This window comes from Misgurnus anguillicaudatus, chromosome 12 (genome assembly GCF_027580225.2).
Source record: "Misgurnus anguillicaudatus chromosome 12, ASM2758022v2, whole genome shotgun sequence".
NCBI lineage: Eukaryota > Metazoa > Chordata > Actinopteri > Cypriniformes > Cobitidae > Misgurnus > Misgurnus anguillicaudatus.
In genome coordinates this window covers 2851326-2923414 of record NC_073348.2, presented here as the reverse complement: position 1 = coordinate 2923414, position 72089 = coordinate 2851326, and the positions used below count along the sequence as shown (strand labels likewise).

At 38.3% G+C, this 72089-nt stretch overlaps 2 protein-coding genes and 1 long non-coding RNA gene across 3 annotated transcripts; 1 reads left to right on the top strand and 2 right to left on the bottom strand.

Annotated features, from left to right (window-relative positions):
• Window positions 1–32495: 32495 nt before the first annotated feature.
• On the bottom strand, window positions 32496–35616 carry LOC141368931 (uncharacterized). The gene is made up of 7 exons (XR_012372339.1): window positions 35147–35616; window positions 34855–34919; window positions 34376–34611; window positions 34154–34297; window positions 33862–33926; window positions 33534–33639; window positions 32496–32973 (listed from the first exon to the last, which is right to left on the bottom strand). It is a non-coding gene; the product is annotated as an uncharacterized lncRNA (long non-coding RNA).
• Window positions 35617–39694: 4078 nt separating this feature from the next.
• LOC141369108 (uncharacterized) lies at window positions 39695–47630 on the bottom strand. The gene is made up of 3 exons (XM_073874680.1): window positions 47246–47630; window positions 46958–47054; window positions 39695–42576 (listed from the first exon to the last, which is right to left on the bottom strand). The coding sequence occupies exon 3, from the start codon at window positions 41495–41497 to the stop codon at window positions 39695–39697; it is 1803 nt and encodes a 600-aa protein (XP_073730781.1). The 5' UTR covers window positions 41498–42576; window positions 46958–47054; window positions 47246–47630.
• A 13134-nt stretch (window positions 47631–60764) lies between these two features.
• Window positions 60765–65707, top strand: LOC129438728 (uncharacterized). The gene is made up of 10 exons (XM_055197605.2): window positions 60765–61576; window positions 61899–62168; window positions 62314–62559; window positions 62760–63361; window positions 63448–63529; window positions 63734–63920; window positions 64100–64221; window positions 64322–64550; window positions 64638–64784; window positions 64941–65707. The coding sequence occupies exons 2-10, from the start codon at window positions 62076–62078 to the stop codon at window positions 65195–65197; spliced, it is 1965 nt and encodes a 654-aa protein (XP_055053580.2). The 5' UTR covers window positions 60765–61576; window positions 61899–62075; the 3' UTR covers window positions 65198–65707.
• The last annotated feature ends 6382 nt before the right edge of the window (window positions 65708–72089 follow it).

Sequence of the window (72089 nt, the reverse complement as noted above, 5' to 3'; positions counted from 1 at the left end):
TATGAAAATAATTTTAAAACCGTAAACAGTTTTCTTATTAACTTAACTACAGATTGTAATTTGTTTCCTGTAGGTTCAGAGATGGCTTAATGTCTCTGGGTGTCCTGGATGCTCGTCGGAGATACCCTCTACAGTTGAAGTGTCTTTTTGTTAAAGGAACAGTATGTAAGAAATTTATATCAATTAATCATAAAACGACCCTGATATGTCACTAGACATTAAGAAATCATTTTCATTTCAAGTACTAATATCACTAACAACAGTGGTCCGGCCAGGATATTGTCATTTAAAATGTGGAGTTGCAGCCCTCAACTAGTGTTTATGTTGTCATGTTGTGCATTGGCCACCAGTTGTGTGATTGCAGTACCAGTTTTAGCCACAAGTTTTGTGATTGCAGTACCAGTTTTGGCCACAATCCTACATACTGTTCCTTTAAGGGTGAAAAGGCCTTAACAGCAATTGATGTGGAGAATCTCTTCCATGTTAAATATTCCCTGGCATTCTGGCAAGACTATCTTCAGGATGCTGAATGTAAGCTTGGCATTCATTTCAAACAGTGTTTCAATAGTAGAAATTTTCTAAATTACCAATGCATGACATTGGTAAAAATGATACAATGTGTTATATTTATGATTAAATATTTTAATGAAAGTTAGTGTTCATGTTCCATAAATACAGTACATTAAAATTACACCTAAGGTTAAGATGTATTCACTTTGGACACAGTTTAATTTAAAACTAGTATTTATTATGATCTTCACAAACTCCTGCTCCTGCTACCAGTCTGTTATTTTGCCAAGTGCCTCACTGTGTGTAATCACCGAGCTGCTGTTAGCATTGTCTATGGTATTATGAGCAACCGTTTGAAGTGTAACTACTCGGTTTTACTTGCTGTGCATCAATTTTGCATCACTCCAGTGGTTTAATACTATTTTTACACTGATAGGTGTTAAATGATGATGGTATCTTGCCAGTTAATTTTGTTATTTGCTTTTAATATTTTATAGTTGAAAACAATGTCTCTCTGGAGGATGTTCTTGTTTTCTGCACTGGATGTGACAGCATTCCAGCACTGGGTTTCTCTCGAAAGCCAAGCCTTGAGTTTATTACCAATTCCCGATTTCCAGTGGCAAATACTTGTGAAAATATACTTCGCATACCAGTTCATGCAGTTTACACTACTTTCAAATCCGACATGGATTTTGGAATACGCAATTCACCAGGATTTGGAAGGGCGTGAGGGGTAAAATTACTGAGGACTTGTAGACCTTGAGTTATGCCTTGATTATGCTATTGATGTTATTTCATTTTGTTATCTCCTAATATTAAAATTATGCATTTTATGGACCAAAACACATTAAGAAGCATACAGTTACAAAAAAAGTTCTTTGTTCTGTTTAAAGATCCATTTCAAGCCATGGTTTTGTGCTCTAGTCCTCTAAACCAGTGGTTCTCAAACTTTTTTATCGTGTGACCCCCCCTTGTGTACCGTGCATTTCTTCGCGGCCCCCCAAAGAAAATTTATTACAAATTTGTTCTATAATGTAACATTTGAATTAAACAAAACATATAAAATTATTCAAAGTAGTGCTGTTGGTTAGCTTAATTACACAGAATTCATGATAAATTAATGTATTTTATAAAATCTCATAAAACTGGGGCCCCCCTGGCACCATCTTGCGGCCCCCCTGTTTGAGAACCACTGCTCTAAACTGAACAGCCATGCTGCCCTGCTCTATTGCTCTGGCAGATTGTTTTTTTTCTTTTTAAAGTGTCATGCATGGTCTTCTAACAAATAAAGTGTTTCTTGTTTCTACTTTGCGTTTATTGTCCTTTAATGACTATGAATCTCAGAGTTTAAATGTCACATTTTTTCAACTTTTATCAGTTGAAATTCTGTACAGAGAAGGATAAAAAAAGTACAGTTTTCATAAGGGTTAAAAAACAATGTACAATGATGCATGGTATAAACAGTTTATATTGTAATAACATTCTATGGCGTATCATGTAAATAATTTTTCATTTGTAAAATTACATGACACTTAAATGTATACAATAACATACAAACCAACAAGCTTAGCAGACTAAGTATTTATTTGAAGCAGGTTGCATTCTGTGATAAAAAGTTCTATTCCATGATTTCCATCATCAATCAGGGGATTTACTGGCCTTAACTCGTAACCCTGGTGTTGCTCATTAGGCCTTTTCAGAGTCGTATAAAATAGAGTTACGACACTCACATAGACGACCGTTGTAAGAATGGAATGCGGAAGTAACAGCGTGTCATGTAGTGACGCATAGTTACAAACGCAGCACTGAAGCCCATTCATTTCAATGACACCTGCTGGTAAATCGATGAAATTACCGTTTCTCTTTACATTTTCAGACATTTTATGAATATAGTCAACAGTGATATTTTATGATCTCTGCTGTAGGTAATGATTATCGTTAATAATAACTAGAATTTTTTTATATTTTAATGAGTTGTGTATAATGTGTTTTTAATGGTTTAATATTTTATTACTGGTGGCCATCTACTTTATACTTATCTGTTTTATATATTACGAGTAACACTAGGGGGCAACAGCGACAAGCTAATGCCTCATAAGAAAGTCACACTGCTTCACAATGCTGCTATGTGTTTCATTGTGTTTGGTAAGTAATACGAGTGATGTATCCTCGAAAATCATGTATAATTATATCAACATTTAATGTCTACTATAAATACAATTAAATATGAATTTAGTGTGTTTCTGTTATGCTTCACTGTTACAAATAACCGCGTTGGCGATCTTTTTTGTGATTTTAATATAGTAAAAGTGTAGGAATTATGCTTTTAGCAGATTGATAGCCATTTATATAGCCATATTTTTGTTATAAAAATAAAAGATAAACTGTGTTGCTGTAGTTGGTATAGATAACCACAGTTATCTTTGGGTCATCATTAACTGTTTATCTTTATTAACTGATTTACTGTATTTCCATCACTCCCTAGTAAAAAAAAAACGTTATACACATAGTAAGTATAGTGATCAATTCACATTACAAGCTAATATTTACCTAAAATAGCTGAAAACCTATGCAAACAGATTGACAGCCCTGCTTGGTTAGGAACTGTAGAACGTTACATGAATCACGTGACCGCGCGGCGGCGAGATCAAAGCGTTTCGTAAATCTCTCTTTATATGACTCTGGGCCTTTGCATTTGCACATTAATGAGTGCTCTTCTATTTTCAGGAAGTTGGAGCATTCCAGCAGTCCAAAGTTGCAGTGGCGAGTTACTTTCCATTGTTCTTAAACTATGGTGGTTCCACTGGCATACAAACTCCTCAACAGATCTGTTTATTCTTGGAAGGTAAACGTGGTGAAGAGCCTTAATGTGAACCAGGTTGTTGCTATCTAAAATGCCAACATTTTCCATAAAGAGGAAAAGGTCTTTATAGTAAGCTGTCACCACCCGGTTAAGTTCTGCCCACAATCTTTCAATACGCTGGTTATGAACACTACGTCCAACCATAAAGCTTCCTCTGTTTGCCCCCTGATTGTCAATCATAAACCGCGCAATGTCAATATTCTCACTTCCTGCATCACCTCTGACTTGATCTGGAATTCCAAACAGATTAACAGCACTCTGGAAAAGTTGTAAAGCAGTTGATGCTCTGTTGTCTGTGCAACATCTCAGGTAGGTAATGCAACGACTATAGCCATCAACTCCACCGTGAAATACAAATCCCCATGGATTTAACTTGTGGTTTGTGTCAATATGCCTGCAAAGAAATTATCGTAACCACATTAGATATACACCAAAATTAAACTTATTTAATTTAGTTTTTCTCTATTTTTATGTCTTTTCCTATCAAAATCAATTTTAACAGTTATAAAATAGATCTGTTTAAAATTAACTTACAAGAAAACTTTTCATTTAAATCCACTTTTACTTTTATATTGACAACATATTCTTTATTAGTATGAATACATCAATCATGAATTATTTTTTAACATATCAATCTTTATGAATTCCTCCATTGTTCAGCTAGGGAGATAAGTTGTATTTTTTAAATTAAATTTGTACATACCACACTTTATTTGTGACAGAAACATTGTAGACCCTCCGTTGAATAGCCCTTCGTCCTCTTAAGGCTCGTCCCACTGGATCTACTAATCTTAAACGCTCTCGCCATCACTGAACTCTGACCCCTCTTCCTCTCAAACTACCAGTGATGTAGGTCTCTCCTGAGCCAGGGGTTTGCTGAAGAACCTCAGCAATAAGACGATCAAGATCAACATTTGAGATGATGGTAAAACTCCCATAATCCAATAAACCAAGTTGTGTTCTGTGGTTGTACAGTGTTCGAATGTTTACAGACAACATTCGAGATATTGCCATCCAGCTAAATCCTAAGTTCCGCATGTGAATCAGATGTGCAGCAGGTATGTTGTATCTGAAAGGGAAAAAGTGTAAAAATGTCAATACATTTTCCAAAACTTGTATTTGTTTGTAAATTTGTTTGCAACTTGCAAAAAGGTTATGTCCTGAAAAATCATCCACCAATATACACTTGTCTCTATTATTAGCACTTACCTCGGTCTTCCTCTCTGTGATCCAGAATGTGCTTACATATTATGTGCTTGTATACAGATGTGGCCTTTAAAAATGCGCGTTTTCTCCCGCGGCATTCGCCAAATCGTCTCGCGGAGTCACGCAGAATTCTGCAAGTGTTTTCGGGGGGGCTACTTTGCCTTTTCCCTTAATGTTTTTCGCTTCACAGAAAATCCACCAGGTGGCGCATAAAAAACTCTTAAATTTTTTTTTATATGCGTTGTCATTGCGGTTGTTTCCAGAAGTTAATAAGGGCATTGCCGTATATTTAACATTGCTATTAAAACAGCAAAGTGACGTCAACCCCTTTTTGCCAGCATAACAGTGCATACAACGATGACTGTATGTACAATGCATTTATACTTAGTGCAACGGAGAATTTAGTGTGAGCCTAATACACTTAACTCTATTTACAATGAATATCTTAATTATTTGTGTTGTCGAACTTTGACTTCGTTTCATTGTTTGTTCATAATATTTATAATTATGTCAGTTTTTCTAAAAGTATCAATATTTTAAAGAGATTAATGTGGTATAAAAATACATGTTTTACAGTTAAAAGTGTTGTAAAAATATATTAGTATTCTTATATATTAAGAACAATAATATGACACATGTATATTGCGCTAAAATGCTTTACATATGGAAAGAGGAATTCTTCTCAACCACCACCAATAAAGTTTAAAAATTATTCTTTAGAAAAACAGTGTTTAAACCCACGCAGAGCGAACAAGAAAACATAGGCATATGCTTACATACTGTACAGTTGGCATATGATATCTTTAGTTTTACATATTTATATTTATAATACCTTTAATAATACCTTTTTTGCGCATATGTGTTGTGATTTTTAAAAATCCTTTCAGCCGTAATTCATATCTGTAAAAATATACAGTGGCTTTGTAAATATCATTAAAATAATGGATTAAAATAACTTTATAAAATCTCTTAATGTCACTTATGTATTTTTTAGTTGGTCAAACCAAAAGAAATGACTAGACATAGAACAGAAATTTTTATTTAAAATGGACTTTATATGTAAACTATACTGCATCTAATAAATTATCGAACAGAGAAACTACGCCTTTTACATACAAAAAACACCCCCGAAGTGTTGAGTTTATGAATATTTACACTTACAATATGTACTTTGTGAAATGTGTGTGTAAAATAATCAATTTAATAACATGTGGCTTTATAAACAAACACGCCGAGTCTCCTTCCAGATACCTTATCTCAGACATTCGTATTCAACACTTTTCAAAACTTATTTATATAAAAAGTGTATTAATTAACTTAATAAAATCTCCTAATGTCACTTGTGTATTTTTATTTGGTCAAACCAAAATAAATGATTAGAAATAGAACAGACATTTTAATTTAAAATGTATATTATATTATAAGCGTATGCTACATCTAATAAAATAGCGAACAGCTTTTTTATATACGGAAAACACCTCCGAAGTGTTGAGTTTATGAATATTTCGCATTCAACAGTTTTTAAAACTTATTTATATATAATCTAATTTATAAATTAAAAAAACAAAGTTTTAAGTTAAGACAATAATAAATGTGTTTATTGAAAGAAAAACGTAGAAAATGTTATTATGGGTATAGATGATGTAAATAAAGTGTGCAGTATACACAAAAATGCAAACAAATTATTTCTAAAAGTAGCAATATTTTAAAGAGATAAATGTGGTATAAAGAAAGACATGAGAAAAGTAGAGGTATGCAAAAGAGCACAGTTCAGATATTGTTAATTCAAGCGGTTTTATACACCTTTCAGCTTTGTTTGAATTGACAAGCATTTTATTCGGCACTGTCAAAACATTTTGTGATTGATTTACTGATTTATTACAGAAACTTGTTGTCAGAAGCAAAGTTATTGTACTAAGCATCTTTATATGTATGTTTTAAAGTTAAAAGTGTTGTAAAAATATATGAGTACTATCTTATATTAAGAATAACAATATGATACATTTATATTGCGCTAAAATGCAATATAAATTATTTTACCATATAAATTATTCTCAACCACCACCAATAAAGTTTTAACATTATTCTTTAGGGAAAAAACGGCGTTTAAACCCGTGGAGCGAACAAGAAAACATATGTTTATATGCTCATTCGGCATATCATATGATATTTTTTATTTAGTTTTACAGTTTTAAAAGTGGCAAAAAAAGTTTTTAAAATCTAATGAATACTGGTCTCTGTAAATATAACTGCAGATGACAGCAGATTAGATTCAGTTCACCTACTAAGAAATAGGAGAAGCGATGATTTGTGATTGATTGGGGCTAATAGAATGACTGCCACACTCAAAATACACCAAACCAAATGAGCACTTTATAGTTAACTAAAGCAACACACAATGTGCAAGTCATATAAGTATATATAGTATATAAATATATTATTGTTAATAGACGTCAAATATCAATTGATTTTTTAAATATTTTTATTAAAAACTGTCACAGCAAACATCACGCTGGCTTCTACTACTTACAAACATGCACACGTGGGTGAGGGTTAATTAATCTGCCGTTTTCTGAGGGTATCTGCGTGCGTGGGTTCCGGGCATATGCTTTTCCTCCAGAGCTGGGTTTCCCGATAACGATTAAACTTAGCACTTAAGAGCGGTTTCTACGAGATACTTAACGAACATTCGTTGTTCATGTACGTACGTTTCCCAAAGATGCACGTTAAACGATCGCTCGCAGCTGAGTTTTAAGTGCTACTTACGAGTCGCTATCCGTTTCTCAAGTGCTGAAATGTCACCTATAGAATGACTCGAATTTGTAGCAGAAGCTTGTTTAGGCTAATGATCTTCAGCCGATGTGCACTAATGTTTTTTATAATATTTTCCATTATTGTTTAATGAGTAAATATTATAAAGTTTAGTCATTAAACAATTATTGGTTTAAAATTATTTAAATGTTTTAAAAATTTGTGCCTAATGAAATATTCTTTTCCGTATTTAGTTAGGACTTCTCCCACTGCGAAATGCATTCTGCATTTTATGAAATAGTTTAGATTATTATTATTAATGCAGTTCTAAACGTAGGTTCGGGAGGAGCCTAAACATTCAGGCCTGTCAATCATCATCATCATGGGCGTATATAAGGCAGCCTTTAGGCCTCCCTGTCCAGCTGCAGTCTTTTCCGGCATTTGGCCCCGCCCGTTCCCGGAATCACGTCTCCACATGACGAGCTCCAGCGCTCCGATCAACTGGGAAATATTTTTAAATACCACTGCCGCAGCAGTATTTTTAGTCCCCGCTCTCACTACCGCAGTAGTCATGTCAGTGACAGTGTACACAACTTTTTATGCAGTCCGGATGTTTATTTTACTCGACAATGGCGTGTTTCGGTTAGGAACAACGCAAATGGGTTTGACAACGGCGACGTCAGGTGCAGCTGTTATTTCAATCTAAGTATGCACGATCAACCAAAACAACAATGGCGGACTACAGGACCATGCTGCCATCGTCTCCGCGTTTAATTAACCCCTTTTTCCACTAAAGTTGCAAATACCGGAGGTGTTCAACTGTAGTGAAACTTACCTCATTGTCAATGTAATCAAACTGCTAGTTTTCTCCGTATCAATTGTTTATTCACAGCTCCGCAGAAGTATGCGCTCTCGCGTGGTTCTTCTATTCAACACCGCACTTCATTTGCCATACCCTGCATACTTGATAGGACGGTCCCCGCTGATGGGCGAGGATACTCGCGCTTTGCTCCGCCGATCGCGAGCCTCCGCTGTCAACAAACGGAAGGCGTTCAGTCGACACGCTCGCTGTTGCACTATTCTTTGACCCGATAGGGGGCAACTCGAGGAATCCAGTGCAAAAAACCAACACAAAGTAAAGGATAGAAGAAGTCGTTTGGCTAGAACAACCCTGGTGCTTGTAACTTCAAAGCTCGATATATAAACATGAGAACATGATTAAAACCACAGTCACTAATGTCTTTATAAATATTATCATTTCATTTACGTTTTACTTGACAAACAATGCAGAAATCTTAAGTTTTTGTATGTTATTTCTCATCCAGTGGTACATTCTATATAAATATTAGACAATAATTTTGAGTCATACGTAAAAGAATTTGTTTTAAAATGCAAATTTCCATAATTTAAGAACATCAGATAAATAGTATGCATTGTTTTGCATGGTTTGATCAAAGAGATACTAACGTTACAGGCTTGCCTGCTCAGACAGAATCGCCTTGAGTTCGGTTAAGTATTGTGTAAAACGCTGATCTTTTGGCCGCGTTGTCGTCATCTCTACCGCAGTAGGGATCTCAGATCTTTTTTCTCTGTTACTAAAGCGATTTCATTGCCACTCGCACTATTGCAGTATGCCAACTTACTTTCATCAACAGGGCCGCCTAATAATTATACAATGTTTTATTTGTTAATGTATTGCCTCGACATTGCTTTCAATATAATTTCAAAGTTGATTACTACATCAAAAGGAACGTGCTTTGGTCGATGCTCGATGAATTTGACTGTCATCTATGCTTGGGCAATCGATCCATCGCCGCAAGCTTCATTGGCAGGCAAACTGAACAATTATAACGTCGATCTTATCGCCTTTTGCAACTTTTGTCTGTCAGACAAACCACAGAGTATTTTTAAAACGCATGCTACACAATTTTAAATGGTTCTTCAGTATTGTTTATCGCCGCATCTCAAATCTGATATCAGGTAATTTAAGCAATATCACAACGTGGAGTTTATGCTGACAAACTTTATAGACTTTACGGTCTTAAGAAGACTTGTCTGAAGCAACTCATAGGTTACCTCATAGCCACGCTGCAGGACTTCATCCCTACATGGCTGTTTCTGCTAGAATTTTATCAGAACTAAAATTTTGATCGTAATGATCATGATCACTGTTTCCCTGTTCCCTAAAACTGTGGCTCCAACACCCACACGTACAGAGAGCGTATCGTTAGGATAATTTATGCTAGCTTGAATGAATTGCAGAAAGTAACATTTATGCATATCGATTTTTTTTTTTTTTGCTTTCTAATGATGAAGCGAATTGAGATCTGTCCAGGTGATTCCCAATCTCGACCGCATCCAGGTGATGCACAACTTTCAATAATTTTATTTTACTTAACCTATTAGCAACACGTCATTATTTCACGAATGTTTAAATGAAAACGAGTGTAACAACCGTCATACAAGTAGTTCATCATCGAACAAGCTTAAATGAATTTAAACTGTTAAGCGTTGCCGTCCCGACCACGGGACCCCTAAGTTTATATCAATATCGTTGATGTAAATCTTAATTCATCACCACAAACTATATATCGTTGGAAAGTCTAAGGCTCTAGAATAGACATTTCAATAGTGTTTTATAAAATAAATTATGTAGGGAGAGTAATCAACTCATAAACGAAGAGAGTTTGCCTCAAAACTTTTATATCCTGCTAAATGTCACTGTCCTGTTAGCAGGACGTCTACGTTTACTTCAGTGTTTTTGCATGTGAATTCTTATCTAATGACAAACTGGATATTGCTTGAAAGCTTCAAGAGTGTAAATTTAACTCAATAGAGTGGGGTGGTGCCTAAGGGGTTTAAAAGGTTTTGACCAGCGAATATGGAATGTTTTATCCAACATTGGAACGACTGCTGAGTCAGTAGATGCGTCAAAACAGCACGAATAAAAACGCTTAACATGCCTTAAGTAATTTACATTAAGGTTGCCATGGACCAAATGTAATCTTTATAAAGCATATAGTAGAGCCCTACGCTGGCTAGCTGTTTTCCCAATCTTACCCACTCAACTTATCCATTCATATGCACCTACTAGGTTTTGTGTCTATATTTATATACTATAAATCCACATTTTGAATGAGCGCAGCAACAGCCAATAGCAACACATTCTGACCTCGCAGCGTGAGCATGGCTCCGCTAGAGGCTCAGACTCAGGATCCTGTTCATTCTAATCGTTTCCTCTGTCAGTGGCCTGACTGAAAACTGTAGCGCGAGGCTGCCTCCGCTACCGTCACAAGCTCGGATGCCCTATATTCTTCCTCAGCTCCCTTCTATTGTCTTGCCCCCTAAGCGAGAGCCTGTCTCTACTTGTTGCAGTTTGTATAAAGCATGTACTACATTTTCACCAGCAGGTGGTGCCACATCTAGGATTTTTTTTTAGTGCTTCGAAACCATTGTTTCCAGTGAATCATTGTTGACGCAATTGAATTCAAAGCTTTGCTTTAGCTTCAGTATTCATTGCCCGTTCTTGAGCATGGTTAAACCCGGCTATGTTGAAAGCTTCCCGTCCCAAAATACTATTTGTGATGACTAATGACGTCTAGTTTGTGAATGAATCATTCTCTCGAACTGGTTCTTTAAGGCAAACAAGTTAAAACCGTAACCAGGGCACAGTCAATCAATAATGGGTGATCTGCACCATTTGTGTACGTGCGTGCGTTCCGCGTACCTGTCGATATGCAGTCGTCAAAACGTGATTTGCTTTTGCGATTGTAATAATCTTGATGCTTTGTTATATTGTTTATTCGCTTTTCCACAGAAAGTGTCAATTACACATTCATTTTATACACCGAATCAGTGGTCAACAGCACACTGCAAACAGCGTATGTGTGAAAGCACAACGGGTGCTTGACGGATCTGACCGCAAACGCACAGCATAGGCTACGGTATACGTGTGAAACAGACGTTCGGCGGTTTTTTGTCTAGAGGTGCTATTTCAAACGTTCCAAAAAAACTTGTTCACGATTTTTTCCAATGTTCGTGTGTCTTTGCGCGGGTCATTTGTCAAAATGTAAACACATGTATTTGCTCATACTACCACAGTATTGATCCCAGCCAATCGCTCTCTTATTTAACAGTTGCCGCTAGGGATGCTCCGATCAATGCCAATCTCCACTAATAATACGTGGCCGATCACTATTCTGAATCAGACAGCCGATTTTATTACAGGTATTTCATGTACTACGGCTTTTGATCAGTAAGTCCTTATCGATCTAAAATCACTGTTAGTTTGAGTCGTTTATAAAATGCATTTGAAAAAGCAACACTCGTTTAACATAATCATTATACATATTCTTTATTATCATGAAAATACCTGAAAAGGTTTGAAGAACAGCAATATAAATATGTCCTTCAGCCATTTCGTGGAGCTGCGTGTCATCACAGCTGCGCGTGTGTATTGTTCTTCGTCTACAGCGCATTTTGAGTTTCTGCACAAGAGCGCCCCCTGGCTTTTGGATGTAGCGGCATTTCACCGTAATTCATTGAGAAACATAGCTAGCATTATTGGCCGATCGATCAGAGCACCCCTAGTTGCCGCAACCTTTTTTCTCACAGCCTAAGTAGTGATCTCATCCTGCTCGCTCCAGAGCCCCAGACAGCGCAATTCCTACTCCCGCAGGAGTCATTTATTTGTTTATTTGAAAGGGACTGTATAAGCAAACATAGTTACAATACAAAGTCTGTAACTGATGCGTAGCATATAGAGTTTATAGCTAGAACTAAAGTAAGCAAAAATTTCGCACAACTTTCTGTAGAACTTTGCTCACTGCCGCAGCAGTGATTTCATAACGATTGCACTACCGCAGTAGTGATTCAGCCTCGCTCCCGTAGGAGCCCCAGTTCCGCTCGCTTTCAAGTAACTCCCGCAGGAGTCTGGAGCCAAAATTTCGCACAGCTTTTTCCATACAACTTTGCTCACTGCCGCAGCAGTGATTTTATTACGCTTGCACTACCGCAGTAGTAATTTAGCCTTGCTCCCGCAAGAGCCCCAGGCCGCATGCTTCCCATTGACACCCGAAGGAGTCATAAGCTAAAATTTTGCACTGCTTTTTCCCTACAAATCTTTCACTGCCGCAGCAGTGATTTCATAACGCTAGCGCTACCCGCAGTAGTAATTTTGACTCGCTCCCGCAGGAGCCCCAGGCCGCACGCTTCCCATAAGCTGAAATTTTGCACAGCTTTTTCTGTACAATTCTTTCATTGCCGCAGCAATGATAGCATCTTCGCTTTTACTACCGCAGTAGTTTTCAATAAGATGAAGAAGCAATGGTTTGATAATATTCTACCTATTTTTGGGGGGAGAGAGAGAGGATATTAATCCTAAAATCTTATACAGCTTAATTACTCGCAGGCACCTGCTTAACTTGCTGTCCCTCAAACAATCTTTTGGGGGTTGAACTTGTGGCTCGAGCCCCAGCCTCAGGTTCGCTCTCTCTGAAGGTTCAGAGCTCAGGTACAGAGCTCCCTTCGAGGACAGCAAGCCAAGTTTGTTTACCATTGGTCATTAAGACCTGAATGCGCAGGCGTACTAGTGAAATGCAGTTCTAAACGTAGGTTCGGGAGGAGCCTAAACATTCAGGCCTGTCAATCATCATCATCATGGGCGTATATAAGGCAGCCTTTAGGCCTCCCTGTCCAGCTGCAGTCTTTTCCGGCATCCCTCCTCCTCCCCATCTCCTCCTTCACTCTCTCTTTCTTCCTCTTTGCAGTTCCGTTGCAGGGGGTTGAACTTGTGGCTCGAGCCCCAGCCTCAGGTTCGCTCTCTCTGAAGGTTCAGAGCTCAGGTACAGAGCTCCCTTCGAGGACAGCAAGCCAAGTTTGTTTACCATTGGTCATTAAGACCTGAATGCGCAGGCGAACTAGTGAAATCAAATTATGTTACCCGAAATCCACTTAATTTTATAAGTTATAAACATTAATTTAAAATAACTTACAGCGCATGTAGTAGGCCTAGATTTGCATTTAAACAAAGGAACTGCAAGGGTGGGAAATAAAACGCCACACTGGTGAATACTTGAAAACCCGGTTTTCTTTTGATTCTCTTGCAGTTCCTTTGTTATAGCATTGGGGGTTGGCAAAGAATTGGCAGACCTGGGGGTGGGTGGTTTTTAATTGTCACTGGTAGCTGCTAAAACTAGCAGCTTAACCATGTGCAATAATTACATTTTGGAATTAACTTCCTTCATGTCGTTTTATTTATTCACTGTAAAAACATTTTGTGAATTTGTAAGTAAAGTTAGCATTAAATTTGTTTTACAATTTTAAATGAATTTTTGCTTTTATCATAATTATAACTTAAATAACTGTAAATATTTATTAAAAATAATATTACATTTTTTTATCAAAAAGACAAATAAATTGATTCTCATTAATAATAGCCATGGAAAACAAACTTCTCATTTTCAAAGCCTCATACAGCTTGTGCCTATGTGCGTTGAATTTGAGAGCGCTTTAAGCGTTTATTGTGTCTTTCAGCACATTACATATATGACCCATTCTGTCTAAATGAGTGGGATGTTTTCAAGTACTCTATTAATTAAACATCTAATTCGTTTTCTGAGAGTGAAATGATTAATACTAAGATGCGTGTCATGTCAGACATCTTGGTTTCGGTTTAAAAACATGCAGGAATTTGAAAATAAAATGCAGGACTTGCTTGATGTTTAAATAGTTATTAACAGAGATAAAGTTCGGGACTGATTTATGTTAAAAAGTTATTAAGATCAACAAGACTCGCGCTGACTGACAGATCCGAAACGCAACGCACAGACACGCAAGTACCTGCACTGACAGAATAGTAAAAAAACATCTGTTTTGGAAAGAATTTACGAAAGCATATTAAGCATTACAACAAACATGTTAAGCTCATTATTAAATATGTCCATAGCCTACAGCGTTTGCGCGAACAGAACGAATTGATTAAAAAAACTTTCTCATTAATCTTCATCTAAATTAATAAATAATCAGATATTCGTTTATAATTTCAAATAACAGCTCTATTATTTAAAGTCAGTTTTGACTTAGTTCAAAACAAGCAAAATGATTTTAAACAATAAGGTAATTAGAAAGACGTAATATAAATGTTTCAGTTGTTATTTACAATTACAATTTATCTAACTTTTTTATGTTAATTGCAATTCATGTCATAATAATCTTCAGTATAAATTTTGCTTTTAAAATGTTACATTTTCATATTTTTATCTATTTACTTGTTAATTTTATATTCACCTTGACAATGAAGCTGGCTTTAACTTGAAGTAATTAAAAGATGACCGAAGTCATAGAGACACGGAGTTATTAACGAATATTTTATAATCAGAGTGCAGCATTTTATCAAGGGTTTCTGGTCTTGTGTAATTAAATAAAATAAAATAAACTAAAAGGGTAATTTTTTACAGTTGGATTAAAAGACGTTTGATATTAGCAGCGTTTTAAAACTAATTCCAAAACATCTCGCGTTTCTAAATAAGGGACGCGCAGAAAATGTCATTCATGTAATTTTATAGATTACACTCATTCACTTCACACACATATTATACGTGCTTTAAGGGCTTTATAATTTAGCTGTTCCAGTAAACACGTTATGATGTCTGGCCGAATATTTTTTCTGTTATTCGGATGAATTCGTTATTCGTTTTAAAGCCATTATCCGTGCCCTTGCGAATAACGTATTCGGCTTCGGGCACATCCTAATATATATATTTATTTATTTATGTTTGACGAATGCTTATCAGTACATTACTTTTTGGTTTCAACAACTTTAAAGATGAATATTCTCATTAGAGATGGGCAATTTTTTGCAATAGCACATTATATTCAAAATTTTGAGCTTATAAAAAAGATTTTTCGCTTATTTAAATAACATGTTCATGTTTTTATGCACGTTTAGATTTGGTGCAATTTCCCAAAGGCTTATAATTAGGAAATACACACAACACGCTTAACTTATATTTTCTTATATTTCTACTTATATTCCTACTGTTCAGTAATGCAGAAAAGCGCAACACAACCATGTTAAAGCTATTAAACGTTCAGATGCAAAAATGAACTAAATGTAAAATTAGATAAATTAGTTAATGATATTGCGTAAATGCGCTCGGTCTCTTCAAAGGTCTTCGCGAGTTATTTTGTTATAAGACAGTTATTATATATCACGTCTCTTCTACTGTAAGTACACGGAAAAAAATAAGACAAATGATGCGCGTTTGAGTCGAAATTTTATGAAGAATATGTCACTGTTTATGTAACTGGCAAAGAAAACTTCGCCAACGAAAGGTTTGCCAAAAAGCCTGCATTTGTATGGCATCAAAGAGTATCTCCTAAACACAGAAAATCTGTGTCATGTTACTTCAATATCATAGAGTATACGCTCAGCATGAAGTCAAGCACACAAATTGTCGTCAGTATGGCCTACATGAAACACGACTGCCATCTACAGGTTTTTGTATTTCCTGCATCCCCCACCGAACCCCCCTTCTGCGGGATCTCGCAGAATTTCGGAAGTCCTCGCGGCATTCTGCTCTCAGAGACGCGCATTTTTAAGGGCCACATCTGTATCAGCTTCTACCATGTCAGCTATTTCAGCTGACATCTCTCTTAGAGATTCGTAAATTCCTTCAAGAATGATGCATAATGTTCTTTCAGCAAAATTTTGCTGAACATGATTACTCATAAGCTCTAAAAATGCTGCAATAATTGAAATATGATCCTCAATGTAACGGGATGTAGACTCTAAACCTTTTGTTCTGTTCTGAGTAGCGCCAGTTGCTACAAAAAAGTTTTGTAGTTCAACAAAATATTGGAAAATTTCAGCAGATGCCATTTTGTAATGCAACTGAATTCTGAATGCAATTACTCACAAAAGATAACTAAGTAACTAAAGAATCCATTATATATTAAAATTTCATTCCATATATTCATGATTCATTCCATATATTCAGAGATTCATTCCATATATTCAGAGTTTTTAATCTATATATTAAGACTTTTAATCCATATATTCAGACTTTCATTCCATATATTCAAGATTCATTCCATATATTCAGAGTTTTTAATCTATATATTCAGACTTTTTCATTCCATATATTCAAGATTCATTCCATATATTCAGACTTTCATCTCACATATATTCAGAGATTCATTCTGTCAGGAATGGAGGTGGATGAACCCAAGTGCAGACAGCTCTCAACTCAAAAAGACTTTTATTAATAAACAAAAACTCCCTCGAGGGGGTAAACAAGACAAGAATTAAATTAAATAAAAGACATGGCAAAAACAAGACTCCTGACGTGTTACACAAATACATACAATGATACCACAAAGACAAGAGACACAATGGCATTAAAATAGGGAAACTAATTAGGGGACAATAACAAACAGGTGAGGAAACTAATCATACATAATTAGAAAACAGGAGGGTAAGGTTAAGACTAAAGACAGGAGAGCACGTGGCACACATAGGTCACGTGACTCTCCACACAAACACAGAACACATATACAGGGGTGTCAGGATCCTGGCACCAAACAAGACTAAATACATTTAATAACATTTGGGATCCTGACACTACCCTTCCCTTACGGGATGCCACACGGCATCCCAACACATGACATAAAACAATAAACAGTCCAACGGCCAGAGGGCCGACAGTGCCCAATGTCCGGACCCCCGAAAACAAGAAGGCGGGACAGACGGTCTCCGCCAAGGAAGTGGGCCCGGAATCCAGCACCACTCGGCCCGCCGACCTCAAACAGGACACAGGACATGCCGTACAGGAACGCTCACGGGGCTCACTGACCAGTGAGCATCCCGGAGCTTGCTGGCCGATCCTCTGTCGCGGGGCTGGCTGCAAAGAGCTCCATCGCGGCGACAGTCCGACGTGCAAACACTCCCACGGGATCCGCCGACCAGGAACTTCCCGCGAATCTCACCTTCCCGGCACTTATCCGCGGGGCTCACCGACCAGCACACTCCCGTGGGGCTCGTCGATCCGGATCTGTCCCGCGGAGCTCCCCGAACAGGAACACTCCCGCGAAGCTCGTCGACCAGTAGCCCTACCGAAGACGCCACCGATCAGGAACACACCCGCGGGGCTCACTGCACGGCCACAGGAACACAACTCCACAGACAACGGCAGGACGGGGCAGGACTGGACAGACATCAGGACAAGGCAGGACTGGACGGACAGGAACACTCAACAAAGATGAACTGAACAAGGTAACCAAAACCAAAACAGCTGTCTGCTGGGTTCAAGAATGGTGGTATCATTCTGTCAGGAATGGAGGTGGATGAACCCAAGTGCAGACAGCTCTCAACTCAAAAAGACTTTTATTAATAAACAAAAACTCCCTCGAGGGGGTAAACAAGACAAGAATTAAATTAAATAAAAGACATGGCAAAAACAAGACAAGACTCCTGAGGTGTTACACAAATACATACAATGATACCACAAAGACAAGAGACACAATGGCATTAAAATAGGGAAACTAATTAGGGGACAATAACAAACAGGTGAGGAAACTAATCATACATAATTAGAAAACAGGAGGGTAAGGTTAAGACTAAAGACAGGAGAGCACGTGGCACACATAACACATAGGTAACGTGACTCTCCACACAAACACAGAACACATATACAGGGGTGTCAGGATCCTGGCACCAAACAAGACTAAATACATTTAATAACATTTGGGATCCTGACATCATTCCATATATTCAGAGTTTTTAATCTATATATTCAGACTTTCATTCCATATATTCAAGATTCATTCCATATATTCAGACTTCCATTCCATATATTCAAGATTCATTCCATATATTCAAGATTCATTCCATATATTTAGAGTTTCATTCCATATATTCAGACTTTTTCATTCCATATATTCAAACTTTATATTATAAATATAATAATTTCCTGAACGGCATGCCATAATATATATATATATATATATATTAGGGCTGTCAATAGATTAAAAAAATTAATCTAGATTAATCGCATGATTTCATGAGTTAACTGCGATTAATCGCAAATTAATCGCACATTTTTATCCATTCTAAATTTACCCTAATTTAACACTTTTCAGGTTTTTAATATTCTAATCATATATACATATATAGATGCTTTATGCAAATGTATGTTAACAACAGCCTGTTTACATTTTAACAGAATCACCAGCCATTGTTTTGTATATGAATTTTCCTTTCAGAAGATTTTTCTTTCTCCATTTTTGTTTGCTGCTGCATCATTTGTGACATGTGCTGGCAAATTGAGTCGGAATTAGCAAATTTAAAAAAAAATAGTTGTTCATATTTTGACATTCTCTATTAAAACATAGAACAATGCATGATTTGTTGAAATATAACAAAATATGACAGAACTACACGTGTTTGAAGTTGAAAGAGTCAAATTACCACAAACATTTCCACATCCATACATTATATTACCACATCAATACCTTAAAATCACTGGTAAAACTAATAGATTTAGCACACACAAAGCAAAAACATCATCAATGTATGTTCAACTTTTTTTCCTTTTGTTTGATTGACATTGAGACAGACTACTTAAAATCTAAGTGATCTAATATAATGTTACACATCAGATAGTTTTACCCAACAGTTAACCAAACATTTACTTAAAACATAACAGATTATAGAGCCTACCTGCGTGAATTCTTATCAAAACAGATATTTGTAAAAATGTAGATGTCTATATATCCGGGTCGCGCACTCGCGCGTCTGTGTGCACGCGCTTCAGATATCAGTCAGTCAGCGTGAGGGGATCGCTTTTGAGTCTTGTCGCTCTTGATAACTCTTTAACATTAATCAGGTACCGAACTTTATCTCTCTTAATGACTCTTTTAACATCAAGCAAGTCCTGCAGTCTATTTTCTAAGTCATGCATAAAAGCGAAACCAAAATGAATCGAGAAGCATTTTTGTATTAGATTAAGCATTAGGAGGACGGTAACGTTACACCTCTCAGACGTATAAATAAAGATCATATCAGATGTCCAACGAGCATTTAGAGCATTGGATTTGGTAGACGATTTGCTTAATGTTCTTATTTCTATGAAAACCTTTTACTCATTTAGAGAGAGTCACATTTGTCTGTGTCTCTGTTCATTCAACTATGGGCTGGACCAAGGGTCAAACAGAAATTGCGCGTTGCGTTAATCTCCGTTAATAAAATTAGTGGCGTTAAAATGAATTTGCGTTAACGCGTTATTAACGCGTTAATTTTGACAGCCCTAATATATATATATATATATATATATATATATATATATATATATATATATATATATATTAGATATATAGATATTATATTAATTTCACAAGTATAAGTTACCTTTTAAAACCACAGTAGCCTAATCATGGTAAAGTGAACACAGGGTTTGTGTGCAGCAAAAAGCTCAAAAGAACAACTGCCTATCGTTGTTTGGACTCTTAGTTGTGTTTTTGTAATCATTATATCATTATAGTAGAAACACAACAAGAGACAAGCATGATAAACTTGCACGATAAACTTGCTTAATGTTTGTTTACAGCCGCCACCATTACCTCCATGTTGCTCGTGAAAGCAGTAACTTATGTGTGCACATGCGAGTGATCCTGTGTTTAATAAACGTGCTGTGCGGAGATATATGCTTAGACGCAACTAAATAAGGATTGTACTGTTTGCAGTCGCGTATTTTATAAGAATACCAAAAACCGCGTCGATTTCCTGACTCTAATCATGGTAAAGTGAACACAGGGTTTGTGTGCAGCAAAAAGCTCAAAAGAACAACTGCCTATCGTTGTTTGGACTCTTAGTTGTGTTTTTGTAATCATTATATCATTATAGTAGAAACACAACAAGAGACAAGCATGATAAACTTGCACGATAAACTTGCTTAATGTTTGTTTACAGCCGCCACCATTACCTCACGTGTTGCTCGTGAAAGCAGTAACTTATGTGTGCACATGCGAGTGATCCTTTGTTTAATAAACGTGCTGTGCGGAGATATATGCTTAGACGCAACTAAATAAGGATTGTACTGTTTGCAGTCGCGTATTTTATAAGAATACCAAAAACCGCGTCGATTTCCTGACTCTAATCATGGTAAAGTGAACACAGGGTTTGTGTGCAGCAAAAAGCTCAAAAGAACAACTGCCTATCGTTGTTTGGACTCTTAGTTGTGTTTTTGTAATCATTATATCATTATAGTAGAAACACAACAAGGGACAAGCATGATAAACTTGCACGATAAACTTGCTCAATGTTTGTTTACAGCCGCCGCCATTACCTCACGTGTTGCTCTTGAAAGCAGTAACTAATGTGTGCACATGCGAGTGATCCTGTGTTTAATAAACGTGCTGTGCGGAGATATATGCTTAAACGCAACTAAATAAGGATTGTACTGTTTGCAGTCGCGTATTTTATAAGAATACCAAAAACCGCGTTGATTTCCTGACTCGCGTGTTTGTGTATGCGTTTCCCATCGCGTGAACTGTTTGACGGAAGACAAAGAAAACACTCGCGTCTGGATATAGTGACACACATACGCAAGTAAATAAGGATTGTACTGTTTTCAATCGCGTATTTTATAAGAATACCAAAAACCGCGTCGAGTTTCCTGACTCGTGTGTTTGTTTATGTGTGTTCCCCTCACGTGAAATGTTTGACGGAAGAACAAAGAAAACACACGCGTCTGGAGATATTGACACACATACGCAAGTAAATAAGGATTTAGATGTCATGTTTTGGTGCAATCGGATGAAACAACAAGGAATGGAGAGACTGGGTTGTGGATTGCGTATCCATTGATTGCACGAGGCACAAGTTATGCATACGGATGTCTCTGCTCATTCACTTCAATGGTGCGGGGGCGTTGCGATCTCTTCTCATTACAGATAATCAGGTAACATTAGCAAGACGGTCCCTCTCCTACTTCTCATTAGGGATGGGCGATACCAGTTATTTTCTTGTCGATCCGATACAAAGTACTTTTAAGACAAGTATTGCCGATTCCGATGCTGATTCCGATACTTCTATGAAATATTTTTAAGTATGTATTAAAGTTTATTAAAGTGATTTTATTGGGTCTTTTGATAGCCATCATTATTAATATCAAACTAGATATTAAAGTTTGAGGACAAACTTTATGTTGGCTTGACAAAGCCTGGTCTGAACGTTTAAGACAGTTTGACAGAAGTTTGACAGAAGTTTGGTTTAGTAGGCTATCTTGTTGTTAGTATGCTTAAGTATGAAGCTTTTTAAAATAAAGCTAACATTATTTAGCATAAAGCTAGCCTGATTTAACATGAAGCTAACATGATTTAGCATCAAGTCAGCATAAAGCTAACATGTTTAAAGACCCAATCCCCATGTCTCTATGATGTTCTGATGCGGAGATATAAGGCTTTGTTTGTTCCGTTGCTAGGGTACTAAGTTTGGTTGCTAGGCAGAAAATTGGCATCCCATAATGATTACACTTCAAGCCACAAGTAAAACGGTCCAACCCCCGTGTCTCTATGATGTTCTGTTGTGGAGATATAAGGCTTTGTTTGTTCAGTTGCTAGGGTACTAAGTTTGGTTGCTAGGGAGAAAATTGGCATCCCATAATGATCACACTTCAAGCCACAAGTAAAACGGTCCAACCCCCGTGTCTCTATGATGTTCTGTTGTGGAGATATAAGGCTTTGTTTGTTCAGTTGCTAGGGTACTAAGTTTGGTTGCTAGGGAGAAAATTGGCATCCCATAATGATCACACTTTAAGCCACAAGTAAAACGGTCCAACCTCCGTGTCTCTAAGATGTTCTGAAGCGAAGATATAAGGCTTTGTTTATTCCGTTGCTAGGGTACTAAGTTTGGTTGCTAGGGAGAAAATTTGCATCCCATAATGATCACACTTCAAGCCACAAGTAAAACGGTCCAACCCCCGTGTCTCTATGATGTTCTGTTGTGGAGATATAAGGCTTTGTTTGTTCAGTTGCTAGGGTACTAAGTTTGGTTGCTAGGGAGAAAATCGGCATCCAATAATGATCACACTTCAAGCCACAAGTAAAACGGTCCAACTCCCGTGTCTCTATGATGTTCTGAAGCGGAGATATAAGGCTTTGTTTATTCCGTTGCTAGGGTACTAAGTTTGGTTGCTAGGGAGAAAATTGGCATCCCATAATGATTACCCTTCAAGCCACAAGTAAAACGGTCCAACCCCCGTGTCTCTATGATGTTCTAAAGCGGACATATAAGGCTTTGTTTATTCCGTTGCTAGGGTACTAAGTTTGGTTGCTAGTGAGAAAATTGGCATCCCATAATGATCACCTTTCAAGCCACAAGTAAAACGGTCCAACCCCTGTGTCTCTATGATGTTCTGAAGTGGAGATATAAGGCTTTGTTTATTCCGTTGCTAGGGTACTAAGTTTGGTTGCTAGGGAGAAAATTGGCATCCCATAATGATCACCCTTCAAGCCACAAGTAAAATGGTCCAAACCCCGTGTCTCTATGATGTTCTGAAGCGGAGATATAAGGCTTTGTTTGTTCTGTTGCTAGGGTGCTCATATTTGGTTGCTAGGGGCGTGGCTTAATAACTCTGTAAGAATCCTGAGAGTCTGATTGGATGCCTGAGTAATATGATCCCACCCCCATGTCTCTATGACAGTGTGATGCAAAGATATCCATCTGGGCATTTTATAATGGCAGTCTATGGGAGATGTTGCTAGGGTACCCAAAATTGTTGCTAGGGGCGTGGCTTAATAGCTTTGGAGAGATACTGGAAGACTGATTGGATGCCTGAGTAAAATGAGCCCAGCCCCATGTCTCTACGACACTCTAGAATGAAGATATTCCATCTGGGACGTTTTTATTCCCTTATATGGGCGTGTTTCCTGCCCCATTATAAGTCAATGGGGAAATTTGGGTGCCTCTTACACCCCAGGGGTACAGCTTACACCCCAATGTGATGTATGTTCTTACAGTGCCTGCCAGCCTCTTCAACTGTGATAAGCCACAAGTTTATAAAAATTTCTCGTTCGCAGCTATGACCCATCAAAGTTGGTCGTAATGTTAAGTCAATGGCAATTTTGGGGTGTTTGAGCGCCCCGTTTAGGAATTCGGTAGGTCCCATCAGTTAGAAAAGGCATATCATAAATCTACGGACCAGTCTTAAAAGTTTTGTAAAGTTTTGTGGGTGTAGCTTGAAAGCTTTATGAGGAGTTACAGTCAGAAAAAGTGGGGATCAGAAGAATAATAATAACTAGATAGGTACATTTCCTGAAGAAAATGTGAAGTGGTGCTTGCCGTGGCAAATTTCGGGGGACAAAATATTCTAAGAGTGATTTTACACGCAGTCAAAAGTAAAATGATCAAACCCCCGTGTCTCTACAATGTTCTGATGCAGAGATATAAGGCTTTGTTTATTCGGTTGCTAGGGTACTGTATTTGGTTGCTAGGGAGAAAATTGTCATCCACTAGTCATTACACTCCGAGTCACAAGTCAAACGGTCCAACCCCCGTGTCTCTACGATGTTCTGATGCGGAGATATAAGGCTTTGTTAATTTGGTTGCTAGGGTACTGTATTTACATAGCACACCACTTTCATGGGTGTATGACAAAGCACGCGGAACGAGTTATGTGCCGATAAAAGTGTCCAGAGTGTGAAGAATAGTAATATTGATGCTTTCATAAATGCAAGCACCACTTACAAGTAGAGGTCAGCTTCCCTGATGACGAGGAATCACATTAGCCAATTCCAGTGAGGTGCTAGCAGATTGTGCCGAGAGAGGTTTTTTCCCGCAACTACAAAGCCATATGTTTGCTACATGTGTTGAAATGAATTATATTATTTTTTGGTAAAAATGGCCTCCTTGTGGTACTGCGAAGTCAAATTTAACCACTTTGCCAGAGGACAAACTGAAATGGCAAAAGAGGGCAAAATGGTTTGCAGATATCTGACTAAATTGATCAGTTTTATGGGGAATAATTTGTGGATATTTGTAGCTGTCACTTGTTTCCATTGACCATCTATTGTTTTCTTTGCTAGTAATGATTCATGCCTCCACTCATTCCATCCTCCTGAAGTTCTGCTGCTGTTGCTGTTGCTGCTGATGGTGATGGTTTACAGTCCGCATAAACAGGACTGATTCATTCCATAGACACCTTCATCACACCTTAATTTTCTTTAATATGTGGTTGTTGTTTTTTCAACAAGCTGTTCAGTCACATGAAGCCATTGTGAAATTTTTTTGTACTGAAATTCCAATGAATGGATGGTTTTATAAATGTATTTGTTTATATGGTGTCAGTGAAATTGATTTAAAGAAAAAAATGATGTCGGGCCCTTTAAAAATATTATTTATAGATTTATTTTTACTAAAGTGTGGTTTTTTTTTAACAGAATGTTTGATTATCTGTTTGTGTATTGGATGATCATAAATGTATGCTTCTCTATGTACAAACAGCTAGGACAGCTATTGGTTTTAACAGAAAAGCAGAGACAGAGAAAAAAATCTTGCAGATCGACGGGGTGGATGCACATTAATCCAGATCGGATTAAGTTGTTTTTTTATTCTTTACTCTTTGTTTACGACAGTTAGTAACCATTAGCTAAGTATCTTGTCGACAGTGTATGAATTTTTTTTCCAGTCACAAATAGGAGACTGACGGACATTCATTTTTTTTTATCACGATGACAGAACACGTGAGAGATGGGAGCTCATGTCTCTGTCGGACACGCTGTAACACGCAAGTATCTTCAGATAATACGTTATCTATCCAGACAAAAATGTACTTCGCTACATTTTAAATCACATTTGTTACTGAGTAAAAAAAGGAAGTTGATAAAGGCGCGCCACGTACACCCTACAGATTGATTGATGGTTGTGGAACGCGCTAAACTCTCATGGATACGGACGAGGCAGGCGGCAGCTGATGCAGACACTCAATTAAATTCTTATGAAACAACCCCCTGGCCATATTCAAGCGACCACTTTGGATCTTAAAAAACTCGACATCAAACCGGCGCAAGCATGTTCAGGTAATTTAATGATACCAGGCAGGCACATAGACTGAAGGTCTCGTGCCAGTGTTCCCATTGGTGCGTGTAGGCTGGCACTGAGGTGAAGCGAGTGTTTAATTCCTATGAATTAGTGGTTCAATTAGAATATTATGTAGCCACGACAACACTTTGTACGCAAAGAAAACAAAAACTTAACTTTATTCAACAGTTTTTCTCCGTCAATGGCGTCTCCTGATTTCTGCACGAAGCCTTCGTGCCACATGTGAAGAGTGGGGTTCTATGTCAGCAGAAGAACATGCATGTACTATGTACTGATATGAGGGTGAGTAATTAATGACCGAACTTTCCTTTTTGAGTGAACTATCCTTTTCAGTTTTGAGGCATGAGCTTTGCATTTTGCTTTGCTATAAATGTTTTTCATTATTCCTTTTCTTTATGTGTATATTTACAGAACCTACGTTAGATTCAGACCCAGTGCCACACAGTGACCACATAGAGGACTCACCACATGTGTAGTACTCCACTCTTTGTGCAATTCTTTGCCTACATTTTACAGTATTATCTGTAAATGAACCACTGATGAAGAGTAAAATTCTAAAATGCCAAACAAGGTTTTGTCAGCCAAATCTGCAATAGTATTATGAAAGTAATGTTACAAAGACACATGTTAAACAAATCAGTACTGATGTAATGTAATTGCTTTTTATATTCATATTACTCACACATTGCTATTTACAATTACTGGCATATACAGTTACTGGCATATACAGTTAATCATTTAAAAAGCTGTTGATTGGAGAGAAGCAATCTTCTGTTTTTGTTCCAGAGATATGTACGATATCATTTTTAAGTTTTAAGTACCTGAGTTATGGTCGGGGAATTTATGCTAAGCCAGTAACTTACTCTGAAATTATTTAACATACTATATATGGTGTTCTGTTTATAATTAATAACAAGACACTTGCATACAAGTTAAAATGTACATTTATTTACAAAATATTGGCTACATTCACCATGGGGAAAATGGCTGAGGTAAAACAAAGCATTTGGAGAAAAGGATAGAATCAGAGGAAGAGCTGTGACAGAACTCAGTGTGATGACTTCCTTTGTTAAAACGAAACATTGTTCATCAAACGTCATATGAAGTATAAAAATCCTGGACATTTTTCATGCCAAAAATGTGTGTAGAAAGTTCAAATCCAGCAGTTCAAACACTGCTGGATTTGCTCTTTCAAACACTCTGCAATGTTTTTTAAAAATATATCATTTCCCAAAGGGGCTAAATGAACTTGATCACGCAAAAAATGTCCAGGATCTTTATGCTGTATCTGACGATGATGCACAATGCCTCCACCAATAGACAAAACAAAGGAAGCCATCACACTGTTTATAAAGCGCCGGGCTTTGTCCATTTTTGGGGCGGGTGCAGACCTCCACTGGCATCGCTGTGTAATTGAAGAAAAGATGATCTTCATCTTTGGGAACTTCCTGTGGAGGTCTTGCAAGTCCTGCTTGATTCTTGCAACAAGCTCCACACTCCTGATGTTCCCCAGGTCATTTCCCCCACAATGAATCAAGAGGACATCTGGCACAGCTCTTCCTCCAAGGCACTGATAGAAGAAGGGGAGGGTGTTTCTCCAAACCATCCCTCCCCAGCCAAACCACCGGACATGGGCATCCAGCCCAAGGTTGGTCCCAACAGTCTCCCTCGCGCGTTTTTCCCCACGGTGAATGTAGCTGTCACCAATTATGTATATTCTGGGTCCTGTTGAATTGTAAAGTAATAATAAATAAAAGAGTATCACCTTTCTAAGAAACTTTGTTATTGTGAGTTGTTTATATTTAAATGTTTTTTATATATATTTTACAAAGCTGTATATGCTTTACAGTATTTACAATATGCTGTATGTCAGGAATACTCAAAGTCATTTAATTTCCAGCAAAGGATATGAAAGTGTGTTTTTTAATCAGTTTTGGAATAGTCAATATAGTTTTTCTGCTGCAAATTGAAGAGAGAGACACACAGCTTTTGTGCTTTTTCATGGGGAATAAATGCATAATTTTCCATCCACTCATTTTTAAGCACACCGTTTTCGTTGTCAACTTTATTTTGAATTGATTTTGGAACAGCTCTGATGTACATCAAACACTTCCAAGGTTCAAAAGTCTTGTTAAGGTAAGCCAGCATATTTAGCATAAAACACTTTACAGACCTGTGTTTAATCTATATTGGTATGTAGATGTGCTTATTTTTAAATTGACACTTTGTAGTTTTTTAACCTTCATAATATATTTTTCAAGACCTTTGTGATACACCCTTGTGGTTCATCGACTTAAAATAGGTTGAATGGCATGTCTACCATAGCCACACCATAACTAATTTGACTGCTTTACGGTAATGTCACTTCCTACACTTCCTCAAATTCGGACGTGAGAGCGCAACTATTTATTTTCCTTTTTTTTTCATGGCCGAAGCAGCAACTAGGAAAAAAACCAGAGGTGGAAAGTAACGAATTACATTTACTCACGTTACTGTAATTGAGTAGTTTTTTTGTGTATTTTTACTTTTTTGAGTAGTTTTTAAAATCTGTACTTTTACTTTTACTTAAGTATGTTTTATTTAAAGTATTGTACTTCGCTACATTTTAAATCATACCCGTTACTGAGTAAAAAAATATTTTAAAAAGCAAGGTGATAAAGACGCGCAACGGATGTAAATGGGCGGGGCTCGGGGGAACGCGCAAAAAGAACCATGGAGACGGACGAGACAGGCGCACGCTAATGCAGACCCGCCTCAGTTCAAATCTTATGAAAGAAACCCCTGGTCATATTTAAGCGACCACTTTCCACTGACGCGAAGCGAGTGTTTTATTTCTATGAAATTTTTAATACCATGCGCATTATCTTCTGAGGTCTAGCAGCTTCGCGTCAAGTCAAACACAACTTCAAAACGTCCTCGAGAATGCGCAGGTCATGAGAGAGAGAGAGAGAGAGAGAGAGAGAGAGAGAGAGAGAGAGAGAGAGAGAAGAATAAAGGTCATCAGGTACCCAGGTCAGGGAAGTAATAAGATAATAAACGTGTCAAATGTATATAGACATGGCACTCATCTCATTATATGCTCATTTAAACTAGATATATAGTTTAATAAAATAATGTATGTTACCAGCATTACATAAATTACAACCTTACTATAGTGATTGTATTTACAAGCTGCTGACCACCTTCAAAAGTGCATAACTCACATGTAAAAATCATTAAACAATTCCATAAATGTTTCTTACTTTAAAAAAGCTTTTTATTTTATTAACTTTTTGTTATTGCACTTTCATTGTAAAGATGTTCCTACAATTAAACTAGTTTGAGATGTATATTCCCTTGTCGTTTGTGAACTATAGAATCCTCCACCTCTTCCCGCTGTAAAAAAAGTAACTTTTACTCTGAGTAAAGTTAAAATGACTTACTTTTTACTTTTACTTGAGTAGATTTTTAGACAAGTAACTTTACTTTTACTTAAGTAAAATATTATTAAAGTAACTTTACTTTTACTTGAGTACAATATTTTATTACTTTTTCCACCTCTGAAAAAAACCAAGGTTTTGTCAGAGGAAACCAAAAAGAGAATACGGGAGTGACAGAATAAAAGGAAGGACGTGGATCAATATTGGGCCAGCGTTCGCTGACTTGGCCGTCATGCTTTTTGACTAGTAACTTAATGTTATATTGCTTGCATAAAGAAGTCCCGTCTGGCGCCCGAACACTATTTTTAACATTTTTGACCGTGAATTTCACTGTAGGCTACTTGGATTGTTACGGACCTACGATACGGGCGACCCGGGTTCGATTCCTCTTTAAGGCAATTTTTTAATATAAAATTTAACTAAGCGACCACCGTTACAATTGGATGTAAACGTGAGCTGCGCGATCTTTTGGTGTTTAAAAAAAGAAATCCCATGAAATTATATTCACATGACATGCTGAAAGGACAACGCGGACTATGTGAACTGAAGAGTTGTCTTCTTTTCCCTTGCGGCCTCTAGAGGCGCGAGACGTGAAAAATACATGTCTAGGGCCCCCTAGTGGTAAAAAAGTTCTGCGGCGTGCCTTTAAATCACAGATTAAACTATAAGAAATTAAACCTTCATAATAATAGAGCTGTGCAGCTTTTGTTGATTTCGGGTGGATTGAATATAGCTAGGACAACAAATAACTAATGAACTTCAGGTTTGCTTATATCATTCTAAAATTAGAAGCTTTATGCTGAAATCACAATATAACATTTATTTTCATATATATATTTTATGTTATTTATTTTATACGTACTTTTGGACTGTGAGCAGGCTGTAGAAGTTGAGGCCATTTGTAATGTTGATCCTAAAATGAAGATAAAATTAAACCAACAATCCATTAAAATGTATTTATTTTATATTAAAAGAAAATTAAATGCAAGTGCTCGCCATCAACTGTATGACGGTTACTATAATTAAAACAGACACCAAAGATGTGCTGCTCTCCAACACATAAGACTAACTTAGTTGTTCAAAAAAAAGACATGCTGTTTTTAATATATAGCTTATTATTATGTGTCTTTAAATTTAAGTTGTTATTTATATTCAACGTACCTTATTTTAGCAAGGCAGTCAAGAAATTAGACGTTCAAGGGGAGTGTTTGAATTGGGCGCGCAAGCGTTTGGGCGGAAGCTTGACACAGACAATGGCTGAATCCCAAACCGCCTACTTCCATACTATATAGTACGCAAAGTAGCGCTTTTTACATACTATATAGTATGGAAGTAGGCGGTTTGGGATTCAGCCGATTTCTTCTGCGCATGCCCTGGCTCCAATCTGACATTTTACGTAACATGGTCGGACATTTAAGTCTTTGCTCTGCATTTCCTTCTATTGTAATGTAATAAAACAACTTTGTTTCCATTCACATCTATTATTTGATACAAGTTATTTTTGTAACTACTAAGTATTTTATCAAATTTCTAGTTTTTTTTTTAAACCATTAGCTTTTTGTCATTACATTATTTTCTCTCCCACTTAGTTGCTTTAACAGATGATAATGTATGATGGAAAACAATGTCTTTCAAACCTTCTAAAAACAAATAGTTTGTGATACATTAGTGCTGTAGTCAGTGTTAACTTATGGATCAGGTTGTAGTATATGAATACTTTGGGTAAATAACAATCAATTTCTCATTATTAATCAAATCAGTAGTTAAACTAAATAAGTCAACTTAAATTATTACATTCTAATTGGTGTTTTATAAATAGGAGGGCATCAATTCATCCAACCTCCAGAGGGAGCCCTCTACGGAATATCGACTCGACGCAAAATCAACGTCATGCAGTTAGTTGTCACACTCCAGTACAGTAGGTGGCGGCATGCACATTTACAGTTAGAAGTTTTACTCGATCACTTCCTATTGTTGCTGCCGTTTAACTTTTTTCAAGTTCGCCTTAACGAAACATTCTTTTGCTCTTTATTGTCCCATATTGTTGTTTCACTTTTACTTCATTGACTGTTTGTTACATCAACCTTTTGCTTGTTTACCTTGTTAGACCGCCTGCTGTTTTTTGATGTCTGCATCTTGTATTTTAATAAACCTGGATGGATTCTAGACATACATTCATACCCTGTAAATAACTATGAATCAACAACGTGTTAACAGACAAAATTACGCCAATACAAATGTTATGTGACCCTGATTGCTATTAATAAAATATGGTAAACGTTAAATGGTCCTTTTACCCATCACCACACTCAAGTTATTTATTAATGATGTATTCAAAATTATTTATATTACCAAATAATTAATGAATTACATTTTATTCTGTTTTCTATTTTAACAGAAAGGAACATAACATCCACGTCCTCATTAAATCACTAGTACCTTACCTCATAAAAATATACAAAATCCATTATTTTCAAAGATATTTCACCATTGCATATTATGAGTCTGGGAGACAAATAGTGAGTATTCATAAATCACGTAACCCATTAGAAATTATTTAAACATTACATCACTGTTCATTAGAATGATAATTAAATCATAACCATGGTAACCATGTGTAATCACATCAGTCTTAAGTAAATATAAGACTTTTCCAGATTATAAGTAAGCTTAAAATCATGGTTACAAGTTAGTTAAGTAATGCCAGTGTAAAGAACATTTACTTTAACAATAATTGGAAAAGTGCTGTAATAATTAAGGACAGACATGTTGGATGCAATTTAAAAAAAATTGTTTATTAAAAAGATTTAATAAAGTGCATGTTGTGCCAAATCCTGTCCACCAAACGAAACCCTACCTCAAAACTGTAACTTCATTAAACATTTTAGTTCAGAAAAAAATATTGTACATTGCTGGGTGGAAAAATGTTATCACGGACTAATATTTGTATAAACATGTGCAATGTTTACGATGACACGTGCTTGCAGTTTGTATATGAACTAAAAAGAGAAAACACCACATCATTAGCTGCACACACACAATAACTACAAATATATATTTAGGTTTTTCAGAAGACAACAATTTATACAAATTATAAAAAGGTTTACATACACCTTATTGTATGATGTCAATGTTTTATAATAATTGTGTACGAGTCTCTCAAATGTCCACAGTAAATTTGGATCTCAATATCACACAGTCACTGTTGTACAAGGGTCAAAAATCCAGAAGATGCTGGAAAAGACTGTATAAGACATGAATGATTTTTTTGAAGATCAGTGGACAGTTTAATACCTCAGGACAAACAAGAAACTCTTAAACAACTAGCACAAAAGATACCAAGTTGTTGTTTTATGTAACTTAGCACACTATGAATAATCAAGTTTACCTAAGCTTTATTATGTGTGTAGTATAGTTTCTGTTGTTAATTTGATTATCACATTTTATTATTTTGATTTCAAATAATTTGTGCAGCCATATTTACTTTGACATTTTTATGACTTAATTATAAAAAAAAATGTAGCAACTCACAAACCCAGTTTTGTAATCCGTAGTCAGAAAGTAATCGAAAGGGAAACAGGAGTTGACACAACACCCCCCAGTGAGCAAGCCAATGGCGACTGTGGCAAGGAAAAAAATCCCAACAAACTAATGTCAGGAGATAAAAAACCTTAAGAGGAACCAGACTCAACAGGGGGAACCCATCCTCCTCTGGCACAGCACATACATTTCACCTTAATTATAAAAAGTTAGTATATATTGAAATGCAAATGTATTACATAATATGATGAAAATATTTATAAACACATTGGGGCGGTTTCCCGGACAGGGATTCCACTAGTCCTAGACTAAAATAAATGTAAGAGCTGTCCGAACGGAAAACAACGTGCACTGACATATCTTAAAATACATCAGTGCCCTTTGTTTTGTCTCAAAATGCATACAAATAATGTTTTTAGTAAGGCATGTTTGTTAAAACTAGTTATATTTTCTAATTAAACTAAGGTATAGTCCTGGCTTAAGTTAATCCCTGTCCGGGAAACCACCCCATTAAATTTGTATGAATAATTATACTGGAGGAGGTCCAATGAAGCCATCGATCCGACATACAGTGCATGCTGGGTATCCTGAGGTAGAGATGGTAAAACAAACGAGACAATGTTAGTTTATTTATTTGAATTGTTTTCACTCTGTAAGGTTTATGGAACATAACTTTTGAAAAAACGGTTAGATGATTAACGCAAGACACATTTTTGCTCTCTCAATTCTAAAACCATGTTAAAATTTAAAATGTAACATTTCACAAATACAAGCATCTGAAACAACACACTCAGTGTTTCCCATTAATTGTTGATACTGTGTTCCTTTATTTATTTTGAATGTAAAAATGTATTTGACTGTGAATATGTGAACATGAACTCAGTTCAACCGTAAATCAGGTATGTAAATAATAATATCTTTATTGGGGTTTCAGTTGTATTAAAATGGAGTATTTGGCAGTTCAGATCTTAAGTGCCAATATTAGTCTGGACACAAATATGATACTATGAAGACACAAATTTTCAAATGATGATTAGCGTCATCCAGTGCCATAGTCTCACAAAATTAAATGGGAAACACTGACAATGCATGATAAAATAGACTGAAACATTAGATTTTACTAACCCTATTAAAGTACGTAATTTACCTTGTGCTTATTATAGCTTACTATGCTTTGGCATAGTCCTTTCTTTGCTTCTTCAGTCTCCTTGCTCCCTTCCTTCAGGTCATACACATTTTGTCCTGTCCTATGGCTATGAAATGAACAAATTAATAATAGGATCACTTACATACACATCTACTAATAATTCACAACTAAATCTTACAGAATAAAATTACTACAAGTTCAGTCATTAACCAATATTACATAATTTTGTGTTTACCATGTTTTACTTTAATTGTAGTAAAAGCATGGTTAATTTTCAGGTTTGTAGCACACTTGTACAGTGATTGATTCAACATGTTTAAAAAGCTACCCTTAATTGCCATATTGCAGAATTATATTTAGCCATTGACAGGACTGATAATCTCCAAGGTCCAACTACAAAGTGACAAAAGCGCACATATTAATAACAGAATAAAAGTGGACTGCATAGAAGACATTCAGCACATATTGTTACAAATTGTACAGATTAAACAAATTCAGTTAACTTCTATAACCTAAAATCTTAAAACTAAACATACTACAAAAGTCTTTTGTACTATCTCCTTTTACATTGCTGCCCTTATGATAGTGTTGATATCATTGACTTCTGCTGTTATACTCACTGTCCTCTCTGGAGCTGCCTTACTAATCCTCACTGCATCCTGTCTGCCGCTGCTGCCGTTATTGTCCAGTGTCCTCCCTGAATTTGCCACACTGCTCCATACTTTGTCCTGCTGGTTCCAGTTGCTGCACTACTGTCCTGTTAGCTGAGTGAAACACACAACCATACGAGTCAACCCATTGCCTAAGGCTGTCAGAGCCCTATTGCCACCGTTAATACCTACTCATTGCCCACCGTTCCGTCTGTCGAAACACCACAACCATAACCGCCTAGCCATTGGCTAAGGCTGTTGAAGCCTCACTGGCACCGTTAATGCATGCTCAGTGCCCCTGGGGTCAGCTTGTATGGTTGTGTGTGTCACTGAGCCTGGGGTCGGTATGGCAAAACAACACCACCATAACTTTAGTCTTCTCCTTGCGCCGGTCCTTGGTGTCATACACATTTTGTCCTGTCCTATGGCTATGAAATGGACAAATTAATAATAGGATCACTTTTATACACATGTAATAATAATTCACAACTAAACCTTACAGAATAAAATTACTACAAATTCAGTCATGAACCATTATTACATAATTTTGTGTCAACCATGTTTTACTACAGTTACAATGTGTTTTTTTTAAATTGTAGTAAAAGCATGGTTAATTTTCAGGTTTGTAGCACACTTGTACATTGATTGAATCAAAATGTTTAAATACCTACCCTTAATTGCCATATTGCAGAATTATATTTAGCCGTTGACAGGACTGATAATCTCCAATCTCCAACTACAAAGTGACAAAAGCACACATATTAATAACAGAATAAAAGTGGACTGCATAGAAGACATTCAGCACAGATTATTACAAATTGTACAGATTAAACAAATTCAGTTAACTTCTATAACCTAAAATCTTAAAAATAAATATATTACAACAGTCTTTGTACATCTCCTTTTACTTTGCTGCCTTCATGGATAGTGTTGTAATTTACTGACTTCTGCTGTTACACTCACTGTTCTGTGTCCTCTGTGGCACTGCCTCACTAATCCTCACTGCATCCTGTCTGCCGCTGCTGCCGTTATTGCCCAGTGTCCTCTCTGAAGTTGCCACACTGCTCCTTACTTTGTCCTGCTGGTTCCAGTTGCTGCACTACTGTCCTGTTAGCTCAGTGACACACACAACCATACGTGCACAACCATACGAGTCAACCCATTGCCTAAGGCTGTCAGAGCCCTATTGCCACCGTTAATACTTACTCATTGCCCACCGTTCCGTCTGTCGAAACACCACAACCATAACCGCCTACCCGTTGGCTAAGGCTGTCGAAGCCCCACTGGCACCGTTAATGCATGCTCAGTGCCCCCGGGTCGGTATGGCAAGACACCAAACATAACCATATGTGCCAAACCGTTGGCTAAGGCCGTCCTAGACCCGAAGCATGCTTCTTGCCTTCCGCAGCCATCATAGCACCAGAAATCCAACCAGCGGTGCGTCTCCAGCTCCTCCGATTACACGTCCAGCACTACACAGCCTAAAGAAAGTTGATGCATGCTTTCCGACATTTGCTGGCAACTTCTTCATCCATAATAGCACCAGAAACCCAACCAGCGCTGCGTCTCCAGCTCCTCCGATTGCACGTCCAGCACCACATAGCTTCAAGAAAGTTAATGCGTAGTCGGTGCCCACGATTCCATATGGCATAAAACACGACAACAGTGGCCAACCACAGAATGTTATTTTCGCAATATACAGTACACAGGATTGTGGTAACTGTAATAGCTCTGTAACACACCTGACTGAAGACACAAGTCCGGATGTGAGATGTATATGTGATCCAGTAGTGTGTGCTTCTCAGTTGTAGCTGATGTGATTAGCTGTGTATATCCCTTGGATTGAAACATCTCCAGTATAGCCGTTCTTCCAGCAGATAAGAGGTCCTCATTAAAGTCTCCACTGATGATTACAGGATGGTTGTCTACGATGTCCAGATAATCAAGTAGGCCCCTTAAATTTGGCAAGAATTTTTCAAGACTGTAGTTTGGTGGCCTGTACACTGCAGCAATTGTTGCACACATTGGGGTGTCGATTTTGATGACAACAAACTCCAGGTCTGTGACACCTTGGATGTACTGTCTGGACTGAGCTTGAATATCTTCTTTGCAAAATATTGCAACTCCACCACCGTCTTTCTTTGCCATTTCTGCATGGGTTGAGTAGGAGACATGTCTATTCCGTGCAAACATCTTGTATCCTTCCAACTGGAGATGTTGTGGAATACATGAGCCAGACAAGTGACTTTCCGTTATGCAAAGAATATCCAATAAAAGTAGCTCATGATGGCATCTGATATCACTACAGTCCGTGTTGTAGTGAACTATTTTAAGTGTTTGGTCCTGGTTGATTTCCCTTATGTGTTGCAAAAGTGGCATGATTCCTTCGAATGTCACTTTTCTCATGTTCTGCAACGATGCTGTGATTTCAGGATCAGCATAAATCTTCTTTTCAATGAAGTCTGTAATATGTAATCCAGAAAGCGACGTCGTTCGGCTGAGTGCAACGTAGGCCATTCCAGGTTCGAAAATCTTTTTCAGTGACACTACGGCAGACTGCATTGTCATACCTTGAACTTTGTGAGCTGTGCAGGCATAAGCGAGCTTGATGGGAAATTGACGACGAACTGTTCCTTTCCTCAGACTTTCTTCAGATCTCTCAATATATACAGAGTTGTCGTCTTCACCTTGCACTCTTCTGCGGTGTTTCAGACCTGCATTTGGATTGTCGAGCTGAAGTCCTATCATGTGTACAGTGGCGATTCCATCTCTTGTTTTAGTGACAATGTTAACAATCTGACCAAAACATCCATTTACAATTCCATCTTCAACATCCAGATTCCTTGTCACCATTATACGAGCTCCCACTGCAACTTGTATAGAATCCAGCAAGTCATCCTTCTTTCCAGTGACAGGTTTCTTTTGTCTTTTCATCACTCCTGTTCTTGGGTCTTTCCTGTAGTCTTCGGCATCAATGGTTATGATGACAGTGTGAATAGCCTGTATTGTTTTAGTATTGTGCGTGTGAACTTCCTTGTTGGTTGCAAATATGTGCAGAGCATCATGAGGGCAGTCTTCTGGGTTCTTTACAGCTTGGAGTAACAGAACTCTGTCTTCTTCTCTAAGAGCATCAGTCTTCTGCCTCACTCGCAGTCGATTTAAAAGCTCAGCAAAGGCAAGGTCCTCCTTTTGACGCATGATCTCTGTAAGGGTAATTATTTGAAAACTGTCCTTCCAGAAGTCCAGAACATCATCTTCATACACACAGAGCGGTTTGGCTTTACCAAGAGGTGGTAGTTGGAAAAAGTCTCCTACAGCAAGAACAGAGATTCCCCCAAATGCTTTCTTACTGCCTCTGATCTGTTGAGGTCTCCAGTTTACATAGGCAAAAAGTGGCTTTAAGTTCCTTGGCAGTTTTAAAATGGAATGCAGTGTTTTACCAGATATATTGAATGCTGCTGTTCCTGTAAATGCACTCAAAATCACTGTAGGCATAGAGAGATCCCCTTCCTCCTGAAGTCGAGGCAGTTGTCTTAGAATCTTGGTTGCTTCTGTATATATGCACTTAATGACATGTGATTTTCCACAACCAGCACCACCTGACACGAAGTAAAAAACCTGTTCCGGATTATGACCCCAGACGCGCTTCTGACACCACTGACGGACAGTGTAGAAAATGGCAGCCTGTATCTCATTTAGACTTTGAAACATCTTCCTGACAAATTCAACACTCATCTGTGGTGCCTTTATCTGAGGAATGACTCCATCTCCATCTTCAAGAAGAATCTGGTATTCTGGCACATCATCTTGCATATCCTCTTCATCAGGATTGACATCTTCTCGTTCTGCAATGCCATCCAAATTATCCACTTCAGCTTCAGGGGCAAAAGCTGTCCAAGCATTTTCAGATGGGCCTTGTTGCTGCAACTGTTCAATTGCTTTGTCCACTTCTTCACTGTGTTTTTCGAATTTCTCCTGGTGTGCTTTCACTATTGCGCATACAGCCATTCGGAGACCAGGGTGGGAAGGAAGTTCTACAAATGCACTCTTGTAAAACTGCTCATAAGTTGGAAATGTTGGAGGTTTCAGCTGTGCATTGAATCGATGTGGCACATAAAGCTTCACTAATCTTCCATAAAACTTTTCTGGTTGTTTTTCCTGTGAAAACCGTGCGTATCGAATAACGGCAGCCTTACCAACAGTTCTTTGCTGAATAAATCCCATATCGTTGAGCAGTCGTTGCACATTCTTTCCTTTAGTTTGCCGACCTTACACAATGCGGTAATTTGAAGCAAAGTCTGCCAGACACATCTTTTCAAACTCCGGTGTTTGAGGCCTTGCTCTGTATTTATCTATTATTCCTGACATCCAGACATCCTCTGAATCTGGATTTTTGTTCACTAGGACACTAAGGGGCAGACTCATCTTCAGAGCATCATCGTCGGTTGGTACGAACACAACACTTCGCGAACACTTCTTCATTGGTAGGCTGCACGTTCGTGCAACAGACTCCTGTGAGCTCACCTGTCTGTGTTTCGAATAGGCTTGCATAATGTGCTTCATTTCATCCTCTTCGTTCACATCTGTTTCACGCACTGCTTTGATTACGTTCTTCAGCATCTCGTTCATTTCATGCTCTGGTTTGGAAATATAGGACAGCATATACATGATGCAGCTGTAAGGGTCAAGTATGTACTGAATGTCCATGTTAGCATTCCATGCCCTCAACAAATCCGGATTGTATCCATTAACCCAAACCTCCTTTGGATCACGTTTGATCAAAATGACACTAGATGTGGACAACTCTCTGGTGTACTTCATGTAATCCTCCATGGACAAATTACATTTTGTCAGTAGCTCAGACAAGTTTTCAAAGGTGACTTGGGGATCATTCAGCAAATCCCACAATGGCTTGAGTTTCATCCTAGCATCACTCATTGCTTTTTGAACAGCATCGGATCGTGACTTTCTTCTGTCTTGGTGGTTATCCTCTTCGTTTTCCACTTCTTCAGGTCGTTGGGGTCGCGGACGAGTTATTGTGGTGTCAGACATTGGTAGTTTAGGGAACCCAAACCTACACAACACATTTCCTTTCTTGCATGACTTGGAGTGTTTCCTGCTGTGAAGTTGAACCTCTGTGACAATCTGATGAAGTTCAGGATCAGCCATGGAATCAGGGAGCCTGCATGTTATGTAGCGGTCAATAAAGCCACAAACAACTTCATCAGAATCGCTTTCAAACTCAGGTGCATCTTCTACCCATGCAAGCAGATGGATATGTGGGCTACCTCTTGCTTGAAACTCAACTCTGTAAAAGAAATCCTTGACCTTTCCAATGGGTTGGGCTGGGCAGGTGACAAAAGCAGTTGAGTCATTAGCGCATCCACTCGTTTCTCAAACATCCGCATGACAGTAACAGGGTTACTTCGAAGGATTTCACATTTTGTCATCCAGTCAAGCTCTGAAAAATCAACCTCTTCACCTTGCTGCGCCTTGATTGCCGTTACTACTTCAGGCCATCGCATTTCGGCTGCACTGAATGTGCAAAAAAAAGTGGGGGTTCCCAACTGCCGGATCATGGCTTGTAGGTCTCTTAAAAGTTTTCTCCCAATAAGATGGCGAGCCTCTAAGGGGTTGCATGAACCGCGTGGCGTCTTTGTTGCGCACCAGTCTTTCAACTTCACGGTTATCTTGAAGCAACCTATTCGAAATTCTTCGGCCATCTTTTGTGATTGGTTTGCCTTTCCGCAACTGAACAGTCATGCTGTTTCTGGCCATATGGGTTTCTGTTGCAAACTGTGCAAAGAAAAGGTAACTTTGATCTCTAGCAAAACGTGTGTCCGCAGAGAGCAATCTAGCATTGAAATACATACTTGGAGATAATGCTAATTCTCTAGCCTCATCAATTGTGTTTTCTCCAGTAGGGAACTGAACGGGATACGCCATGGATTCCAGCTTTGGGATTTTGAAAAACCCAACAGGTTTCTTTCCTTGAGCAGGTGCAATGCTGAATATTCCCTCGCCATATGATAAAATCTCCTGGCCGATGTCTGGTGGCTGCATACATGTGTCCAGCGTGAGGCCAGGTCTAAGTTCATCCTGTTCCTCTTCACTCACATGTTGCTCATTCTCCTCAGCAACACTGACGTCTTGTTGCTGTTCTGTGTCAATTTCCTCATCAAGGTGACTTTCAAATGTTGAATTTTCACTAATAGAGATATCCCTGTATTCGGAGTGAATCGCTTTTAGCTTTAATAAAGCTGCAAGGACGTTGTGCATATTCACAGTGTGAAAATGCTGGTATCCTTTAAATTGGACGTGTCTTTTAAGCTTCACCTGTAGGAGTTGCGACTCATTACTGTCTCTTGGTAGACAATTTACCGTCTTTTCCACCTCAGACGGCACACACACAACCGCCCCATGCACAGCTCTTTGTTGTCCTTTAGGCAGAGCAACAATTTTTGCAAACGGTACAATTTTGGCAATGAGTTGACGTTCAAGCACATTTAATTCCATTAATTCTGCAGGGATGTGTGCCAATTCAAGTTTGTTTGCCACAGCAATTGAAGACATGCTTCCTCTCTTCAGATGGCTATCACAAGTATAACAAATCCATTCCTTTCTTCTTTGTTCTGGAACCACACAAGAATCTCTGCAGCTACTGTCACAAATGTGAACATACTGCCCGGTTAAGCAAGATGCCACAATATGTGGATTTTTAATGTAACTCCTTCTGTTACAGACTCTGACTTGATTTGGAAACATAGCTCTGTGACAGACTGTGCAGACATGTGTGGGGCCTTGCTGAATGTTACATCTGAATGCATCTATGGCACTTTGCATTACTTTGCTGACCACATGCTGAGGTGTTTCCGGTCTGGAACTGATGTGAAGTTTATATTTCCTTTTGATTCGAAGTGCACATTGCAATTTATGATAAACATGGTATGCAACATCATTGACACATTTCTGTCTTTTGAACAAGGTACATCTTAAGATGTGACGCGCTCTAAACTGTGGGTCATCTGCATATCTCGTGACCATGTACTCTTTCATCTTCTTCTGAAAAGCAGTATCCTTGTTGTACCTCCTCACCATGTACTCTTTCATCTTCTTCTGAAAGACAGTATCCGTGTTATATCTCCTCACCCTGTACTCTTTCATCTTCCTCTGAAATACAGCATCAGTGTTATATCTCCTCACCATGTAATCTTTCATCTTCTTCTGAAATACGGTATCCATGCTATACCTCCTCACTATGTACTCTTTTTTCTTTGTCTGAACAACAGCACATGTGTTATACCTTTTGTTCATATAGTGTTGAATTTTTTTCCTGAATTGAGGATCTTGATTATATCGCTCCTTTATAGCCTCATTTCTCTTCAGCCGACATTTTAAACTGGTAACATATCGCTTTTTTTCACATTCTTTTTTTTTATTTTCGAACTTCTTGAGATGCAGTTTTGTCCTTCGGGTGTAACTGTTGTACAGATATTTTTCTCTTTACTTTTCTTCTTCGCTGCTTATTTGTTTTCATCACTTGGTGGTTTTGATCTCCTTTAAAAACAAGAATTTGTGGGGTTTGGGCTTTGACAATGTTTCCTGATTTTGGAAGAGCCAGATTAATTTGTGAGGCTTGTAAACAAGCTGATGGTGCTGACTGTTTGTCAGATTGCTGCTCCATCTCAAATGACACAGGCAAAAGTTCATAGCTTGCCTTATCAGGGTGATCCTGGAAAATCCTGAGAATTCTGTCTATCATGTCACTTAGGTGGGTAAAAAGTTAACATGACAGCCGTTCCAGCACCAGTAGGATGGCGCAAACCTTCAGCAGTCCTTGAGTGTGAATCAAAGAATCCATATCTTCCAGATCTGTCTCTGAAAAGAGCAATGCATTCCAGAGAAACAATGAGCAACGCAAGGTTAACAGTGGTTGAAAGACACTGCAGTCTTTCAGTAAGAGGAATGAACCATGCTTCTGTCCCAGGGTCCCCTTTGGCTCTGAGGAATCCCATCTTGAGTTCAGACTTCTGCACACGGTATGTTTGGGTAAAAGTTGAAACGTTCAGTGGCACCTCCTCCACAGCCAAATTGTTCTGAAGAAATCTTTGTTCATGCATAAGCTGCATTTTAACACCAACATACAAAGCATCCCCCTCTTCTAAAACTCTATCAAGATCAGACATCCCAAACTGAACCCCTTCACTGTGGTTAGCCAAGAATATTAATGCTACACATGTGCACTGATGATTCCTTGAGAAAACATCATACCTTATATCACCCTGACAATGGGACGCCTGCACAGACAAAACTCTGGGTGCACTATCACAGTCTTCTACGTGTAGTCTGTCAGATACCTGAGCTACAGCAGTAGGGATGCTTGCCGGTTCAACCTGTAAATAATCATTAACGGAATCCTTAAAAAGCCATAATATAGTCAAATCATTCTCAACTGTAAATAACTCATAGATCTTATAATAGTTCAATGATTTTGGTTTCACCAAATATAAATTATAGGAAACAAATTACTAGGAAATTAATAGGAAACCGAATAGACGTGTCTGAGATTGATACCAGTTAGCTACAAAGATAAGAGAAATAAAACAAAAAGCAATTCTTTAAAACCTGGATGTTCTTTTACTAAAATCTTACTGATTTGTAACATGGATAATAATTTAGACACAGATGTATAGTTTTTTATATAATAGCATAGACCAATAAGTGTGGGGTCTAATTTAAGGCCTCTGGTGCTAATTCCAAGGGATGTGCTATTAATTTTTTTTCAATTTCTGCACATGTTAATTGCAAAAATAAGATAATCAAGGTAATTTAATTAGTGTGTTGCATTCAGATCACAAGGTAGCAATCCTGTTTATGTTTGCAAAGTATTATGCATTTCAAGCGAGATGAAGCAAAACATGCCTTGTGTTTAAAATATGAATTGTGTTCTGCTGGACCGATGTGTTTAAAGGAAAACATCACCTTTGCACAGCGTGTTGTGAATGTTTTAACATTTAGCCTAGCCCCATTCAATCCTTATGATCTAAACAGGGATGAATTTAGAAGCCACCAAACACTTCCATGTTTTCCCTTTTTAAAGACATAAGTTACATAAGTAGTTACATGAGTAAATATGGTGGCACAAAATAAAAGTGGATAAAAAATGAGAACTATACTTTATGGCGGAAGGGCACTTAGTTTGCTGCATTTTGCAAACATCACCACTCCTGTTAAACCCCCTTTCGCACAAACTCAGTGAGAGGGGTAGTGATTTTGTTACTGCGTGCAGAGGTCGAAGTGCTGCAAACTAAGTGCTCTTTCGTCATACAATATATTTTGTGCCACCATACTTAATCATGTAAGTACTCATGTAACAGTCTTTAAATAAGGAAAACATGGAAGTGTTTGGTGGCTTCTAAATTCATCCCTGTTTGGATCCTAAGGAATGAATGGGGCTAGGTTAAATGCTAACACATTCACACTGCACTGTGCAAAGATGAAGTGTTCGCACTGAAAAAAGATGTAAGTTAAGGTAAGAACATAGTAAAATATTGAAAAACGGTAGTGTTTTCCTTTAAAGGCACTTCTGAAGGCGCCACTGCTTGACAACACTAAACAAATGCAGTGTGTGTGTGTGTGTGTGTGTGTGTGTGTGTGTGTGTGTGTGTGCAGAGGTGCATATTTTTACAGTCATTAAGTTACAGTGTTAAATAATCGTGATTATGATTTTTACAAAAATAACCGTGATTATGATTCCCCCTATAATGGAGCAGCCCTACTAATTCCTAAATGTCATTTTACAGCAAGAGAGTGGGGGACAGCGTGAGTGAGGAAGGAGGAGCGACAGAGAGACTGTAGCACTACTCACCCACGCATATTGCTTTTGATGTAAAGCGTTTGCACTTTCTTTTGCAGTAATGGGAACAGTCTGAACAAGTTGGCCTATCAATGTTTCTATATTAAATTGTTTCTCAGTAGTTATACATAGCTTGTTCTAGTTTTATATTAGAAAAAATGATCCAAAAACAAAACTGAAACATCAGTGTTTTTTACTGTATTCATTTTCTGTTGTATTGAATTCTTCTATTCATTCTTTTCAATTTCTTTCGCATTCACACATATTTATGCTTTATTTTCTTAAATAAATGAATGTGCTATTTTACTTCAACTTGCTATATTGCCATACATTTTATTACAATATCGGTATGCAGTGTTTCCCACATAATTTTTTGATAATGTGGCGTAATGTGTATTCTCATGTGGTTTACATTGAAGAGCTAATATACGATGTGATTTTGGCTACATTACCTGTGTGTCTCATGCAGTGCAGAGCCTGTTGCACTTCTCATCTTGTTCTGTTATGAGCGCTTTTAATTTTACATGCAAGTGATTGTTTTAATGTAGATGCGGTACAGCGCAGACAATTCAGCGCAAATTCTAAAATGTGAGAGAATACACTGTTACACAGAACTACAGAACACGCACGCATACCGCACCATAGGGAGGGAGAGAGCTCGCAAACAGAGAACCGATGTGTGTGTGGGAAAAACACTACTAACCTTTTGTTAAAGGAACACACCCAAATTTTGGGAATTTCGCTTATTGTGAAAACATGTGCTTTTCCCTTTAACTCTTTCCCCGCCATTGACAAGATATCTCGTCAATTAAGAGAAAACGCTTCCCCGCCAATGACGAGATTTACCGTCTTTCCGCAATACCGCTATTATCCATCCTCAACTTTTTAAACCCGGAATTATTGCCCTATGGCAAGCTGCTGCATGTCCGTGTCTGTTTTAAAGATCGCTCTGAATGGGATCTCTATGAAAAGTCTGTCACAAACATGGAATTATCTCTGCTTTTTGCTCGAAATGTGGTGTTTTTGCAGAAACCTACCCATATTCAAAAGCTGATTACAAAATAACTACTGAAGGTAGGATGAAACGTTTTTTTTTTTTTTGAAAGCAGGTCTGTTCTTTCATTTGGTATATTGTATATTTATATATCTGAAGAAGAATGTTTTCTGGAAGGCAATAAACTTTGGTGAAAATCATGAAAAACGCTGGCGCTGGCTGGCAACTTTTTAAAAAAATGCTGGCGGTGAAAGAGTTAAACACGTTTTCGCACAAGTTGAAAATATGCAGCTCAAGCGAAAAAACTCAGAGCAGCTTCAAGAAACCGGACGCAGGATCATTTGACATTATAGAGATTTGTGTGTGTGTGTGTGTGTGTGTGTGAGTGAGAGAGAGAGATATAAGAATGGTGCCCACGTCGAGAAAACTTAATAGAAGACTAAAGTATGTATGTCACTCATCTAATTACATTATGTTAACTGGATAACACTAGATAGAACTCATTGTATAGTTTAATAAAATAATGTATTTTGATTACAAATATCAAACCTATAGTGATTGTTTTACTAGCTGCTGACCAGCATAGGGAATCTCTATGGCTAATTTCTAAGACATGTTGATGATAAAGTACTGTGTGTTGTACCTTTTCTTGTTAATTAAGTCTTGTTGGGTAGTCTATCTTATGCCTAGAATTATTCAAGGAGATTGATTCTTTTAACTTCCTTCAAAGTTTGATCAATTGTGCATAATGACATGTGCAGCAAATGGATATAGGGTGTCAAACTCATAGACTTGCATCATTTAAAGTTCAGACACTCTTTTTAAAATATTTTGGGTCAACCCCTGGCACAGATTTAAAGCTGAAACTTATCAAATCCTATCAGAGGTCCAGAATGTCATTGAACACACCAGTCGCTTTGTTATCATCAGTATTAAACATGTTACCCCTCGAAGTACCCCTCCCCACAGAGCCCCCACATAACAAATCACAATTTACCCCCTGTATATACATACCCAACCAGCCTAGCTTAGCACAAAGACTGGAAGTAAATGGCTCCAGCTAGCATACTGCTCCCTATAAGTGACAAAATAATACCCAAATTTTCCTATTTATATGTTTTGATTTATATAGTCAGATTGTGTACAAATAACAAGGTCATTAGAGACACAGCCATCTTTTAACAGTATAAATACTGGGAACTATATTCTCAGATGCCGAAGCACTGCTACATGGGCGAAGTGACCCTGAGCCTCACCACTGGGTTTCGCGGGTGCTGCGAGCAATTGACTCCGCCCAAGTAGCAGTGCTTCGTCTTCTGAGAATATAGTTTCCAGTTATGTATACGGTTAAAAGATGGCTGTGTCTCTTATGACCTTGTTATTTGTACACGGTGTGACTATACAAATCACAACATACAAATAGGAAAATGTTTGCGTTATTTTGTCACTTATTGGGAGCAGTATGCTAGTTGGAGCCATTTATTTCCAGACTTTGTGCTAAGCTAGCGGGGGTGCCTCAGACAGATTTACAGCACCCACGGGGATGAAAAAGGTATGTATGGACTTATTTAACTCTGGGGGATACAGTGAATAAGACATTTACGTGAAAAGACAAGTACACGAAGGAACACACATGGAAAACACCATCAACTTTTAATTATTTCACTGTGTCATGTGATAGAGGCACTGTCGAGGTGCCCCACGCAGAGAGAGAGAAAAGCACATGTGCACAAGATAGGTGCCGCTGATCACTTGCAACAGTGAATGGAGCTGTTTTAAACAGTAAAATAAAAATGTAAATGGTAATCATGAAAAATCTATTCATGGCGGCCAGCATTGATTATGTGGCGGCATTGTGGTATGGTATCATTTTTGTCCAGCCAAAGCAGCTTGTTATTATCCCAAACAAAGAGATTAATAGTACCTTGGTAGTCCTGGAAAGTCTGGTCTGTTCATTTCCCAGGTCCACCTTTCTCCAACGCGTCTTTTGAGCCTGAGATCGCTTTCCCTTCCGTGGCATCCTTTAAAATATCAAGAGATAAGAAAAATCCTTTCAAATATAGCACCAATTTGACTTAACTAAGTAACTTCTAAAAGTAAAGTTTTACTCTTAAGTCTTAATCATCTAAATGAACTTAGCTAAAAGACATAGAGAAATATAATTGCTCATTAGTCAAACTCATTTCAACAGGACACTCCAATATGCCCATACTTTCCCGATGTATGTTCCCTGTTGAGCCTGCAAAGATTAAACCTGTAGAGTAGAGTAGCCTAAAGAAGAGAAAACAGTTTAATAACAATGCAAGAGAATATGTATAAATGTAATGGTAAAATGCAATTGTAAAATACAATAAACAATTGGGTTTTTTAAGAACAATAAAAGTAAAGTAAAAATGTTATGCTTTCTATAGGAAGTAAAAACAAAGAGCACAAAAAGATCTATCAGATATCTTTAAACTAATCTATAATCTAATCTATAATCTAATATATAATCTAATCTATATTCTAATCTATAATCTAATCTATAAAATGAAAGTTGCCTTATTAAATAGAAGAGAGAACACAAATAATGCAATAAAAGTAACAGCCTTAATGTAAGTATTTATATGAACTGCTCTCTGTAGAAAAAGCCAAAGCACAGGGAACCTGAAAAAAAAAAAAAACAGAAACAGACATAATAAGCCACAGGAACTACAATCATGGTGGTGATCTCATGAAAATTGTATAATACTGACCAGGGTAAAAGGTGCAGCAATTGTATTCCAATCAGTAAAGCTGAAAAACCAACAATGATAACATCATGAAAACTCAAGTCAACTATGCATAACATGCATGTTGTCAATCATCAATTATATATTTCATGTCTATGTGAAAAATTTAATTGCTTTTAATGTATCTTGAAAATGTCTCTTTCTTAGAATAACCAGTAATAAATACAAGGCAAGTTATGTCAAATATACAGTCTTGGACTGGGTGGACTGCCCATTGATCCAGGTCTACAGCAAGAAACCTGGGAGAAGATTCAACATCCCCTTACATAGTACAAGTGCTTTGAAGAATAGTCGATGAATGTGGTATTTATTATTTGTAGTATAAACAACATTTTTATTTGATTTTTTTTATTTAAAAGTTTTTTATTGTTTCTATAATCCTGATCACTGTCATTACTATAAGAATGTTGTTTTAAACAAGCAAAAAACAAAACTTCTTATATTTCTGGCCCTGTCACAAATTTATTTATTACCTCAAAATGCAGGAATGCCAGCTCGTGAATCAGTATTCTAAAACAGAGAAATCAGTGTCACACATAAAACTACAGTCATACAGAGTAGAAAACAATTATATACAGAAAGAAAGCAAAGGGCTGGTTCTAAACTTGGAGGCACTAAGTAAAATTTAGACCCCTCGCTCAAACCTCTGTGTTTTTCTCACACTATAAGAAATCATTTAAACACTAAAATTGCTGAAAAGATTACTATCATTCTTATTACTAATATTCCAGCAATTTATTTTACAAACCCACACACTTTTTTGGATAACAAAAAGATTTGTATTCTAGACAGTAAAATAAAAAAAGACAATTTTACACTGCAAACAAAATACTACAGATAAACATGATGGGCCAGTTTCCCAGGCAGGGTTTAGACATTACTTCTTTGCATCTTGTGACAAAACTGTGGCATTGAATCTGATAAGTTACGTCACTGCAAGGTGTTTATAGTTCACACAATTCAAACATGCATTTTGATCTGTGACTACACTTAATTCCTGTAATTGTATATTACTTATAAATAACAGTGTTTCCGCTATATACATTCTACCGTGGCGGGCCGCCGCGCCTAAAACATCCCCGCCACGCCTGCGGTTGTGGATAGAAGGGATACAGCAAACGAAATCTTGCCGTATGAGCACTGTTTTATCATAATCCTTCACCAAAACCCAACTCTAAACACAAAATTTCACACGATTGTAGGATGTATTTGGATCTCATTTAGCCAGAGCCGCTGTTTTCATCCTAATAAAAATATACCTCCAAATCTAATCCTAAACTTTTCAGCATTTGCTGTATCCCTTCTAGACAAAACCCACGGCGGCAGCTCGCAAAATAAAGAGCCCTGCCAGACTGGCTGTCTTTAAAAATAAATAAATTCCTTTCTGGATTCGTGTTGTTCACTCATTTATAAATAACTTAAATCGCCTAAAATATACATTTCCCCATGTGTTTAGTTTCATGCACAAATAGATTTAAATCAACAAATGATGATTAGGCTACGTCTCTGTTTTGAGAAATAATAATAAAATAAATAAGCCTACACAAAATATGTTACACTTAAATAATTATCAGATTGACAAAACGATTTAAAAAGTATTTAAGTTTCTGTTCTTTTTTGTGACGCGCTGTAAAACCAAAGCAGCAGAAAGCACGTCATGTTTTAATGATTTTAAATAAGCACGATGTTTTCTCCTTATTGTGAGTTTACACAAATAAAAATACAACATTTACAGTTTCTAATGTTGTTTAACTTTTATCTGTATGACAATAAATGTAGGGTAATTTAAGGTTCAAGGTCATCGCGTATTCTGTTCACCGGCGCATATACACGGACGCAGCGCAGGGCTGCGAGAAAAGACATGATTAAACTTTCGATTTAACATATTACGAGTTTTTTGGAAATTCATTTGGAATCACTGTACTTATATAATCAACTTATCGGGCCATTAGTTATTCAGAATATAGGCTATAAGCGCAGAGCGCTGCTGACCGCTCAACTGTCAATCTTCCGTTCTTCAGATCGACACTCACAAAGTTTCACATTTAATGACGAGATATTTGTCAAAAAAAAAAAAGGCTAAATACAGAATACTACTCATATGGAAATGCAAGACATTAATAGTCGAATCTGTTTGTAAGGAAACTTACATTATTCCAGTGGGAAGAGAAGGACATTGGTAATTAAAACTTGAGGCAGACGGTGAGACGGTTTCATCTGTTTTCAGACAGCAGGGTCGGGCACCCGCGCATATATTTGATGTAACGGGTGTAATAATATTAACGTGTCATTTTCGTTGTAGATGCAGGTCGACGACTCAATAAACAAGAGTTAACTGCGGGTCTAACATCCAAGACCAATTCGACTCGATTCCGATAGATAGCAGTTTTTAAATGGTCCTGTGCTTATTTGTGTTTAAGCTCTGTCTGAAGACCCTCAAAGGTTTATATTTAACTGCGCGATTTGCGGTGTGATCGGGACGGGGTCTTTATGTCAAACGTGTGGACTAAATTGCTGCTGATGTCGGATGTTCTGTCAATCACTGCGGTGCGGATTATAAAACAGGATTGTGCGTGACTTTGCAACAGTACATTAAAACTACAATGAAAGTTCCGTACGAAGCTATAAAACGTATTTTTTTAAATAAAAATATAAGGAAAAGTAAATGACAGCATGAATATTATAAAAAAAAACATGTTAGTTTACTGTAGCCTAGAATCTGCATTTAAAAAAAATAATGTACATTTTTAAACATCATGGGCGCCCCCTGCCGCCACAGCTGGAAAAAATCCTAGAGGAAACACTGAATAAACATGTTTAATTTATTATTTTTGTCAAACAGGTTGTGATCAGGATTCCCCATCATTGAACCAGTTTACAGTATTATCTGTTCTGTGGCCTATGGATATATTATGTATTGCAATATATATGCAATATATGCATGCAATATAACTACACAAATCAGCTGCTACTGAAAGTGAAACAGACTAATTCCTAAGACGACAGAATACATCATTTATTCAGAAAACTGTAGGGTTATTGTTCAATAAATATGCTTAACGGTGTTTATTATTTAAAACAGACAACAATAAAGCAGAACCTAGAAGATACAGATAGTTCAGATAGAGTAAAAGAGTAACTTAATCCCTGGTCAGAGCCTGACTCCACCCACTGGCAATATTTAAAAAATGCAAGATAAGTGGGCAGATTCTAACGGAGATAGAGGGGACGAACTAAGCTTGTACAAAGTGTGTGGTGAGAACGTAACAAGGGCGTGGTGAGCTTGAACCTGCTTACGTCACGAGTTTTTTTTGACCCAACATCCAATAGGAAAATTAATCTGCAATAGCCACCGTTCAACCTGAAGAGGGCAGCACTTCGACGTTTTTACACCATATATTGTAGTATTGAATCACTTTATCCAAATGTCAAGTAACTTACTAAAATCAATGAGCAGCACTAATAAAGCATAATTCATAGATCATTAACTAAAAAAAAGTTGGTTTAGGGTTTAGTTACTCTTTAAACAACAGTTTGTTTGCTCATGACTTTGAATACAAACTTTAACGTTATATTCTGATAGTCAACTCAGCTCCCGGTGTGATGCCATCGTCATGGTCGATGCCAACGCATCAACAGCGGTGACGCGTTTATACAACCGGCAAACGATATATTCTAGAATGATGTTGATCCACAGAACAAGCTCAATTTATTTTTATTACGCATTACCGTACAATCGCTTCAGAATACATGCATCACGTGCCCCACCGTCTCTGTGTGCCTGTTGAGCATTTCGCTGAGCAAAATGTTTAAAACGGATTGATGAAACGTGAACCTACAAGCTACCTAAATACAATTCCACGTCACAATCTGAGCTAATTTTCACATTTCACTTTAGTCTAAGTGTAACGTATAATCCAAAAAACGGCGAATAAACCTTAATTATTAATTTAACTCGCACACGATTTAGTATAACCACATAAGTATCGTGGATGCCTCAAATGGCCGCCAAAATCAATACATGTTCGATGTAACATATCTTATAAGCTTACGAAATAAACCATAAGCGAAACAATGTCTAAAACTATTGACCTAATATTAATCAAACACAGATTTTACCAAAACGTTGGTGGCTAGCAGTAGCGTTAGATGCCTATCACACATGATCATTACACATAAGGCTTTAAATTCATCAACAAAACTAAACGCCAAATTATAATACAGATAATATCGCCTTAAGTGACAGGGGAAAATGATATTAACTAAGATAAAGAGCTACATTAGACATGATAAGGACTTATAAAAGAGCATCTCTGGAAAACAACCGCTTGTTACTTACCTCCGGAGGAGAATAACTTTCCCTCAGCAACCAGTTGGCAACTATTTCCAGACAGCCAATCAGCACCCAGAATATCTGTCACTATTATGAGCACTATTATTTTTTAATTTAGAGTAAGTATTGCACATTTATTTAATCACTTGCACTATATTGTAGTGGCATTCAATTTAAAAAGAAACAAAAATAAATATGTACTTAATTCCTCCAGGTTTAGGGCACATCCCTCATGCAAACGTTAAAAGGAACGTTCCCTTAACATTCTGATAACGTTCCCCTAACCTTTATATGGTGATATGCCTGAATGCAAATGATCATACAAAAAATCACGTGTTGAACAGTGTTTATTGTTCAGAGAACATGAACTGGAGCTAATTATAATAATAAAAATACCACAGCATCACATATTGTATTTAAATAACACTGTCTTTTAAAAAATAAAAAAATGACTTCAAAACAATTATTGACCATTATGGAAATTAACCATGGTTTTATTACATTTAAAACAAACAAACAAAAATGGTTACTGTAGTTACCAGAAAATAATTAAAATATGGTTACTGTAGTAAAACCATGGCTTGGCTAATAGTAATCAACACACAAAAAACATGGTTACTAACAGGGGTTAAATTGGGATTTGTTATGTGGGGGGGCTCTGCGGGGAGGGGTACTTCAAGGGGTAACATGTTTAATACTGATGATAGCAAAGCCACTGGTGTGTTTCAATGACATTCTAGACCTCTGATAGGATTTGATAAGTTTCAGCTTTAAATCTGTGCCAGAGGTTGAACCAAAATATTTTAAAAAGAGCTTCTGAATTTTAAATGATGCAAATCTATGAGTTTGACACCCTATATCCATTTGTTGCACATGTCATTATGCACAATTGATCAAACTTTAAAGGAAGTTAAAAGAATCAACATCCTTAAATAATTCTAGGCATAAGATACCCAAAAAGACTAAATTAAGAAGAAAAGGTACAACACACTTTACTGTATCAGCAACATGTTTTATAAATTAGCCAAAGAGATTCCCTATGCTGGTCAGCAGCTAAAACAATCCTATAGTTAGGTTTGATTTGTGTAATCAAAATACATTATTTTATTTTATACCACGGGTCTGTTGAATGCTTTATTCTGATTGGCTGAGAAATGTTCTATGGGTGTTGATTATGTTTCTGTAAACCGCACACCTAACTTTTCAAATGTCTTAAAAATAGGCACCAAAGCAATGTTTGTGGTAACCGTGGTATAAGCGGAATAATTTACTCCGGTTTACCACCTTGGTGTGCATTATTTTCTTATAATTCAATGGCCCATCGTCAATTATTCCTTACAAACTATACAATAGTTATATCCAGTGTTATCCTTAACATACTGTAATTAGATGAGTGACATACATACTTTAATCCTTTACACGTTTCTATTCTTCTATGAAGTTTTCTCGACATGGGCACCATTCTTACCTCTCTCTCTCTGTCTCTCTCTCTCTCTCTCTCTCTCGTCAAATGATCCTGCGTGAGAGCGTGTTCTTGAAGTTCTGAGTTGCATAACTTGTGCGAAGACGCATTTAAAGGGAAAAGCGCATGTTTTCGCGGCAATTGCGGCGACCAATTCGTGTCATTTTCATCGCCCTGTGCGAGGACACGCCTGGTTGCGTCTTTGCATTGACTTTGTATGTAATCTGCTCGCGCAAATCGTTGAACTTGCGTTGGTGAGTATGCCCCATAATGAATGAAAACGCATTATTCCCTTCGCGTCAGTGCACACGCAACAGAGCAGCGAGTACACACGCACAAGCGCAGCGGGTACACTGGCAAGAGCAGAGCACGACCTTCAGCATATGTGCCGGAGCTTAGCCTCGGACGGCCCCGGACCAATTTAAACCCTGGTTACTACACTTTTACTTCCTTGCACAGGAACTGTATTTGGTTGCTAGGAAATAAATTTCATCCACCAGTGATTATACTCCAAGCCATAAGTAAAATGGTCCAACTAGCTGTGTTTCTCTGGTGTTCTGGTGCAGATATATAAGAATTTGTTTATTCGGTTGCTAGGGTAGGCCTATTGTATTTGGTTGTTAGGTAAAAAATAAGCCAAAAGTAAAACAGTTCAACCAAAATGTCTTTACGATATTCTGATGCAGAGATATTAGGCTTTGTTTATTCCATTGCTAGGATACTGTATTTGGTTCTTAGGGAAAAAATAGGCATTCACTTGGGATTACACTCAATATCACGAGTAAAGCGGTATAACCCCTTTGTCTGTACGATGTTCTGATGCGAAGATATAAGGCTTTGTTTATTCAGATGCTAGGGTGCTGTATTTGGTTGCTAGGGAAAGAATTGGCATCCACTAGTGATTACACTCTGAGTCCTGAGTCAAATGGTCTAACCCCTGTGTCTCTACGATGTACTGATGCGGAGATATAAGGCTTTGTTTATTTCGTTGCTATGGTACTGTATTTGGTTACAAGTGAAAAAATGGCATCCACTAGTGATAACCCGGTGAGTCATGAGTAAAACGGTCCAACCCCCTTGTCTCTAGGATTTTTTGATGTGAAAATATGAGGCTTTGTTTACTCTGTTGCTAGGGTACTGTACTTGGTTGCTAGGGAGAAAATTGGCATCCACCACTGATTACATGTTGAGTCATGAGTAAAACAGTCCAACCCCCATGTCTCTACGATGTTCTGATGTGGAGATATAAGGCTTTGTTTATTCTGTTGCTAGGGTACTGTATTTGGTTGCTAGGGAGAAAATTGACATCCACTAGTGATTACACTCAGAGTCACAAATTAAACAGTCCAACCCCTGTGTCTCTACGATGTTCTGATGCAGAGATATAAGGCTTTGTTTAATCTGTTGCTAGGGTACTGTATTTGGTTGCTAGGGAAAAAAAGCATCCCATAGTGATTACACTCTGAGTCACGAGTCAAACGGTCCAACCCCCGTGTCTCTACGATGTTCTGATGCGGAGATATAAGGCTTTGTTTATTCGGTTGCTAGGGTACTGTATTTGGTTGCTAGGGAAATATTTGACATCCACTAGTGATTACACTTCGAGTCACAAGTCAAACAGTCAAACCCCCATGTCTCTACAATGTTCTGATGGGGAGATATAAGGCTTTGTTTATTTGGTTGCTAGGGTACTGTATTTGGTTGCTAGGGAAAAATTTGACATCCAATAGTAATTACACTTCGGGTCACGAGTCAAACGGTCCAACCCCCATGTCTCTACGATGTTCTGATGCGGAGATATAAGGCTTTGTTTATTCGGTTGCTAGGGTACTGTATTTGGTTGCTAGGGAAAAAATTGGCATCCCATAATGATTACACTCTGAGTCACGAGTCAAATGGTCCAACCCCCGTGTCTCTACGATGTTCTGATGCCGAGATATAACCGTTTGAATTTTATGTTGCTAGGGTGCTCAAAAGTGGTTGCTAGGGGCGTGGCTTAATACCTATGTAAGGATCCTGAGAGACTGATTGGATGCCTGAGTAAAATGAGTCCACCCCCATGTCTCTATGACACTGTGGTGCAAAGATATCCATCTGGGCATTTTATAATGGCAGTCTATGGAAGATGTTGCTAGGGTGCTCAAAAGTGGTTGCTAGGGGCGTGGCTTAATAGCTCTGAGATGATCCTGAGAGACTGATTGGATGCCCGAGTAAAATGAGCCCTCCCACTTATCTCTACAACACTGTAAACCAAAGATATCTCATCTGGAAATTTTTTTAATCCCTTATATGGGCGTGTTTCCTGCCCCATTATATGTCAATGGGAAATTTCGGGTGCCTCTTACACCCCAGGGGTACAACTTACACCCCATTGTGATGTATGTTCTTACAGAGCCTACCACCCTCTTCAAATGTTATAACCCACAAGTTTCTACAAAATCCTTGAGCGGAGCTATGACTCGTCAAAGTTGGGCCCAATGTTAAGTCAATGTGATTTTTCGGGTGGTTTTTCACCCCCCTTTCGGAAATCCTGCACCCGATCCCTTATAAAAGTCATAGCAGACGTGTCCTCAATAAGCCGGTCATTTTGAGCCCTGTTTCATTGGTCTACGACAAACCGTGTGGGACGAGTTACGCGCCGAAAAAGTGTCCAGATATAACAATAAATAAATAAAGATATAAATAATAAGTATGAGCAATAGACCCCTTCACGGTTCACGTCACAGGCTGTTCCCACTGCGCATGTCGGGGTCAGAAAAGTCATTACAGCAGATTCAGTTGCGTATTATTCGGTATCGTCAAAAATGCCTACTTACGTCGTGGGCTGTGAAAATCGCACCAGGTCTTCCGTTAAGTTTTTGCGAGTCATGCAGAATCTCAAAAACAAAAAATACAACATCTGCGGCTGCAAGCAATTAACGTGCAGACTGGGACAATGCAAAGATCAAAGAGGCTTGTGTTTGTAGTGCTCACTTCATTTGAGGTAAGTCATCATTTTTCAGCACTGTTAGATTCAATTATAAAGCCTAAATGGTCTGAACAGTTCGACCCCGTGCTGCGCGCGCACCCGATAGTCATTCAATGTTTACAAACCTTGAAGGGGTCTATAGCAATAGTGATGCCTTGCATAAATGCAAGCACCACTAATAAGTATGGGGAATAATAATAGTGATGCCTTGCATAAATGCAAGCACCACTAATAATAATAATAAGATTAAGATGAAGAACAGTATGTTAGCTTTTTCAAGCCAACATAATAATAGACATGACACCTTTTTGCACTGCACACTATTACCACATTTCTTCCCTTTATACGTTTTTAAGATAAAACAAGTGAATGTTGAAATTAACATTTTCCTCTTGAGCCTGTTTTTTCATTGACTGATAAAGTCTACTGCTTTTAAAAATAAAACAAGACCCTGATAAAAGTTACTAAAATGCACTGAAAAATCAAACCAGGGATGAGTGAGGCTGCATTGCTTCGTGCTCTGTAACAGTTATTTTGCTTTTAGATGCTTTGTCATATTTGTGGTATTACCACAGTGGCGTATTTGTGTTAACAAATGTCACACGAGGCTTCATCATTATTAACTGAATGCAACAATGCACTTAAACCCCTTTTTTAAACCTGCCTGCGCCGACTGAGTGTGCTGGTAGTGACTGAGCGAATGAACGCACGCTGTATACAGCAAAAGGAGATATGGGACTGAATGAGCGAACGAACGAACGCGTGTTACAGTGGAAGGAGATAAGACTGAATGAGCAAACGCAGTAACACAGAGGAAGAAGATAGTTCCCACTGACATTACGATTTAAGTCTATTTATATACAAAACAGCGTCCAAATATTACTAAAAATTCTCAAATCACTTGTTAAAAAACAAAAAAACAAATAGAATCGATACTTATACTTGAGAATCGATCCTTTTGATACAAAGGCAGGATCGGAAATATCGATACTTTAGGATCGATCCGCCCATCCCTACTTCTCATACAGTTTACACCGAATGACAATATATGTTTTCGATTTCACTTACATCATTTAAAAGCTGACATTCCAAGCATTATGTAGACATTTATCTTTTGTTTATATGACATGTATTCGTGAAGTTACAGTTTATTTTCTGACGCATTTCTGAAATGACTTCACTGAGGGAGAGAGAACAAAACGCGCATCATGTTTATTTTCTTAATTTTGCGAAAAGCACAACATTCTGTTTTTATTGGGAGTGGACAGAAAAAAAATAGACACTTTAACGTTTTTAATGATGTATAAATCATATCTGTATGTCCAAAATCAGCAGAGTTATCTAAGTCTCTTTACGGAGTGATTGAAAAATAAAGAGTTGGCGGCGCCCGCACCGCAGCCGACCCCAGAGTGTTAAAGATGCATATATAGCTGATGACCGCCAGGAGTTCATTAAGACCAGAGCAGTAGCGGAAATTCTGTCACTGTTGGAGGTGCAAGCTGCAACGGTCAGAAAACCACTGCCACACACAAGCACAGAAGCTGCAGCTGATGGCGCTGAAGCTGCTGAAGTAGCTGTTGAGAGGCAATCAAAGAAGGTAAAACGGAGCCTGGGAAGCTTTTTTAAAAAGGCCTCCTCCGATGGCACTGCTGCTCTTGCTGACAGTAAGGCCATCGAAGTGGAGCTAAAAAGTTACCTGCAGACAATGCAGGTTGATGGAGAGACTGAACCTCTGGACTGGTGGCCGCTGCACTAAGCTAATTTTCCAAGGGTGGCTAGATTGGCCCAGAAATATCTCTGTATCCCGGCCACAAGTGCTCCTTCGGAAAGGGCATTTAGCTTTGGTGGCAAGATTGTTACATGCCACGGGTCTCTGTTTAAGCCAGAGACTGTGGACAAGCTTGTGTTCCTGGCTAATAATCTTTAGGGGCTAAAAAATGATAAATGGTGTGTATTAAACAAAATCTCAGTGAGTACCTGATTTTAGGATTTGTTCTTGTTTTGCTGTTTAAAAAAAGTTGCCAGCCAGCACCAGCGTTTTTCATGATTTTCACCAAAGTTTAATGCCTTCCAGAAAATGTTCTTCTTCAGATATATAAACATACAATATACCAAATGAAAGAACAGACCCTCTGCTTTCAAAAAAAAAAAAAGTTTCATCCTACCTTGAGAAGTTATTTTGTAATCAGCTTTTGAATATGGGTAGGTTTCTGCAAAAACACCACATTTTGAGCAAAAAGCAGAGATAATTCCATGTTTATGACGGACTTTTCATAGAGATCCCATTCAGAGCGATCTTTAAAACAGACACAGACATGCAGCAGCTTGCCATACGGCAATACTTCCGGGTTTAAAAAGTTGCGGAAGGGCGCCACCTGGTGGATAATAGCGGTGTTGCGGAAAGACGGAAAATCTCGTCATTGGCGGGGAAGCGTTTTCTCTTAATTGACGAGATATCTCGTCAATGGCGGGGAAAGAGTTAATGTTACTTATATATTAGAAATATATAAAAAAATATTTAAACTATTAAATAAATATAATCGTGCCACAGCTAGTGTTGGACTTTAAGGCGTCCAAAGCATATTCATAATTTGAGAAAGACACAAATATCTAAATTGAATATTTATTGATCAGATATGATAAAGTTTACAGCATGCTGGGTCGTCTCAAGTCCTAACAGCAGGCAGCGACGAACAACCAGCTTAAGGAAATAACATAAGTATTTATAGGGTATGTGTCGTCGCTCTTTCTTCAAAATTCTCCTCCCCCAACGGGCTGTTCTCGTTCATTTGACTCCATCACCACATACCGCTGTAGCCTGTGGGGGTTGCATACCACACACACATATGCAAAACATCTGGTGCTCTGGCACATTCATTTCTTATTTGGTCATATCATATTTCATAAAAACAGTTAAACTCATTAATCTAAACACTTCCAAATGTAATAATCTCAAAGTAAATGGTTGTTAGTAAATGCATAAATGTTATCTGTGTGTTTTCCCTCAGGGCCTCTTCCTATCAACATCTGCTGGTTTCCTACCCCCCACTGAAACCACAGCCTCTCAGCTTTTATACACACATCAGCTACTCCCTCTTTAGTAACTTTCCACACACACAGACAACTTTCTTGTATTCAGCACAGCAAATATAAATCACACATGAAATAAAACATAACATTATTGTATAAAAACAAAGTAAAACAAAATCAAATCCCACACTAGTTAACAATGATTTTAACTAAGGTTAAAGACAATTCTAGTGATATCATATACATTTCTAGCTCTAAGAAAGAGTGCCTGAAAATGTTGCTTGATTTGGCTTAATTGTATATAATTTCTTCCACTAGGTACCAACAATACTGTGACTCCGTTGCATCACATTCGACACCAGCTGCTTCAGGTCAGAGTGCTATTACATAATCTTTCCATACTGGACCACAAGGGATCTATGACTCCAAGCATCCACGTCAAAAGGCTATAAGTGATGCCCTTGTGAACGATCTTATCATTAGCTGTTGCTTGCCTCTCTCCATTGTCGACAATGAGGACTTCAGGCACTTCCTTCATGTCCTGGACTCTCGGTATAGGCCTATAGCACGATCCACTATCTCGTCTGTGACCATTCCAGGAATGGTAAAAGTTCAAAAGGAACAGATAAAGTGCCAGCTGGCTGAAGCATCGAGTGTTGCTGTTACTACAGATATTTGGAGTGATCGCAAGATGCGTTCATTCCTTGGAGTGACAGCGCACACAGTGACCGAGGTAAACCATGTACCCAGCCCTCAGTCATATCTTCTTACCTGCAAAAGAGTCCATGGCAAACACACCGGAGAAAAGATTGCAATGATATTTGAATGCTGTGCTGAAGAATATCTAATAAAAAATAAGATCAACTTTGTCATCACTGATAATGCATCCAATATGAGGAAAGCATTCAAGGCCAGATTTCTGCCAGAGGAAGATGAGGCTGCAGAGCCAGAGCAGGAGGATGAAATCTGGCAAGATCTGACACCAGAAGACCAAGAGGCAGTCAATGCTACTTTGGATGAAAACTGTAAGATGCAGAGACTGTCGTGCTTCACACATTCACTGCAGCTGGTCATAAAAGATGGTTTGAAAGAAGCCAGTGGCCTGTCAGGCACCCTATCCAAGCTGTCCCGTGCCTCCAATCTCTTCACAGTGGCACCTCGTTTAAAGGGATAGTTCGGGCAAAAATGATATTAAACCCATGATTTACTCACCCTCAAGTCGTTCGAGATGCATATGGCAATCATTCTTCAGACGAACACATTTTAAGTTATTTTAGAAAATGTTTTAGATCTTTCAGTGGATATAATGTGAGGCTATGGGGTCCACACCCGTCAAGTCCAAATAAAGTGCATGAATCCTTTACAAAATTCATCCATCCGGCTCCGGAGTGATAAACGAAGGCCTTCTGCAGGTAATCCGTGCGGTTTTGTCGTAAAAATACACATATTTAAAATTTTATAATTTAAAATAACTGGCTTCCGGTAACGGTACACGCGCGTTCACAGGAGATGGATGCCGGCGAATGACGTATGACGCAGCGTACGAAACGTGGTGACGTAGAACGTCCGCGACAGCGCAGCCAGAGAGCAGAGGTAAACAAAACTCCATTCAGGATTTCCGCGAAGAGTTCGTTGATTTAGTTGTATTGAAGCGTTGTAATAGGCTTAAAATGGTTCGAGCCTGCATCTACCCTGGATTCCTAAACTTATTTAAAACTGTAAGGTTACGCGCCCGGTCGTCAAAGGAAGATGCGGCAGTAACATTTCATAGATTCCCAGTACATGATTCGGAGCGATTGCAGTTATGGCTGCTCGCTATTGGTTGGGATATAAATACACCAAAAGAAAAACTCCTGCGATATAGGATGTGCAGTGAACATTTCAGCCCAGAAGACTACGAGTAGAAGATTGGAAATAAAAAACGACTTCTGAAATCGTCAGCCGTGCCCGTCCCTGTGTTACTTCTCCCGCAAAATCCGGTATGTATTGAGTACTCTTGTAGGGTATATTGTATTGTGTATTGATCGTTATGCTACATGTATGGGATAATGTATATGAAGCAGGTTGTAATATAAGTCCAGATAGTCTTGTATCACACTGTAGGGTATTATTCCACGATAACAACGACAAAAATCAGTACATTACAGTTAAGAAACATTAAATATTGATTTTACACATTTTATTATCTCATTTATTTAAAGTTTTTCCATAAGACAAGACGTTAAAATGTCATTGACACAATTTTTTGTAATATAAATATTTCGATTTTTATTTATAATCATGTGTGATCTATTGTTGTAGGAATCTCAAGGGGATCCTGTTGTTGCTACTCAATCAAGTCTCTGTTACACTACACAAAAAGATCAGGAAACAGATGTCCTTGGTGTATCAACTTTTGTTGAAGATTTTACACTCTCAACTCCAGTCAAACATAGCAGCAAAGAAGATAATGAAGGAATTGTGTCCGGACTCGAAGTAATGCTTAAAAGTCCTGAATCAATTCCAAGTAGGACAGGTCCATCAACATCTGGGACATACATTGCCTTTCCTCCAATACGTATCTGTCAGCCAGTAAGTACTCCTATGTGTTTCATCATGCAATGTGTAGCTCGGTTGTCGTGTTGTTTGGATTATGTTGTTTAACTGTTGTTTACATAACTACTTTTAGTTAAATTACTTCTACTTTAACCTCTATTTATTTTATGAATTGTTTTAGGAAACACAAAGGGATTCTGCTGTGCAGGCTCAGCCAAGTTTGTTTTTCACAACAGAAAAGGATCAGGAAAAAGTTGTCCTGGATGTGTCATCACTAGAGGGTGTTCCACAGTCAACTCAAGTTAAACACAGCAGCAAAGCTGGACTCAAGTTCACGCTTAGAAGTCCAGAATCCTTTTACAGGAGGACAGGTCCATCTACATCTGGGACATATATTGCCTTACCCCCCATAAGTTCATATCAATTGGTAAGTACTGACAAAAAGGATTTTATCGTTCAATTTTATTACAACCTATGATAGTTGTGATGCGTACATATCTAAAAATTATCTTTAAATTACCCGAAAAATGTATCATTGTGTGGAATATAATAATGCGTGAATTAACACAATATATAGTTTTATAATTAAACATGATTACATGATTACATTTTTTATATGTCATGTAGGATCAGACATCACAGACTGAACCACAATCTGAAGACTGTGATTTAGATATCAGCATGCTTTCAATAGATTGTCCATCAGACAAGGACTCAAGTTTTGTTCCTGCCAGCTCTACATCATCAACATCAACTACAACCACAGAGGAAGAAAGAGAAAATGAGAAGTGGAAGGAAAGAAAATGGATTGTAAACGAATCAAACTTGATGAAGATGTTCAGAAGATGTCAAGATTGTGGAGCACTAATTACTGACACCAAGAAAAAAGCCTCGGGGAGCCTTATCGAAGTGCTGTGGGAATGTGAGAACAAGCATCAGGGCCATTGGAGTTCATGCGAAGATGTTCGGGGAATGCCCCTAAATAATCTTCTGGTTTCTGCAAGTGTACTATTTAGTGGTGCAACTTATGCCAGCCTTGCTGATTGGGCTGCACTGCTGAACTTACAGGTGCCAAAGAAAACCGCTTTATATTCAATGCAGTCGTCATACCTCATTCCAGCAGTTAATGCCACTTACATACAAAAACAAGATACGATTTTGAATGAGTTACTAGTTGAAAATGCATTACACACTGAGGTGCATTTATCAGGGGATGGGAGATCAGACAGGTAATTGAAACACCTTACTTACAATAATAAGAAACTACTGATTAACTAAAAGTTTACAGTTTCATCTTATGTCGTAACTGTTACAGCCCTGGGTTTTCTGCAAAATACAACACATACAGTCTTATGGATGACACGACGGATAAAATCGCACACTTTGAGTTGGTGCAGGTGAGTGTGCATGTTGATAGATAGTGTACTATTATGCAACATTTTAATCATTTAAACACCACAAATGGTACTATATTTCTAAATTAATGTACAATCTTAAAGTACATTATACTTATTATACCCAAAGAGAAAACAGTATCAAGAGAGGTAAAACATGTTTTTAAATAATATAAAGGACATTTTTTTGTATTTTATATTTTTTAGGTAACAGAAGCATCTAGCTCAACGGCCATGGAGCCCATTGGGTTTAAAAGAGGCCTAAATCATATTTTGGAGAAAGGCATCCAAGTAGATGTGTTGACCACTGACAGATCTCCATCCATAAGAAAGATAATGCGGGTGGAATATCCATTTATTCACCATGAATTTGATATATGGCACGTGGTGAAGGGTAAGAAAACATCAGTTAAAATTTTATTCTGCAAATGAACAACACTGTTTTTAATTTTCACAATTTAAATGAATGTGAATGTTTACTCAAGGATTACTTTGAGTAATTAAAAAAAAAATATTTTTTATATACATTTAATTGTATTTAGTGTGATAACAGTACTAATAATGTTTTCGCAGGGTTGCTAAAGAAATTATTATCCTTGTCAAGATACAAGGACAACAGAGATCTCCAGCCCTGGATCAAGTGCATCTGCAACCATTTGTGGTATTGCTGCTCTAGTTGTGGAGGTGACCCTGAAGTAAGTTTTAAATTGTACACCATATAGTATTACAAATATGATATTCAAGTATATTACATTAAAATTACATAATGACATGTTTAACTCTAATGTTATGTAGGACTTAATCTGGAAATGGAAGTCAATACTTCATCACATCTCTGGGGAACATCGCTGGACCGAGGATGGAATACAAAAGAGATGTCTCCATCCTGACCTCAATCCTGACCAACAGAGACGGAAGAGGTGGATTATTAAAGAGTCTTGTGCATACCATACACTGGAGAAAATAGTTCTGGACAAAGGTATTCTGAAGGACCTGCAGCAAATGTCCCTGTTTAAGCATACAGGTATGTTACACCAACAATACAATGTGTATATATGTTCAAAGAGATTATTTTAGAACATAATGCTTATTATGTTTACATACTTTACAGGCAAGCTTGAAGTATTCCACTCCATGCTACTCAAGTACTGTCCAAAGAACCTACACTTTCATTATTCTTCCATGTTTGCTCGCACACAGCTTGCAATTAAGGATCATAAGGAAAATGTAAATCGTCAACAGGCCACAACTGCCTCTGGTAAGTGCAGAATATTACCACCACAAAAGTTTAAAATAATAATGAATTCAAAATTATAAAATGTGATCAAAGTGCTGATTTGAATGGATCATTAGTTTAATATGATTATGCTAATCATAAGTTGCACAGTAACATGTATGTCTTGTTTCATTCTAGGAGTACAGCGCTACAATGTTGTTTTTCCCAAGCACTCCAAGCAGTGGGTCGCAAAGAAACTGTTTAACCCAACCACACAAACATTTCGAGATGAACTGGTTAATACGGTTCTGGAGTACCGAAGAAACCCAAACACTGCAGTTCCAGACGAGTCATCTGATCGTACTATTCCCACATTACCTGCAAATATTGCAACAAAGCCAAAACCTGACAAAGAGGCTGCTTTTTCAATGCACCAGTCCAGGTTTTCTAAGTAAAGCATCTGCACAATATTTACATAGACTCTTGTGCCTTACTGGGGACAATATTGTGCCAAAACTTGCCATCGAGGCTGCTATTTCAATGCACCAGTCCAGGTTTTCTAAGTAAAGCATCTGCACAATATTTACATAGACTCTTGTGCCTTACTGGGAACAATATTGTGCCAAAACTTGCCAAAGACGCTGCTATTTCAATGCACGAGTCAAGATTTTATACGTAAAGCATATGCACAATGCTTTATATAGACTCTTATGCCTTACTGACACTTTGATGAAAGTATTATTGGTCACTGCTCATTTTCTTTTTTAGTTTTACGTTATTTTTATCTAACATTTCATTGTTTTCTTGTTTTTATGTCATGTTAGAGAACTGTTGCCTTGAAGTAAAAGCATTGATGTGACAATAGCAACACTGTTTAGAAATAAAAAAAATTATAATGTTACTTTACTAAGTTTGTGTAATTATTTATTTAAGAACTTGAAACACAATACTCAAAATTTTTACAATTTTTATTAAAAAATAAATAAATAAATAAATAAACAAATCTTTATCAGTAAAGTAAAAGTGTTTGAATCAATGTATTTGTTGAATTAAACATTTAAAAAAAGGTATATAAAACATATACAGTATATAAAATGTGAGTCTGTTTGTGTGTGTATATATATATATATATATATATATATATATATATATATATATATATATATACATATATATATATATATATATATATACATATATATATATATATATATATATATATATATATATATATATATATATGATGATGTAGTAGGTAGCAGACTTGTACACTACATCACGGCAAAGGCATCATCTGCTTCTCTGAAACCCACATAGGATCCAGACTGGGATGGGTATTTTTCCCTTATGGCAAGAACAACACAGGAGGGAAGAACCTTGCGGTTTCCTTTTCCAAGTTTTCCCCCTTCAGCATCCATTCAAGCACAACTCTGTATGCTACCAGACGAAGTTGACTGTAAAAAAAAATGCAATTTGTGAAAAAAATATTTGCCGCTCATGTAATATCATATTACTTACTAAAAACTACACTTACTCCACCGTTAGTCTGCCCCCGGGTCCTTCAGGCCTTGGACGACGTCTCCAGTTTATGCGAGGTAAACGGAAGATAACCTCAAGAACACTTTGGCACAACAAAGGCGGAAAGCCAGTATCTTCTGTAACGCAGCTGGACGAGGTCATCTCAACAGCGGTATCAATTGCTTCCAAAGTTTCAGTGTTCCATTCAAGGCAGCAAACACTCTCAACCTCTGTTGCCATGGCCTCGCATCTTCTGCATGAGCACCACCACGTCTCTCCGACTCTTTGTCTATTCGCAGCTGTTAATTGTGCCACTGCTAATGCAGCCTCCTCCATATTCCTGAGTTCTTCATCGCTGTACTCAGGTTCAAACAGATATGGCTGTGTAAAAAACTCAATATCTTCTTCTCTAATATCAAAATCATCGGCCATTTTCAATTAAATTCACGTTTGTTAGATCGTGGAAATCCTTAATGGAGTTTTGTTTACCTCTGCTCTCTGGCTGCGCTGTCGCGGACGTTCTACGTCACCACGTTTCGTACGCTGCGTCATACGTCATTCGCCGGCATCCATCTCCTGTGAACGCGCGTGTACCGTTACCGGAAGCCAGTTATTTTAAATTATAAAATTTTAAATATGTGTATTTTTACGACAAAACCGCACGGATTACCTGCAGAAGGCCTTCGTTTATCACTCCGGAGCCGGATGAATGAATTTTGTAAAGAATTCATGCACTTTATTTGGACTTGACGGGTGTGGACCCCATAACCTCACATCATATCCACTGAAAGATCTAAAACATTTTCTAAAATAACTTAAAATGTGTTCGTCTGAAGAATGATTGCCATATGCATCTCGAACGACTTGAGGGTGAGTAAATCATGGGTTTAATATCATTTTTGCCCAAACTATCCCTTTAAAGACTGCTTTGAAGCAACCTTCGGTGATGCAACGATTACAACAGCAAATGCTATGCGATGGAATTCTACTTTGAAGCAAGTGAAGGCATATGTGAATTTTGACATACAAATGCTAGCATATGTGTTGGACTCAGAGGGGCACAACAGTCTAATCCTTTCACAGCGAGAATATGCTCAGCTTAAAGAACTGATCGAAGTTCTCGACCCATTCTTAGAGGCAACCAACCTGACTCAGGGAGAGAAAACTGTCACTGTTGTTGTGCCCTGTGTCCTCACTCTGCACAGTCATCTGCAGGAAGTAAGAGAAAGAGTCAGATACTGTGGGCCGCTGGTGAGAGCTCTGGAGAACTCCATGAAAGCAAGGTTTACAGAGATCTTTAGTGCAGTGATGATGCCAGGATGTGAGCCAGAAGAAGGAAGAGGTCCCACCAAATTTCCTTTCACCATTGCCTACTTTGTAGCATCCGTGTTGGACCCAGCATTTTTTTCCCAGTGGCTAGAACATGATGTGCAGCTGGACAATAGCATTAAAGGGCAACTAAAGAGTCAAATTAAAGGTGAGAAATGTTTTTTTATGCAGACAAGTGAGTTAAAAACCTTTATGAGTTTTATGTCCACATTTACTATGTAAGCCTATTTAATAACATATTTATAAAATACCTTGGCAACACTTTACAATACGGTTTAATGTCATTAACTACATTATTCAGCATGCATGAACTAATAAGGAACTGCACTTATAAAGTATTTATTAATCTTTGTTAATTTCATAATTTACTAATAATTTATTAAAATCTTGTTAATATTAATGTGGAAACAACAATGAATACTTGTATTTTTATTAACGTTGAAAAGATTAACAAATACAGAAACAAATGGTATTCTGTGTTCCTGCCACCAGTGCACCCATTGAAAGGGTGTTTAGCCATGGAGGCATTTTGATGAGGCCTCACCGTGCAAGATTGAGCAGTACCATGCTTTCAAATCTGATGCTTTTAAAATGCAACATGAAAATGCAGCATGATTAAACATGCAATTTGTAAATTTTCTATGCTAGTTCTCAATTACAAGTTCACAACAATGTAAGTAAACACATGCTTTTGATGGCGTTGTAAAGTTGCAAAGTGTGTTGCAAAGTGTATATGTCAAATCAATAAATAAACTCCCTTTGCAATCGTGGCAGTGGTGTCATTTTTGTTTAATGTAGAACCTCTTTAATACATTTTATCCGTTTTTTTGAAGGTCCCAGAGTGGGGACATGTAGGCACTCTCAGACTCGAATACGGGACTCGAGACTCGACTCGGACTCAAACACTGGGGACTTGAGACTCGACTCGGACTCGAACTCTGGTAATGGTGACTCGACTTGGACTCGACTCGGACTCTTTTTTGGTGACTCGGACTTGGACTCGGACTTGAACGCTGGGACTCGAGACTCGACTCGGACTCGACAGTTGGTGACTCGACTACAACACTGGCACATATGAAACACTTTAACCTCTATGATCTAAAGGGATTAAAGCATTATTAAAGGTCACAGTGTGCTCATAGGCCCTGCCTGCACATTAAGCACATATGACACATTAATGATGCTTTTATCCATTTAGATCATAGAGGTTAAAGGTCACAGTGTTAATAATGCTTTATCTTTGGCATAGTGTTTATTGTTCTACAATTTACCATGTTAATAAATATGAATTGGCATTGAAAGTTAATTATTAAGTTAAAGATGAGTTGAAGTTTTTAAGTTTTTAACCCAGGTCAATTATCTAAAGATAGGAATCTTACATGAGAGGAATGTTCAAATGAACGGGCCATCATTTATTAAAACAAAAAGTTACCAAACAGCAATTTAAAAGAGTAAAGTGGATTCACATTAAACTTTACAAGTGAATCAAATGAAAAAAGAACACGAAACATCATAGAACAATTGAACATCTGAACAATTTAATAACACAACATGAGAACATCGAACATTTAGGCAACATCAGGAACAATTGAACATCTGAACAATTTAAAAACACAACATGAGAACATCTAACATTTAGGCAACATCAGGAACAATTAACTATAGTTCCTGTCTGAACATGTCTGAACAAATTTCAAAACACAACAATAACAACCGTTACTTGGCTTTTTTTTAGCTCGAGTCTTTAGGGGCTTTTGGACCTTTGCCTTAGCCTTCGTGGCTTTGGCGATGCCCAGCGGTGTGTAAGTTTTTCTTATGCGACGCCTGTAAGACGGACCCTTGACGCTGCTGGACGATTTGGTGTGGGGCAAAGGCGGCTGCTCCCGGTGCTGCCGACCGGGGAGGTCAGGATGGCCCGGGGACGGAACTTTAACGGTGTGAGGATCACCATGGCCCTCTTGTTCTTCGGCAGCATTCTCCTGGGTGTGGGCCGGGGTTCCTCCAAGTCCTGGGGTTCCTCCAAGTCCTGTGAAAAAGTAAAGAAATGAAAAGTTAGAATGTTTTGAGATGCCAGAGAGATAAAACGCCATAGGAACATGACATGATCGAAACTCACCTCGTCCTCATCTAGGGACGACACGCCGGACTCCTGGTAAACAGGCTCCTCCTCGTCCGTAGTGGTGCTCCCAGGACTCGAGGAGGGTCAGGGAGAGCTGCGTTTGCGCTTGGAAGAACAAGGCACTTTGTCCGCCGCCTTTCTCTTTTTGTTGACCACCTTGTCTGGGGAAGTGTCTGGTCCCTCCAATGCCACCTCGAAAAGGCGGCGGTGATCCATGGCCTGAGAGCAGTTTAGATTAACCGCGTAGAATTTGTCGGCTGTTGATGTGTTGTGGCACATGAACTTGGAAATTTTCAGCCGCGCGTCCGCCCCGTGGGAGTTCCTTGCCTGTAAAAAAGAAAAGACGGATGTGAAACACGTCAAACTGATCAGACCCAATTGAGCTCTCTAGACCGCTCCACTTACGTGCGTGGCAATGGTGCTCCTGAGGTCCGTGAAAGTGGGGGTTCCCGTCAGCCCCATCTCCTTCCACGCCATCTGGAAGTAATTATTAAGGTTTTTGCACGGGTTCTTGGTGGAGGTGTAGAAGAAGAAGACTGCCTCAGTCCTGCCCACCAGTTTGTCTTTGATGCTCAGCAGCCTCTGAAACCACCTGTACTCTTCTTTAACCAGCGCCAACTGTGCCGGTCCAAAGGCCTGGTTGGTCTTGTGCCTGTTCACCTGAAGGAGATGCAGAGAAATCAGAAAGTGATGAAGCTGTCTCTAGGACACGGATAAAGAGAGAGAGAGAGAGAGAGAGATATTATAGGACAGAGCACTCACGTTAATCAGGAATACCTCCCCAGAATGAACGGCTTCCTCCACCTCTTTTATCGTCCAATTTTGGTACACGCCCCATCTGTGTCCATAAATGGACCCAAGATAGGCGGTAAGAAACTGGGTCTTCTGAGAGTAGTCTCTCTACAGCTGGTCTGTGGAAACACACAAGAAACACAATGCTCAGGTGATGTTCAAAAGCACAAGACGGTTCGTCTAGGTTAAGTTACTTACCGAAAAACCTCGGGATCGCAGCCTTGGCTAATTCCCTGCACCGGATCAGAGTGTGCTTGGAAATTAGCCGCCCGTCCTTCGACCTCTTCACCCCCATTTGGTGGACTGTGACCTCCCGCTTCAACCCTCGAATTAGAGACCGGACCTCCCGACGGACTCCCACCAGCGCCTTTTTCGAAAGCCGACAGGTCACAGGAGGGGTGTCAACCACGTAGTCCATGAATTGCACCACGTTTTTGATGTAGTGGTTTATCGTGGTGTCGACGATGACTTTTTACTTCAGGCTGTGCATCCACCTGCGGACAGACAGACAGACAGACAGTCAGAAAAGAGAACACACGGGAGACCCATCACGTGAACGGAATGTGCAAACCATACTCACCCCCGGATCCTGTCCATGTCATTCAGGAAGGTCAGAGTGTGAAGCTTTGACCTTCCTTTGGCCATGAAGGACAAAAAGTTCTTAATGCGGTATATCTTCCCCCCTACGTTTTCCCTCAGCTTAGGGGTTGGTTCGGGACCCTCCTGGTGCCTCCTGTACTCGTTTAGCAGCACATCTAGACAGAGAGGGAGTGGGGAAAAAGGCAGTTAACTCAACAGAACGCACAAATCAAACAAGGAGAACAAAATGACAAATCTAAAGGGTTTACTCACTGAAGCATTTTACATGCTCGGGGAAGTGCGGCGGGCTCTCGCTCCTGAATCGCTGGGAGGTGGAGGAGTGCTGGGGGGTGGAGGAGCGCTGGGGGGTGGAGGAGCGCTGGGAGGAGTGCAGCTGGGGGCTGAGCACAGCCGATGAGGTCGGCTCGGCTGTGATGAGGTGCCCTCTGTCGGTGGAGTGGGAGCCACAGCATCCTCGTCCGTGAACTCCCTCTGGAACGATTGCAGGAGCTGCTTTGTCACCCTCTTTACCTGCTCAGAGGGCTTCTTTCCCCTTTGCCGCTTCAGGGATCTGTAGCGCCGGGACACTTCCCTCAGTGTGCTAGCCAGAGTTTCCACCTGGTTTCTTAAATCTGCGTTCTCCTCAGCCAGTCGAAACGCCTTGGTCTTGCAGCCCCGGTTCTCACAGACCTCCTCCTCCTCCTCGGCTGGAACCTCCTTCTCCCCTTCAGAATTGGGCTCATCCAGATCCAGCTAGGAGGCCATTTGGACCTCCGGGTTGGAGGCCCTCAGTTTGGCCAGGTCCTGCAGGATTTTCTTGCGTTTGCAGGCCGCCATCGCGTTCCTCCGCGCTGTCACCAACAGCTTGGTGTGGCTCTTTAGGTGCCGGTCCAGCCGATTCGACTCCCAATAGCATCCCGGAACGGGGCAAACACCGACCCGCACGTTCACCCTTCCCGATTCCAGGGCCAGGAGAAGCTTGCGCTCCGTCACGTTCGTAACCTTGTGGG

What these genes read in the sequence shown, in the direction of transcription:
- LOC141369108 (XM_073874680.1), bottom strand. Translation starts at nt 41,497, where the DNA reads ATGAACAAAAGGTATAACACATGTGCTGTTGTTCAGACAAAGAAAAAA.
- LOC129438728 (XM_055197605.2), top strand. Translation starts at nt 62,076, where the DNA reads ATGCTTAAAAGTCCTGAATCAATTCCAAGTAGGACAGGTCCATCAACA. An exon ending in CAATACGTATCTGTCAGCCA is followed by an intron (nt 62,169 to 62,313) that starts GTAAGTACTCCT and finishes GAATTGTTTTAG; the next exon opens with GAAACACAAAGGGATTCTGC. An exon ending in ACAGGCCACAACTGCCTCTG is followed by an intron (nt 64,785 to 64,940) that starts GTAAGTGCAGAA and finishes GTTTCATTCTAG; the next exon opens with GAGTACAGCGCTACAATGTT.